Source organism: Gavia stellata, chromosome 10 (genome assembly GCF_030936135.1).
Source record: "Gavia stellata isolate bGavSte3 chromosome 10, bGavSte3.hap2, whole genome shotgun sequence".
Lineage (NCBI taxonomy): Eukaryota > Metazoa > Chordata > Aves > Gaviiformes > Gaviidae > Gavia > Gavia stellata.
Genome location: NC_082603.1, coordinates 14,689,326 through 14,746,879, shown reverse-complemented (window position 1 = coordinate 14,746,879; position 57,554 = coordinate 14,689,326). Strand labels below are relative to the sequence as shown.

Sequence of the window (57,554 nt, the reverse complement as noted above, 5' to 3'; positions counted from 1 at the left end):
TCTATAGGTTCCATTCCTGCAAGGGCAGCTGCTCCATTACATATACATTAGATGCCACTCTTAGACTCTGAGTAAAATGTGCAAGTTATTTTGTAAAAGTGATTGTGACTAAATTTGGATCCCATAACTGGAAATACTCAGTAGTTGCCTTATGAAAATTGTAGCGTATAATAACTTCATAAAAAGCTTGACTTTGTTTGATTTCACCTGCTGCAGAGGAAAGCCCTACACTCTACAAAAGAAGAGAGGATGCTATGAATACTTTCTCATGTGATGCTAAATATGATTTTCAGATTAACTGACCCCGTTAAGTAAAAACTATGCCAAAATACAGCAGTAAGGACACTTGCGTTCTAGTGCTGTGGTTATAGAAAGTTAGTGTGACATTATCTGGTTGTCTGAGAGCAGCTCTAGGGATGGTGTTGGGGAACATAATGGAAGGAAAGGCTCCAGGAGACAAGTTCATGGAGAAGGTGTTTCTGATCATTTGGTGGTTGGCTTGACCACAACTGTGATATTTTGTTTTCTTTTAATTTTAATAAAAACACTCAATATATCAAATTATTTAACTGTTGTTGCTAAAAGGGGAACTTTCCTTGTCCCATCCCTTGCTGGAAATTTAGTGTTTTTTCCCCTCTGGGGAGTTATTCAGATTCATGAATAATTACAGAATCACAGAATGATAGGGGTTGGAAGGGACCTCTGGAGATCATCTAGTCCAACCCCCCCGCCACAGCAGGTTCACCTAGAGCAAGTTGCACACAGGAATGCATCCAGGCAAGTTTTGAATATCTCCAGAGAAGGAGACTCCACAACCTCTCTGGGCAGACTGTTCCAGTGCTCTGCCACCCTCAAATCAAGGAAGTTCCTCCTCATGTTTAGATGGAACTTCCTATGACCAAGTTTGTGCCCGTTACCTCTCGTCCTGTCACTGGGCACCACTAGAAAAAGACTGGCCCCATCCTCCTGGCACCCACCCCTTAAGTATTTATAAGCATAAATATATAATAATCATTAATAATAAATAAGCATTAATATATAATAATCCCCCCTCAGTTTTCTCCTCTCCAGACTAAAAAGACCCAAGTCCCTCAGCCTTTCCTCACAAGAAAGGTGTTCCAGTCCCCTAATCATCTTTGTAGCCCTTTGCTGTACCTTCTCCAGCAGTTCCCTGTCCTTCTTGAACCGGGGAGCCCAGCACTGGACACAGTACTCCAGATGCGGCCTCACCCGGGCAGAGTAGAAGGGGAGGATAACCTCCCTCGAGCTGCTAGCCACACTCTTCTTGATGCACCCCAGGATGCCAGTGGCCTTCGTGGCCACAAGGGCACATTGCTGGCTCATGGTCATCCTGTTGTCCCCCAGGACTCCCAGGTCCCTTTCCACAGAGCTGCTCTCCAGCAGGTCAGCCCCTAACCTGTACTGATGCGTGGGGTTATTCCGCCCCAGGTGCAGTACCCTACACTTGCCTTTGTTGAATTTCATGAGGTTCCTCTCTGCCCAACTCTCCAGCCTGTCCAGGTCACGCTGAATGGCAGCGCAGCCTTCCGGTGTGCCCGCCACTCCTCCCAGTTTTGTGTCATCGGCAAACTTGCTGAGGGCACACTCTATCCCTTCATCCAGGTCATCAATGAATATATTGAACAGGACTGATCAATCAGCTTGTTAGAGAATCATATGAATGGTGGAGGAGGAGGCAGTAAGACAGTAAGCAAGGACAATAAGTAAGGATTGCCTGTCCTTGAGCCATTCCATAGAAGAGGCATGTGGTTTTGTGAATGGATTAGCAATAAACCTTGAAATGTGTTATGTGTTAATTTGCTGTATATATATAGGCAACATTTTATGTTTTATCATCAAATTATAATCAGATCAGCATTTCTAAAGTAATTAGTGAAGTCAAACTGTATTAACACCAAAAACTTTAATATATTCATAAGATGCATTATGTGGCCTTAATGTTGAAATAATAGAAATAAAACTAATAGAACAAGGTATTTCAAGCCTGTTATGATGTACAATACCACATATACACAATAGTATATAAAAGTTGATAAAAGGATGTTTGAGATTTTGTTTTTGAGAGTTCTTTTCTCAATTGGTTACTAGGAGATAAAAAAATCAGCAAAGGAATGGGTGTTTTTGTAGGTGTTTTGTTTGTCAACTGTTTTAGTTTAGTACTGAGTACTGATATCAGAAGATAGTTAATCCATGATATGATCTCTAAATATCCTGGCTGTGGTTTCACTATCAGGAACTCTTCTACTGCAAGTGATTCCATTGATTTCAAGTAGCCAAAGTTATTCACATCACAGAACATGTTTGTATATTCAGATAAATACTTCTTTCCCATTTCATGAAGAACATGAAGACACACTCCTCCACAAAGGGAGGGAGAAAGCAAGGAGAGGAACTAGGTCCTGATTCTCTTTTGAAAAGCTGTTGGTGCTTTGGATCTCTATCTGTAGCTCTACAGTTTCCGTGAAGGAGAACAGAAAGTTTAATGAGGCTAAGAGTCAGCTGAGATGGTGCATAAAACTGGTGTGTGTGTGTGTAGCATTTTGGTTTGTTAGTTGTTTTACACTTTGGTGTGGTTTTTTGATTTGTTGTTGTTGATTTTGTCTTTTGGGGGGGTTGGGGGGAGTTGCTGGGGTTTTTGTTTGTTTTTGTTTTTTCCCTGTAGCAACTGCATTGTGAACAGGATTCTGCCTTCCTAATAATCTTTGAAACTCTTTATGGATTGCCAGAGCATGTTTCTCATCCCGGTTTTGATAGCAGTGTTCTTCAGGATATCAAGAAAGTGAAAAATAATCATGACAAAAAGAACAACATAACTAATCAAGCCTAGTTTTCAATGCATTTGTGTCCTTCGACCTATCCGTATTTCCACTGCAGTATCCTTGTCCCTCCCAACCACCAATTTTCACAAAATCTGTAGGAATCTAATTATCTCAGACATCTTCAGCTCTGTCAAATTTGGGTGAGTTCAGTCAGTGAGAGAGCAGTGCTGTTCACCTAGGAAAAAAATTAAAGTACTAGCTAAAAAATAGGGAGTTTTTTCAGACCTATTTATATTTGACTTCACTTATTAAAAGGAATTGCTTTTCTTTATCACAGAATTCTAGGAGAAAAATATATTAATTCAATATTTTTACAAACAGTAAAAGGATGGAATAGGTTCAAGTTCATATTAGTCTTAAATGCAAGATTGGATTTTGTATTTAAATATACATGTACAGTGTGAATTACATCTCTGTGAACAAAGGGTAATCCCAAATGTGTGAGAATGTTAATGTGTTCAAATAATGCTAACTCTGGATTTAAAGTGGTTAAAAAAAATAGAAATTTAAGTCACTCCACCTTCTTTTGTCACCCTTCTGCATCTATGAATTTTAACATATTTAATCACATCAAAAACCACAAGACAACTCTGATTTCTGAAGTCTAGAAGCTGTTATGCTAGTAGCATAATTAGCTTAAGAAACCTGTTGTTCATGATTAAGTTGGCTTCCAAAGTTGTAATATTAAATAACTAAGCTTTTTAAAAAATTATTTAGTGTATCGGAACTGTTGTAGTTCATTTTTAGGCATAGAAATTGAGATAATTCCACCCAGACTCATCTTGGTCTCTTTATTTCCTGTGAAGCAACTGTGTGTGCCGTCACTGAATGGGGAACAATAACAAAATTATTCTGAATTTTCCTTCTTTCCCACTCTCTCCCTTTAACTTAAAAGGGTTAAATTTAAAAAAAAAAGTTGTTTGTCCTAAATGTTCTTACTGAAATCCATTATGCATGAAAAGAGTCCGAGTCCATTTGCAAGACCTCTAAATGAACTCCATTCATTCTGTGCTTAGAAATGTCCATTCAGCCAGAAACAGACGCAATAGTTACAACCTCATTTATTTGGCACCAATACCAGCTTATTAAAAGTGAAGGGATTGTTATGAAAAAGTATAGTAATTTTTCTGTGCTAGTTATATAATTCTTTAATAAAATTCCTTTTTCTCAATAAAGTAATAGTTGCATATATGTTCTTTGCCCATAGTTGCAATGTAGTAGCATTGCATTCATCTAAAATTCTTAAACATTCGTGAAGATTTTGAAATAGCTATTTTGAAAATGTAAGTTAATCTAGCTTGACTTATTTTGATGTAAAACAAGTTATAGGGATATTATTTCTAGATGACTCAGAAATTAAGCTAGTTATTAATAATAATAAGTGGCTATGGAGAAAGAGTTTTAAAGTTTTGTCTTTTAAAACATCAAAATTTTGTTTACATTTGGAAGGTAAATACTTATGATACACATGTCAAAATTGTAGGAATATAGTATTATAATTTCATCACTCTAAAATCCAGGAAGTTAAATCAAGAATTCAATACTCCACATTTTGTAGGTCATGAACATAAAGTGGGGCTTGTCCCATTGTGATCAGCAGAATGACATGATCCTCAGGCGTACGTGTGTGATATCAGACCATATTATATGACTTGAAGTGTTGAGCAACATCACAGAGGTATCACTGACTTCCCTTCTAAGATTGGGAATGAACAAAAATGGTAAGTGTTTAGGAGAACCTGGCTTGCCTTACATGGAAGTAGGACTTTTGTAAGTTCTTGTTCTTCGATGTGTTGTTACGATGTGTGTGAGAAAGTCATGCAGACTCCCATGGGCGTTCACTCTCAAGTTCAGATCTGGGAGGTTCTAAGGATGAGTCTAAGGTAACTGTGTGTGTTTTCCTTTGTTTCCTTTTTCTGTCAGTCTGAGTGGCCATATACATTTGTTAATTTCAAAACATGCAGATAGTGTTTGATGTAGAAATAAATATTATGTTTGGAGGGAAAGAGAAAGTTAACAGCAGATACAAATTTCACTTTATATTATTCTTTGACCTGGAGTCCTTTATTTATTTAGATTCAGCAGTGGCTGAAGACCCTGTTGCTGTTGACTGTCATGACTGCGCAGGGCTCTTCTGAAGTTAGTGACGTAGCCATTTGCATGATGACTACTGTTTATAGCAGGAGGGCCTTTAAGTACTAATCATCATCTTAGAAGGCGGCTTTGGTAGCTGACTGGAACTGACTGAGCATTTCTTCCAACAAACTGTAGAAAATACTGTTTGTGGGAAGTGTGTGAGTGAGGGTGAATGGGTGAGGGGCTCATGGCAGGAAAAACAACTAACAGGAAAGGGTAAGTAGAAACATCATCCTCCTTGCTCTCAACTAGTTCTTTATCTGACAGTCCTCCTGCTGGTTGCTTTTCCTGCTGAGTCTCCTCCTCCTTCCGTCCCCTTGACATGCAAAATACACATCCAGTGAATAACTACACAATGAGAGTTCAGTACTTTGTTGCTGAAACTCCCTGTATGCCCGTTCTGTAACTCTTGTGTAGAATTCCATTGTTTTGGTTAGTGCTGAGCTTGACATTATGTGAATTGCACCTGCGGTATGGCCCGGTCTGGGGTTGTACAATGCAATAATAACTTGAAGCTACCAGGAGTTCAACAGATTAAAGGATTCAGAATATGTTTTCTGCATAGTAAATTGCTTTTTATGTTATATTTTATTTCTTATTGTTAATATTTTCATCTGTAAATGTTCTGCTCCTATATGAAAATTAAATGCCATGTACTAATTTTCCATAAAGTATGTGTTTTCTCTTTGATGGTCTTCAGCCTGACTTCTGAAAGCACTTCTTTACAGTTAAATGCTGTTGATATTTGATTTTGATAGAGTTATTTCTGATCAGTGTCAACATTCTAGTACTTTATGTATTTTTCCAGCCTAGAAATCTGTCAATTCCCATTTCTTTCTTTCTTTTTCTATTAGGAAATGAAAATTGAATAGGAAGGTTCCGTGACAACATTAAAAAAAAAAAAAGGAAAAAAATTAAAAAGAATAAAAGAATGATAAAATATGTCCCTCATAATTCACCGCTGACAATTCACTTCTGATTTTGTTTGTTTAGGTACTTCCCATCAAGGTGGCTATTCCCATGATGCTGTGGTCCATGCATTACAAAAATGTGGCATTCGTCATATTGACACAGCAAAAAGATATGGCTGTGAATCTCTCCTCCAAAAAGCCATCAAAGAGAGTGGTGTGAAGCGGGAGGACCTCTGGATAACTACCAAACTGTGGCATAGTGATTATGGCTATGAGAACACAAAGAAAGCCTGCTTGGAGTCATGTGAAAGACTTGGTGTTGAATACCTTGGTATGAATCTTTACATATAGCTCATTTATTGCACCTTCCATGTGAGTATTTGCAAAGATGAATGAATTCCTGAAAAAAATGATGTAGCACAGATAGATCACAGAAACCAAATTCTGCCTTTATTTACACATTTGCAGGTTTCTTGTTCTGTTTGTTCTCTAGGAAGTTCAGATGCATATATTTGGGAGCACAGAATTTTTCCTTGTTGCAAATGTTTTAAAACAGATCAAGGTATGTGTTGTAAAGGTACATTTCATTGTTAAATTGATTTGAGGATTCACTACATGAGTTTTAGGTATTTTGCTAAAAACACCCAAAACCTATGAAAAAAGGATTCACAAACTTTACAATAATTTATTGGTAACAGGGCAACAAAAATGCCTAATGTCTTGTGTGGTCTGTTGAGTCTCAAGGAATGGGAGTCCTTACTTTGTAGGTCTATTAACGTTTAAAAATTCTGAATAACTGCCTTTGGTTTGATCTGTCTGATGCATTATACTTTGGGGAAAATGTTAGCACTATCTAGAAGACTTTAGAGGACTAAATCTAACTAACACTGAATTAGACTTACGCACTTTCAAACTTATCTTGATCATAAAATTCTTGTAGTCAAAGACATGATATTGTTACTCCCTTATTAGACAGGCAAAGAGCTGCAATAATGATGCCAATTAATTCTTTGCAACAGGTCATAGGAGAGGAGGTACCTGATAAAAATAAACATTTTTTTTAAAAATGCTTTTGCTGCTTCTTCCTTAGCTGGAGCAATGAAAAGAAAGTGGAGGTAGAGGAAGATGAGTTTAAAGTAATAATCTAAAATAATGACACTGGTGGAGATAGTGTTCATGCTGATAATCAAGGAATAATTGACCTAACCGTCAGATATTATCTGTCAGTGTCCTGAAAACCCTCATTTTGCTTCTCTTTCCTCACCCTGTCCCCCTGTTACCAGTGAATAAACTTTAATGAGGAAGTGAATAGCTTTTGTGAAGTACAGATTTTACAGAACTAATGGCATATAATATTAACAGCAGCTGCGTGCTGTATTCACTGGCTTTTTTGCTTGGGTACACTGCAAGTTGAAGGGGAAAAAACCTGTATCCATTAAAGACTGAGATATTTGTATGCACGTCTTTGACTCCATGCTTTATGGAAATGTATTGCTTAACTTCCTGCACAGGTACAGAATAATGCAAAATGAATTAAAATCTCTTGTCTATCCCATGCAAATACAGGTCACTGCAAGGAGACTTTCATAAACAAAGTTTCAAGCCCTGAATTTCTCCTCTAAATTAAGAAATAACATGTTTCCTCCTCTCTACTTTCTGCTTGTTATGTTTTGTGTTTGCTTTCTTTTTTCTTGTGCTTGCTATGGCACTGGTGCTGAATGTCGATGAGATGGAAACTTGACTCACTTCCAGGAAATCATTTTCTGTGATTCCTTTTAGTACTGTAATTTGCTTTTATTTTCTTAGGTAGTAGACTGGTAAAGTAGGTGCTCACACAAATACTCAGTTTACATATTGCTGCTAAGCAGAAATATGTGAAACAAGACAAAAATATCTGAGAGCAAGGAATGCACAAATACTGTCACCATGTGAGTGAATCCTTGGACTGGCATAAACAGAATTTCAGTTTGTCAGATATGTTCAGCTCTGAGACTTCTTTTGCTCGTATTAGTAAGACAAATTACGGAGTATTACAACTGCCTGTGCAATTTGCCTCCATACCAGTCATACCAGTTTCCTCTCCCCCCCCGCCCCCTTTTTTTTTTAATACCCTCACCCATCTTCCCTCCTTCCTCACCTTTCTTTCACTGATACGGAGATGTCTCAAAAATGTATAAAGCACTTCCTGAAACCACCACTTAGTCTGACATAGTGACCTAAATCAATGCTGGCTTCAGTTTGCTTTAACTTGACAATTTGTAAACTCTGACGGCTTAGGAAATACTTCATGTGCAATTCACTGATCAGTCAGTGAGGATGGTGACCTCCACAAGAAGGATGGGATGGCAAATGGAGTAACGGTTTTGGCTGCTTGAGTTTAATCTCTGTTGGATCAACTCCACAGACCATTTTTGTTAAACACAGTGTGATCTGCACTCAAGTGAAAGAGATAAGGTTGAGTTCTATATTTAGTGCTATATACGCTGGTGAAGTAGACCCTTAGAAAGAGGTACAGTACATGGTGTGTTTCATGGGGTTCATAGAAAGCATCATGCTTTAGGGAGTCCTTTACCTCCTGTCTGAAAGCACCCAGCTGGAAGGATTTTTAAGCAAAAAGTGGCAATGTCTCGAAACATGAACTTTTCAAGTGTTTTAACAATGCTTAGCTTTTTGATGGAAATTCTGAAGGTTATCACAAGTCTAACAAAAGTAAATGGAATGCAGAAGATGGGTTTGAAAATAATGGTTATAAGCTTGTAAAACTAAGCTTAGATATCCTAGCTCTGTTTTCATTCATACCTGCATTTTATGTCCCTTTTCTGCTGGCCAGTGTATACCACAGACGGGACATGAAATCCATGACAAGAAAAGATCTGGTAATAACAGGGTAATTTGTGTCCAGGCTTATTTAGGAAAGTAACTTCTTTAGTTACAAGCATGTGTTAAAGCTGGCAGTTTTTCTGTGAAATAGGAATGTGAAATAAAGGTACATGAAATGTGACTAAATCAGACTTTCCTGATTTCATTATATGATATTAACCAAATTGGTGCTGATTTGACGCATTTCTGTAAGATACATGGTTCATATAGAAAATGAAATATATCTGTGAAGTTATATATATATATTATATATATAATATATCTGTGAAGTTAGATCTTTAAGTTGGAGGGAAAGTTAGTCATTCAGAAGACTGCAAAAAGAAAAAGCTGTAGGAGCCTTGGCAGTTAAATGTACAGCTAAGCTCTTTGTTCCAAGCAGGGTCCTGTTAATTTTCTTGAGGAACCTTGGCTACACAGTCCATCCATGCAGACTGAATTAGAGACTTGGGAAATAATCTAACAAGAATTGATAAATCTGTGCCTTAGCAGTATATAGAATGCCAGCTGTTGAAACAGATGAACTGCTGAAAGCAGTTGCAGCTTTTCAACAGAAAGTGTTCCGTATAAAACACTGTTATGAAACCTTTTTGATAAACACGTTTTGGGCAAATGGTATTAGAAGAGCAGTGTTCCAGGGTTTTTATTTGAATCAGTAGATTATATATCCATGAGAAGCTGGAAATTTGTATTATTTGTGGCCAGTGGTTGTAACAGATATTTTGTTCCTTGCATTTTCTAAATGTGGTCCTCAACTAGCAGTCACAGTAAACCAATATGAAATGGCAGCAAATCTTACAGGTTTGGCAGTAGCAGAATACATTCCTTGGGATTTGGATCAAACTTCCAAAGTAACTTGTTCTTGAATGTGATTTGTGGGTTACCAAATTCATGAACAATTTTATTTTCCTTTTGACTGTTCAGAGTCTGTCACGTTCAGGGAAATTTAACCTATCACAAATCCCCAGCTGGAGTTGAACAAATGTTCTATCAGCATGTTCAGTGTAGTAGATAAATCACATAAATGATGACAATACACCCCGTTCAGATTGTGTATGAATTCAGAACAGTTTGGAGGTTGTTTCACATTGATCCTTGTTCCAATAGAAAAACAACAACAACAAAAAAAGATTGGGCAGGAGAGAAAAATACATCATGTACATACTAAGTGCAGTGACGATTGAGAAAAGCAGGGAAAATACAATCATTGCATTAAGATAACTGTGCTAAACGTTGAAAAAAATATACTTTTGCTTTTAGGTTTGATATGAGCCAGGGCTTGTTCTTCAGAACTAGGTTTGTTATAGTGAATTTTGACCTTTTTTAATATTGTATTAGGGATTTAAATAGAATTGCAAACCTTTATTTTCATGACAACATGCTGCTGGCTTTTAAATGTGTAAAATGTCCCTGTACTTTTGAGTTAAGAGGAATTGTGTTGATTGTAGGTGCTGCAACCACTAAGAAGGAATAAGCCACTCTGTTTTAAATGTCTGTGTGAAAGCAGTTCACATGTTAATTTTAGTTTTCCTGCAGCACTGGGTTTTGACATTTGAATGAACTTTAGGCCCTCACCACTGCACCACTACAGCTTGACTGTCTGTAAAGGATGCTGCAAAAGCTGGTAAATACAAAATTTGATTGTGAATGTTTCAAGATTTACCTACTTTCTCAAGTGCATCCTGATACTGTGAATCATTGTGGGTGTTCTTATTTTGAGTTAAGATTATTTTAAAAAAAATACGGTTGGAAGACATATCAAAGTATTGATTAATCTATCCCACACTACAAGGCATAACCACATCATTTTCGACAGATAAAAATGTAGTCTGTTCTTAAAAACCTCCAGTGATAGTTACACACTTCTTGATTACTGGAACCTTAAGCTATTTTGATAAATAATTTGAAACTAATTTCTTGCATCCAAAATGAAAATAAGAGTTTGTGTTCGTGTAATCCCCCAGGAGGGGAAATATTTTAAGCAAAAGAAAGTGTGTGGGTGTAGGTGTGAATGTGTGTACGAATGAAGTTGAAATTGTAGACCTTGTTTTGTGAGGTACTTACTGTTTTTATTGGCCTACAGGTTATTATGGAAAGTTTTCTAACAGATGCAGCAGAAGTAATAAAATGAACTATGCTTAGTTTATTTAAATAGAGTGGCAGCTCCATTGCTCATTGCAAGGTACATTGTATTCCTTCCGCTTCTAGCTGTGCTGGGGTGGTTTCTGCATGACTGACAGAAAGACCGTTCTACTCTATCTCTGAGATAAGGTACCTTTGCCCCACATCTTTTGCGAAAACTTCTTGCAATGAGGAGGACTGTACTTTGTGATTTTTTTTTTTTATTTCAACAAAAAGCCTAAATTAAAATAAACATAATAGGATGATATGGACATCACATACCTGATAACATCACCTTTCTAAAATAAAGGACCGACAGCTAATCATGTATGCATTGAAGAGGTCTCAGACACTAATATATGGAAGGGTGATGTACTGCATCTTTTAAATATCCAAGGCCAGAGATCTTTCAGTTACCAAATCTGTTAAAAGTCATTCTTCTGAGAGTGCTTCAATTTCTTGGGCTGAGTACAAAGCATCTTTGTATGTGGAAATCCATGGTGTAGCTATTTCTGTGAACATTTGCAAACTGTGATGTCTAACTGAATATTCAGGCTTTTGGAAACGTAGCTTTTGGTGAAATTTTGCTGAAGTTAATGATTATTTTTTGTTGGTGCTCTACAATATGTTTCTGCATAGTTAAGCAGTTCTTACTAGTCTGATTTGGAGAACATAACAAGCAGCAATTAAAGATATGTAATTCTTTAATTTTTACATGAAGTAGGCATCAGATACCAGTAACTTACACCTACTTGTATATGATAATTTGCTTTATCCAAGCAAAAATTTTAAATTAAAACATGGTAGTCTCTATGCAGTAAATACTGCCAATGGCACATGTAATTTTGGATCAAAATGAACACTTGATATTAGCAATTCCTAAAGCTAATCCTTGGGATTGTGTCTAACCTAAGTCAGTGGAAATTTTAAGAGACTTTATTGGCAACAGAATTAGAGTAGTCCTAAGTTTTGAACATACCCTTACCAAATACTTTAATCAAGATCCCAATATTAGTTTTCACTTAAATGTCACAGAAATTGGTATTTATTCCAATACCATATCTTGGTATTTATTCTTAGTAAATACAACTTCTTACTTCAGAGCAATTAGAGAAGAAGTAATTATTCGCAGATCAGTGATGAACAAGACTACATGTGGTTTTTTACTCTTTGCTAAATTGGGAGTTGATTTTATGTATATAAGGGCAAAGAATGAGCAACTTTCTCTTTAAATGTGACATAAATCCAGATGCTGCAAATCATTATAGATGAGTGATACTTGCTTGTCTGAACAATTGTGTTTAAAAGTCTAATGGGTTATTGATATCAGAAAGTACAAATTTAGCTCATGATTTTTGTGATACACCCAAAATATTTTTTCCTCGATACATCTGTAATGTATCTTACTGTACAAAATTCTGTACTGTTCTAATTAGATTCTTAGTGTAAGCAAAATACTCTCTTTAACAGTGTTGCAATGACGTACCCAAATGGGAACTGGTGCATTGTAGTGAATTTCATGTTACCTTTTCCTGTTAAATCAAGGTTGAATTTGTATTTATAGAGGTGGAAAGCTAATATACCAGCCCAGTGGTATAGTAATCATTAGTGCAGTCCTTAAATGTGAATAAAAAAAATACGGTAGAGGAGCTGTATTGTCACAAAGAGGTGCTGTAAATGCATGGTGTGGTAAGAACAAAAATCTCTGCTCACTGCAAACGAGTCTATTTTTTTATTTCTTAACTCTGTATTTGAACTCTGAGAAAAGGAATATTATAAAGCACAAAGACAATGATGCACATCTCAGTCATGCATTTATTTCCTTTTCCTGTTTTGTGTCAGACTAATGTATAAGGCAGAGACCAAAACCTCTTTGACTGGGATGCCTGCAGTTGTTTAATCTGCAGTTAGGATTTAAATAGAAATGTAATTGTTTTCAAAGTATCTCTTAAGTTTTGCCTTCAGAATGTCTAGGAGTGTCTACAAACTTATAAAGCAGTAATAGATCCTATAATTTCTGAAATGTAAGTAATCTGATTTGGAACTCTAAGTCCAATATATGTAAATTTCTCATTTTTAATTTATGTTGGAAATGCTTCCTTTTTGAGTAGAAGGATAGTCTTCTCTTGCATGGAGACATCACAAAAAAATTTCCTGAGACAGCCAGTTTCAATAGCTGCTTGGATAATTTCATCAGCAGTAAATCTTAATTGTGTTTGAAATTGTGCTAACATTTAATAAAATGTAGTAAAGCATAATTTTGTTCCCTTAAAATAATATTTTAAAAATGCTTTAAAAAAATCACAAATGCTGCCACAAAATTATAGCAAAAAATGCATAAAAGAACGTGATGTAATTTCCAGCAGAAATTCATAAATGGAAGTATTATTTAGAAAGGAAAAAACCAGACCCACTGCTGAGGTTGTATAAAATACCTATAGAACTGCCAAACATATTTATCTTCAATAAACTTGAAGACTTCTAGCACTTCAGCAGTAGTCCAGTCTTAATTCCAGTGACCAAAATCCCTTTGATTTAAATGGGGCTTGTTATGTGTTGAAAGTTTTAAGTGCATATGTGACCATGAAATTCTGATTGCAGTGTCCTAAACTTGTGGCGCATGTGCAACTTCTGCTACCTTTAGTTGTTAATGAAATGTTGTAGATTTCGTTTGTTAAAATTAAATGGATGTAGACAGTAATGATCATGGAGTAGTAATTGTAACTATTTTGATGATAATATTTTAGGGGCCATTATGGAGGGAAAATGCTGTTTCACATGGTTTGATATATATATATTTTTGGACACTTTAATGAGTAGTCTGGTTCTGTTTCTTTTTTAGATCTTTATTTAATACACTGGCCTGATGCACACGTTCCGGGTAAAAGCAATCGAGAGGTCCGAGCTGAAACCTGGAGAGCAATGGAGGAGCTCTATGAGAAAGGTGATGTAATAATGAAAACCTATCTTGGCAGAAGGAATTATAGTGCATTTTGGGATTTGGGGAATTCATAGTGAGATGTTCAAAAACTTAATTTGAACTGGATGCTCATATTTCAGTGGGTGTGTGAGTTGTGTGAATCTCTTGAGCAATTGCAGCATTAGCATTTTGGTTAAGTTAAATAAGAGAGCTTTGTGTTGCTTGTAAATAATACATTGCCAAATTCTGCCCGTGAGATTAATGACGGTGTGCATGCTTTCTTGAGGAAATCTACAGATTACATGGAAATGTATATGCCACTATAGAACATCACCTTTGTAGTAGCCTCCTCTGTTTTAAGTATAAATCATGCCAAGTTTTACTTCCTTTAGATTTTTTTTTTTTAATTGCATGATGCCATTTTCAGTTTATCATATATTGTGGTACTTTATAGATCCATTTGTGTTTTAGAAAAGGTCAACAAAACAAAATGGCTAGGTGAGGAACAAATACTCAACTGCAGATTCTTTGGTACTAAATTTTGGGAAAAAAAGAATTCAAAGAAGAGAGCTATTCTCTCAAGTTCTGATAACTGTAAATTTGATTTTTGGTGCACTGCAAACTTCAGTTTACACTCATAGCAATAGGAAGAGTAGACTGCCCCAATCAAAATTTATCATGTAGATTTAAGGGGAGGATTTTGCTCCTGAGGTATGCAGCATTATTTGAAATAGTGTCATAAGAGAAGATCCTGTCATGCAGTTCTTGGGCAATGTGGACCACCTTGTTTTCAGCTTCAGAGAAGTTCTGCAGACAGGGAGAAGACTTATTGGATTAAGTAGTCTATCCGCTAACCCGGAGTTACTGAAATAGTGATTGTAGCAGGAGAGTTGTACAAAGGCAATTACAGGCTGTGTGCTGCTACCAGTTTTATCAGAGCAATAAATAAGCCTGTTCTTACACTTCAACCCTTCAGTTACTTTTGGTCTGCCTCTAGAAACACAGAAGTAAATTATCTTTGATACATCTTTTTGTTCTTGCTTTTTATATTAAGCATAAGGGAAGTTGCAAAAAGTGGTTTCTGCCATGTAAGGGATTACAACATTTAGTTTTTAAAGAAACACTACACCGATCTAATATTTCAAAGCATCAATGACTTTTAAGTCCAAAGATGGATTATTCAACACGGTACTTTATCTTTCCATTGAGAAATTATTTTTTTTTCTGATGAGTACTTAAGATACTGCATGTTGTTTATGCCTAGATTTGCCATCCTAATTTGCTACAAACAGGTTATATTTTCACCTTCTGTTATTATTCCTATTCTATTGGCTTTATTCTGCGTTTGCATGTGTGTTTGTGACCTTTCCTGTCTTACACAACTCTTTCTTTCTCTCTGTATCTTTCTAATGGGAAGGACTGTGAGCTATTCGGTGGTCTTCTAGTAAGACACAGGAAATACCATTGCTGGCCTCACAGGCAGAGGAAAAATTGCTTTTCTTTTTTGTTCCTATGCATGATACCTCTTTACAGACATCCCATGTTTTATTTATTATTTCTGCAATTGCATTTCTTAAAGAATTTTGTCAATTTGCATGTTGCTACCCTCAGTCTTTTTCTGAATTTAAGCATTCTGTAGACTCATGATTCATGTAGCTGAGCAGTAGTTTTCCAGCTCTGGTTGTCTAAATCACCTCCATTAGATCATCTACAGGGGAAGGAAAATTTAGTAGTCTGGTTGAATCAAGTGCCTTAGAACATTAACCTCCCCGTTTTTGCTTTAGGGGATACAGACTCTGGATGTCCTGGCCATAACTATGTGTTACTGAAATGACATGCAAATGTTAACCACTCTGGACATGGAAATGCAATGATTCCCGAGGAAAATGTTAAATAATTTGTTTGCATGGTTAACCACTAGACTTTTCCACTGAAGATTAAACACTTGCTGCATATCTTTATGTGACTTGCTATGTGTTATATGAGCCTCATGTTAGTCTTGGTATGGGATTTGGTCAAAATCCTTATCCGAGGGAAAAAAAAAATCATCTTCATTCATTGGAGGAAGAATTGTAAGTTCTATACTAAACAGGCAAGTTCTTTGTCTTCTCTGAATTTGACATTGGTTCAGGTAGTCATTGGTTCCTGTTTGCAATCCTGTAACTTTTTTTTTAGGAAATGTTTATTCTGGGGAAAAAAAAATAGTAGAAACTGAAATAGTAGAAACTGAAAGCTTCACATTTAAGGATTGACCATTTAAAAAATAATATGCTTCTGCAGTCAATTTATGAAGGAAATATTGTAATTATTCAACTTGCTAGTGGGTTTAGCAACTAGTTGTGTCCACATTGAAGAGTGAAAGTGCAGTGACAGTAAACACTGTTCTCTGTAGAAAATGAATTGGTATGTGTTATGGGACTGATAATCCATATCTATCTGCAAGAGACTTATGAGATAGTTAAAAGATCAATATTGACCCAAGTCTTTGGTCTGGCTGAAGTTAACAAGATTTTCTTTAATCAATTCTCTATATTCACAGATCATTTGAGTGTAGATATTTGAAAATCTCATTCTTTCAACTTCAATTTAAATCCAGGTTAATATTTATTCTGCAGAATTCCACTTACCTGGGGCAAGCAACATTTTAAAATAATGTTAATTATTAATAGGCTTTTTTATTGTTATTATTGATTGCCCTAGGAGGAGGGTAAATAAACTGTTAGTACCCAAGTCTTTAATGCAGATTTTTTTAAGATTGTGTTCAGTTTTAGTTTGGTCACAATGGTCACAAGTTGACACAAGAAAAATCCAAACTGCATCTCCCTTCATAGCTTTGAGAGAATTTTTTTAGGTCATGTCTACAAAGATAGATTCAGCCAGGTTCATCTGAGAGCCAGCACATAGCAGCTGAGATACAGGGCTGCAGTAGCACAACTTGCAGGGCTTCTAGCCTGAAGTATCTTCTCACCCAGCTAACTGAGGAGAGACCAGAGGTTCTGGGTCTGTGCCCCTGTCCAGGTCAGCATGCACTAATTTGTAAGACTCTGCCTTCTGATAATGAAAACTCTGTGTGACAGGTTAAAAAAAAAAAATAAATAAATCTGAGTTATTTGTAAAAATTTATTAAAATAAATATTTTAGGGAGCAGAAAACTTGCATTAAAAGTTAAACAAAACTTCTCAGATCCAATTTTAGTAAACTCCCAAGTACCTCTGGCTGTAGAAGAAATAGCAGGTTTATTGTTATTTGAATGCAGCATGTGCCAATGAAATTGGTGTGTAAACTGGTAGATGTGCATTCATGGAGATATGTGGGCATCCTTTTTTGACTGCATCCTGTTTTGACTGCTTAGTAGTGCTTCCTATATATACTCTTAATGAAGGTTTGGAGTTGAGCTGTAACACCAGAATATTCTCCTAAATAGAAAATAATAAATTCAGGTGATAAGAAAGATCTGTCGCTATCACTGAAAAATCCCCACTGTGGCTTATCACTATACTGGTTTTGTATTTCATCAAAAGGAATTTGAGGTTAACATTTTTCAAAAGCATCTCTTGTCCTGATACAATTTGAACTGGAAACATGAACAATTTAAAATGAGAATCTGAGTAGTATTTGTTAGATATCTGGTTACCCTCTCCAGTTGATTATACCATACTGAAGTGTTGGGCTGCACTTCTTGGATCCAGTGTGCTTTATATCTTTGGAAACAAAACAGAATCTGGTTACTGCCCCGAGGCTGAGGTCTCAGGAACACACTTGAAAGAAGGTTTCATATTTTAGCACTCTCATCCTTGTGCTTGAATCCACTGTTCAACTGCCTAATGCAACTAAGCAGCTATCTCAAGATCTTACTTCAGGTTAAAAACCATTTCCCAGAATCCTGGGTGTTTTTGTTGAGCTTTTTCTTGAAGGATACCATGACAGATATGAGAGCATGCCCCAAAACACTCATTCTGATGCCACTGTTGTCCTTTACTGTAACAGTATGAGATAATATATTTATTACTTATGTTAAAATAACACCCTCCAAAAGTTTTACCACTTCAAGTGTTTTAATCCCTCTGGGTTGTGTCTGGCACATGGTCCTGTGTCTTTCTGGTTTGTCCTTGAGCTACAGAGTCTTTGGCTAAACATGCTCATCGTTTATTTTCTCCGGGCTAAATCCTTCAGTATGTTTCTTAGAGTCCATTAAAAGTCCTACCAGCATCTTTCCCTTTTTAACCTGATATTTGTATATTTTTACCCTCTGCCCTCTCTTCCCTACAAACAAGGCAAAGTTATAGTTTTAGTTTGCTTTTTTAGTATTCCTGTTGTATAGCCAGAGTTCAGTCATTAAATTTGCTAGTTTCCCTAAATATCTTTCCAGGGAAAAATGTCATACAGTCCTGGTCAGCAAACATAGATACATATTTACAGTGGTATACAAACCTATAGCAACTGTATCATTCCATAACATGAACCAAAACTTAAAATTCATGTGTGTGTTTTCCCAAATCATACAGAAAGTATATTATAATGCTTATTTATCATATTAATGAATTATAGCACTGCTTGATTCATGAGACATTCACATGCTGATTAAGAAAGGATTCAGTGCAGAGATTTCTATTTTGTCTTACAGTCTGTTGTCTTCCATAAGTCTTCAGACGCTGGGATATGCATGCATTTAGGCCCGGTCTTGCTTCCAGAGGGAATTGTGCCATCTCTTATGGTAGCTCGGGGATCAGAATTCTGCATGTGGTCTTGGTAGTCAGCCCGAGTGATCGGAAGAATTTCTAATGGAAGAGCTCCTGAGGAACTACAGCAATTTTCACTATCATTCATTGCAGCTTCTTTATGTTGAGAATTATGAACAAATGAATGGGAGAGGATAATTATTTTCTTCACTGTTTTTAGAATTGTAGTGTGTACCTGACAGTATAGGATAAAGGCACTACCTGCACTAAAAACTCCCATTTAAAAATGTAGTATGACTTCTGATAGACCAAGCTGATACCTTTTTATTCGTAGCAGAAAAGACCTTATTTTTAAACTGATTTCTACTAGCTGAGGACAACCTTATGGTTTCAAGAATTAGTTTCTTTAAATGCCGTTATGCCTGAGAATGTAGCATTTCTCTTTTTCTTTTCTTTTCCTTTTTTTTTTCCTTTGGTTGTCTTCTGTGACTTGTTAATCTGCTCCAGTTTGATTGGAGCTGTTCCACCGGAGCTGAGTGATTGCATTGCTGTATGTGCATTTGTCTTAAAGTCGCAGTCAGAGTAAAGAAGTCTCTATCTGTACCACAGCACTGAGAGGCAGAGAATTCTAGACATGTGTCTTTGTTCAACAGCCTGCATACATGTTTTGCTTTAAAGAGTTATGGGATAAACAGTGCTGAGGGAAAAGGAAGAAAAAAATTCTTATTCTTAATTTTGGTCAGTGAGACATTTGTGTATAATAACTGGTTCTTTCTGTTGGAACAGCTGAAATCAACTAGGCTTGTAATATCAAGGCTATGGTTTGAATTTCTGTGGTCTCGTACATTGTCATTTTGTGGAATTATCCTCTCTAGGACCTCAGGACAGAGGCCAGACTGCCTACAGAACCCATTCCAAGATACATACATTGAGTCAAATATTCCCTTGACAGCTGCAACATTCTTGTATAGGCATTTGTCTGCTGGCAGATGAAAGCAGTGTGGCAAGCTGCTTTGACATCATGAATAGTCATTATATATGCTCACTGGTAATTGGTCTGTTCCTAGCAAAATGACCCTTTCCATATGCAGTGTCTTTAATGACCTTGATTTTGGCGTTGTGGCTAGCCCATCATCTCAGCAAGCTTTTCATACACACATGTGCATGATTACTTGTCCTTCCATCTAAAAATGCTGGGAAGAATGAGAGCCTCCAGCCAGCTTTTGCCTGAAGTTGGCAAGAGTTGTAATGTGGTGGTTGTTCTGGATTCAGATCCCACTGGGACTTGGTGCCATTTTACTAAGAGTAACATTTTTTTTGCTTATCTTTTTAGTGTAAGCAGTGCAGCTTATGCTTACATGAAATAGTCATACTTGCATCAGAAACTCATTAATGTGTTAACGTATGACTTTGTTAAACATAGAGAAATGCTCTTTTAAAATAAACACAATTATTCCATTAATATGTTAGTTTAATAGTCTTTGTGTATGATTTGAAGACAAACCCATAAAGTAATAAAAATTGTTTAGCCCAGTAATTGAAGCCATGTAACTAAGTTCTTGGAAAAAAATTGTGTTTTGCCAAATTCCAAGTGAGAGAAGAAATCTAATTAATGTTAACAATATTCTTGTCCTTTTCATCTTTGGGCAGAGACCAATTCAATCATCAGCTGTTCTTCCTCCATTTTCTATCAGCTCTTAGAAGTATGAGTAAGTGTTCAGTAAACCAAATTGAGTTCTTGTGTAGGTAGCACAAATTTCTAGTACATCCCTTCCTAGATTACATATTCTGCTTTTATTCTACTGAAAAAATACTTTAAACCTATGCTTATATTGTTTGTGAATTGTCAGCTGTTCATCATTTAACATTTGTGTTACAGCTCCACAAAATGTTTGTCTCGAGCGTTTATGTTGGTAGAAGTTATATGTGAATGTGTGTACATAAGTTGCGCTAAAGTTTTAGTAAGTAAAAGCAAGTAACTAATTTTCCTAGCAACACATCTTTTCACATTGTTTAGTATTCTCTCTGTACGGATGAAGGTGTCTCATGGGCTTGTTATTATCAGAAACACAGTTCAGAGATGTGTTTTCATGGGTTGAAGGTGGTTGCAGTTGGTGAGGATGTTGGTTGCACCACACCCTGTTGATCAGATAAGACAGCAATTAAAGACGTATGCAAAAAAAAGACTACACATATTTATGTTAAAGAACATAAAGAAGTCTTCATAATGTGCAGTATCTATGGCAATTTCTTATTCTTGCATAAGAGTTAGTCATTTTGGTGCAGATGTAAAAGAGGGAACAAATATAAACTTGCATGAATGTCTATGCTCATTTGTTATGTTTTGCTCTTTTTTCTTCTTGTTTTTCTTTTTAATTATAAGGACTTTGTGTGTAATTCTAAGTATAAAAATAAGCCCTCAGACTTCTTTATTTCATGATCTATTGAAGTGTATGGTTTGTGCTTTTTCTAATAGCAAGTGAATCTTTTTTGTCAAAAATTTATCTAGATCTTTTTGTTTAGCTTAATTAAATGTACACATTTGTGTACCCACACAGAATTGTGTAGAGGTCCCAGTGTGAACACAAGAAGACTTGGGAAGAAGGCAATACTGAAATACATTTCAAAGGAAAGTCCTTATCCAAAAGTTATCCAAAATAACTTTTTGTTTCAATAAATAATGTACATGATTTGGGGAAAAGGCATTTATCTGTTTTGCATATGTTGAATTTAAGCCCTAGATTCTCAGCTATTGTAAATCAGTATTGCTTTATTGACATCAGTCAGGTTGCTGTTATTCATACCAATTGGGAATCATTATCCCCTCCGATACGGAAGTCCAAAAAGTATCCCAGTTCAGGAAACTGTGCCATCATAATTATGGGGGGGACAACTATTTAGAATCTAACTATGTGCTCTCCATAATACTTTCAAAGTGCTGGTTTTAAGGGTACATATTCTAATAGCCTTTAAGCACTTAGCTGAGTTGCTGGTAATTTTGATCACATTTTCACAACATAGCGTGTGGTGGCAATATTGACTTAAGGTATAGTGGGATTGATTCTGTACCATGTTGCCTTCGCAGTTTTGATTGCCCAACTGTTTGTGAACAGCTGCAGAATGTTCTAGATATAAAAATGCATTTTCAGCCTTTTTTTAAACCTGTGTTCTGTTCACAGTATGATTCTACATGCTTAAAACTGGCATAAGAGAAGGGAAAATCTGTAAGAGTACAAGGGAATTGTTTTCAAAACTGAATCAACCAGACAAACAGCCTTTTTGGTGATTTTTTTTTTTTTTTTTTTAATCTGATCTGGTTTGTAATGTTAACTTGAGAAAAAAATATGTCAAGATAGCTTTGCATTCAAGTAGTGAGAATAAGCAGCCAGGGTCAAAGAGACAGAATACATTAAGCTAGTATTGCTACATTATGCTATTTAGTTACCTGTTTAACAGATGTGTAAACAGAATGTTTATAATGAGTTTTCAGTCACAGAAGTTGACAAATTGACTTCTACTCATGCCTCTTCTCCTGTTGTCCTCACAGTTTATCATGGTTCACAGGTGATCTGTAGCAGGAGTAATGATCATGCAATTGTAGTGGCAGAACAGTCATTTTAAGGCAGATAAGCACCTATACTGTGATAATGAATAAGATCAAAAGAAATCCTTTGCGGGAGGAAGCATAATTTCTGTGTTTTCAATTTTGCCACAGTCTTCCTGTGTGTCTTAGACAGGACAGTTAGCCTTTTGGTGTCTATGTTTTTTAGTCTGTGAAATGGGGACAAGTGTTATTTCATAAATATAGAACTTAATTTCTTACTGGTTCTGTCTAAGAGTCATCTGCTTTATTTATCAAGGCTTTGGCTTGCAATCTGCATGTGCGGCACACTCAGCCTACAGCTTTGATTTAGCAAGCTGTGCTGAAATCAAATCTTGTATGGTTTCAATGAGTAATATCATTTACCCACAGAGAAGTTCTTAGCATGCGTATCAGAGAGAATGTGGACCTTTCCAACCTGTGTAACCTCCTTTAATAAAGATACAGTTACTGCAGTTGACCTCTTGTGAGAAGTGGATCCATTTGTGTTTTCATTCTGTGGCCTGAATAGAAGATACAACAGAATGGGCACTGTTCACTGGACGTGGGAACTCTCCCTTGCTCTGACTCATGTAGAGCAGCAGGGAGGGGGAGGAAAATGGGCTCCACAAACCCAGTATCCCGTTCTGTCATTTAAAAAACCTTTTTGATGTGAACTTTGTACATATAATATTCCAGAGGGTATTTAGAAGTTTGATAAAAGTCAATAGCAGTGCTAGAGAAAGATAAGGCTCACTATTGTACTAAAACAATGTTGTGGTGCCAAGACAGTATATTTATGCTTTCTTGTTGCAAGACTAACAGTGCCCATCAAACTTTGTATAATTTGGTATTATACCAAGTAAGGGAAAAAATACCCAATCATTCTCTACGTTGCCATAAAAAATGCTTTAAGCTTAATACGCAACTACATTGCAAACCAGTCCATTAGCATGATGTATTGCTTCACAGCAGCTGGGAGTAATACAGTGTGGTGAAATTACCAATGTGGTGGAGGGCAGGATTTTTTTGTGTAGAATAGAAAAGATACTATTTTTTTTTCCCATTATAATCAACCATTATTCTTTCAATATGTTTTCTAATGCAGAGTTTCATGATAGTTTTTCAAAGCTGGATGAAAATTTCTGTTCCACCATTGTGGTCAGTCAATTTTTAGCATGCACAAAAGAAGCATCGTTGCCAAGTTTTCCTTCAAGCCTGTGAAGTCATAGTTGCAAGGAGTAGGACAAAGCCTCAGTAAGCTTTGGGAGCTAATGGGGAATTGCAAACTCTTTGTTTATTGCACCTGGCACTTTCTCAAAATCTGCTTCACAGGGGTCAAACCACTCATTTCCTCAAGCAGATAAGGTGGATCCTTTCTCTCCCTGAGTCAAAGCTCTGTGACTTTGTAAATAAGGCAGCATGAATGTATATTTTTAAAAGTGTACTTTCTAGAGGGATTGCAGCTAGCACACTGCAAACTTTTATCTCAGAAGACCTGAACTTCAGGCCTTAAGTTAGAAAGAAGTATAGTCTTTTAAACCACCTGCTATCACAACAGCTAAGACATGAATTGTGCCTGAATTGTCTGAAATGGGGTTTTTAAGCACAATGAACAGGTATTAAATTGAAAATAAATGCCTTTTTTTCCCCTTTTCAAGAGCTTTCTGGTAGTTTTGAGACCTGTGGCACAAACTCTGGGGAACCTACCTCTGCCAGAGTTCCATGAGAGAGGAAATATAAGGAAATGTGCTCCCCTGCCCAGTTGTTTCAAGGCAATGAATCAGGACCCTTTTATGCAAGTTTCTCAATATGTAATTTTACTTCTACTGCTGATGTGATCATTTCATGGATCTTGTTTGATATGCATAGTCACAAGTGTTGGTTTGTCGGATAAGGCACAGGAGCTAACCAGACCTTCATTTCCTTGCCCATCATTTTCTAATACTTCATTCTTAGGAAGTAAATCCAGCAGATATAAATGTAGAAATAATTCTGTATAATCTCCTGCTTTAAGGCAATCTTTCCCAGATTTGGACAATGCAGAGCAACTGTGTTAATCTTCCATCAAGCAGATGGAAGCAATGCTCTAGAGTAGAATCCATTGATTGTTCATTGAAATTTAGACCCTCTATTTTTCAGGAAATTCCAGTGTTTTGAATTCATGTTTCCACCATGCATTGAAATAAGATTTTTAATATGGTCAGGCTGTGCAATTGTTTTCATATTTATTGTATATTATAATGTAATTTAATACCAAAGTCAAAACACTTTAGCTTTCATGTATTAGACTAGAACTAAAAACAAAGCAATGAAGTTGAAACAAAGGGTCCTAACTTTACCAAAACTATATATGTGGATTTAATGAAAATGAAATGTTTTAATTGTATTCCCTTGGGAAAAAAAAGTGTTAAGAAAATTCTGGTTCCACAAAAACATTGAAATTCTAATTATTGTTTCTGTGTTGTCTGGGAAAATGTTTACTTTCTTGGCAATTTTCAATTTAGCTTTCTCTGTGCAACATCACTCTAAACACAGGAATGCCATAATACTGATTTTAGTAGGAGCAACTCAGATGACTTTTAAGACAAAAACGTAACTGACCTGAAGTTTCTTGATGGGAAATCTAACAGAAAACTTACCAGTGAATGCAGTGGACTGTGGAATAGACCTCAAAGTCTCCTATGAGAAGTATGCTAGAAGCAAAACATCTTAAAAGTGTACTGTAGGTAGAAAAGAATTGAACTTTTCTGTGGAAGTGGAGAAGTTTAATAACCCCTTTCATCTTTCATGTTTGTGATTGAGTTTTGTTTTATTTCAGCCTGAAATAAAAGCTTTATTCTTCAAGGGCAATAACAGCATGTTTTTTGTAGCTCCTTAGCTTTCAACAATAGAGTATAATATTTTGGTTCACCATTGTATTAAAACTGCAAGTGTTTTTCTGACTTCTTTGGCATAATGATTTATTAGTGTTGACACTTCAAGGTTGTTTGTCAGTAGAAGTCAAAAGCTCAGGTTTTGCTCCTTCTGGCAGATTACATACAAATAATGCAAATCACTATAGTGTAGGTTATAACCTAATTATGTTATACATCTTGAACAATGATAATTTCTGTAAGGGAAAGCTGTCTAGCTTTTTAGTTGGTAATGTATTTTTTTTTCTCCTTTTTGTATACTACAAAAGAAGCCACATTAAAAAGTGATAGTATGTGTGCAGGTTTTGCTGCTGTGCATCTTATCTGCTTGTGCTGCTAAAATATGTGAAAGCAACATAGCAGTCAAATTGCCTACATTTATATGGTTAATGGCTTTCCTAATGCCAAACTGATTTTTTTCCAGGACTTTAACAATCTGTTTATAATAATTAGCAATAAACTGTAACTTCATTTACAGAATTTCATAGAGGACTAGAAAAAATTAATTTCTTTGTCCAGGTAAATCTAACCTGCAAATTCAAGATACTTTGTAATCTTATAGCTCATATTTTTATATGCCAATTTATAGTCTACTTGTGAGTTATTTTCTTTATACATAAAACATATGCATTTTAGGAATAAGTATATTTTTCTCCAACAGTTTTGTTTAGGTTTCACTTCAAGTGAAATTCTTCTTTATAATGTATTCATATCTCTCAGTTACATTAATAAGTGCTTTTTATGTGTCTGTATTCCAGCTTCATATCAAGGCAGCTCCACATAGTTCCCTGCTAACCTCAAAGTTGCGATTCTAACTGTGGAATGAGGGCAATTTCAGTCCAGAAATCATTCCTTTGACATCAAATGGCTGAAATTCCCCAATGACTTCTTTTTTTTTTTTTTCCCCTGAAAAAAATAACAGTATAACTTTTTGCTTAATTCCTTTGTTTTTTGCTATAGATATTTGTATGCATGTATGTAGAGAAGCACATGCATATACATTATATTGGCCAGGACAAATACTGGATAAACACTGATTGGACCTCTGTGTTCACACACCTTGAGACAGACTTTCCATCTGCAGAGTTACAGATTGAAATCTAGATCAAGTCAATCAAGACAAAGTTCACATCCTGAAGAAACTAGTCTCATTCATAGTCCACAGAATCCACAGTCTAAGGAGACCACTACTAGCCTGACCACAGTTGGTTCCCTTATTAACTGTGTTTAGCACAGAATAAGGACCAAACTATCAAAGATGAGTCAGGGTTGAGGTGTGGTGGCAGGCCAATACTGGGAGTTGTGCTTTATTGTATCTGAGGTCTGAAGGAAGACATCCGATTTCAGGACTGTCAGCACTTAATTTATATATGTGCATGCACACTTAAGGCTTATTTAAAAAAAAAACCTTCGTATCACCTGTGTGCCATTTATCTTTATTTGCATGTCAACAGGAGCTGAGAAATCTAGCTATATTTTTAATCTTCTTGGTTCTTGTTAGATACTGCTCACTTAATTGAAGTTTTTATACTGAGTTTTACGTAACATCTCACAATGATCTAATAGAAATATAAGCAGTGCTACATAGTTCATTTGGGCTGCATGTCCTTGTGTTGTATTGCTCACACCTTACTAGTCTTCAGCAAATGTTCCACTTTTCTTTAGTTCTGGCAAGCTGCTCGGAACACCATTTCCTTCTTTTCATTCTGGTGGGGTCCAATTGTTCTTTGCTTATACTACGTTAGCCTTTCCCAGAATTTAGCCTGGAGTTTTTATACACTGGGGAGTTTCCAGTGTGTTTAGATTATAAAATGATTTCCTAGTGTGACTGTGACGGAACCATGCTTTCAGATAATACTGTCAAACTAGATTTTGGTGCTGTTTTTCTGTGTTTCTTTGCAGTATTTTGCTATGCAGAAATGATGTGCACAATCATTTTGTCTCTTAAAGTGGTATTTTTCAAATCATCCTCCCAAATAGTTAGGATTGTCCCAAAACTTGTTCTGTTTCTCATTAGGTTTGTGTAGATCAATTGGCGTAAGCAACTTTCTTATCAGTCATCTTGAGCAACTAAAGGAAGACTGCATGATTATTCCACATGTTAATCAGGTGAGTGGATAAATATATTTAAAGTATCTGGGTTTGGGTTTTTGCTTTGTGTTTTTTGGTTAATAATCTCCTCACCCCTATGCCTGAAAGACTACACCCAAACTAGCCTTCATCATACAATTTCTTCTCTTTCATTTCTATATACATATTGAAAACCATTCAGGAAGATGACCTGGAGGGTTGGGGTGTGTGTGTGTGAAGTCCTTCCTCCTTTCTTTTCCCCAGTTTCTCCCAGGATACTTGTTTGTGGCTGGTTTTAAGGTAAAAACAAATGGTTCATGAGCCAGTTTTTGATGATGAACAGTTTAGAAATAAAACTCAAGGAGCACTGAGCATTTACCGTCTCCAGAGTGAACAAGATTTTGGAGAGCCTGTGTTCAAATACTATATATAATTCCTCTAAGCAACACTGAAAGCCACAGGTGATTACATATCTATGCTGTTTCAGGGTGCTGTTTCCCTTGTTCCCCCCTTATTTCATATTCATATTTCAAGATCACATTAAATTCAGTGAACTTCTCATTTAGGAAGATGCTGAGAGAGCCAAAATTTTTTTGCTGCCTTAGGCAGATTAAAAAATGGGCACCTATACACTGGCAGACTCCCAGGACACTGACAACTATTCCCTTGTTGCAGTTTTCTGCCCACAGCTGTACTGGAAGTTCATGCTCCCATTCCTACCGCCTCCTGCCAGTGAAAGTGCTAATATAGAACTGGGAACTGGAATGGATGAAGACAGGTGCATGCTTTTCCCCTTTGTACAGGTGGTGAGGACTTCTGGCAGCTGTTTATGGTTTAATGTCATAAACAGCCACAGAAAGGTTGCTCAGAATGTGACTGTCAGAACCTAGTATCTCTGATTTTTGCTGTCCGCTAGACTAAAGGTTACTAAAGGACAATTACAAGTAATGTTAAATTAACATAAAACCATATAAAATATTTAAATTCAGTTATTCAAAATAAGCCATTGAACTTAAGATGGGCAGGTTGAATGTTTAAGAATTGGTGAGTTTGCAAAGGTTCAGTTGTGTCTCCTTTTCAGAAATACACATCTTGAAAGTCTTTCTGGAGTTTGGCGTAAGTTGTTACTGTCTGTTAAATGAGAGGAGCCTTTCAGTGTCCCACTAAATCACTGCAAGGAAAAGAAATGTAATCTTGGATTTGTTTTGATATTTCCTCTTACCCACAATGTCAAAATGTTACCAGTCTTACTGTGTCAGTAGTGTTAATGGAGAAAAGTTGTTACTTGATACCATTTGATGGCATCTCTTTTTCTGTGGCTGAAAAAGAGGAGAGAAAAAGTTGAGACGGTAGTGATACTGGGGGGTAGGAGGGTGCCCCTGCTGTATTCAGATAGTTATTTCTTTAAGGTGATGCATGGCATTGTTCCAAATTAAAAACAAAAAACCAACAATGAAATATCCATGCCACTGCAAACTGCTCCACTTAGAACAGTTTTGTTAGAGCATTAATTTACACTTTTTAGAGTTACAGGAATCTTATAAACTGAATCTTATAGTTCAGGTTATCCTCAAAAGAGTATTTATTTTGTTTCTTGCTTAGTGTTGGAGAATTGGCTGAGTCTGATGGTGAGATTATGTAAGCATTATCAAATAACTAATGAATTCCTAAATTTAAATTGGGAATGGAAGTGCTATACCGAATTCTTATTTCACTGTCCAGAATTTATAATACAAAATATCTTTGCTATATTTATGCATAAAATAGCTTACTCTTTCAATGAACTTATTTCTAAATACAAAACATTTGCAAATAATAATTGTATACAAAGTCTAAATATTTAAAATCACTTCTCTCTTAGCTGTGTTAAATTTGCACACAGAATTTAGGGTGTTCTTAAAATTCCAATGGTTCTTATGATGTTAAAATTGGAAGTTTATTTTTTCTGTGAAGAGAAAGAAATAGGAAGGCAGGAGAAAGGAGGTTCTTTATTAGACTTCTATAGTGTCTGCAAACCAGGTAGTAAGCAATGCTTCTATTTTACAAACCAAGTTTTAAGTACTGCCTCTCTTCTTGGTTCCTTGGAAAAACAATATCATGGCTTTCAAAGAAGTAGGAAAGGCCTGTCTTTTCAAGAATATAGTATTGTTAAGGTATTTAGTAGTAAGCAAGCACCTTTTAAAATTACAATCTATTCTTAAAAATACTGTTAAACACTGTGTAAAATTATGATAAATATTTTATTCTAGCATCATGTAGAATGAAACCTATAACCTAGAAGTTACAGCTTTGTATTCCAGAGTTTGTAATTGACTTGGCAGTAGTAAGTTTGGATTTATACTCAAGGAAGTCTTTGAATTCTCTTTGAACGTTCTTATGCCTGTCACTCATTAGGGAAAAAAATAACATTTTATAAGAATTTAATTAATATATGTTTCATTTAATAAAGTGGTACACTGAACCCAAATATAAACTGTTCCTCTCTGATTTCCATGTATCACAGAATCACACAGATTCAGGTTGGAAAAGACCTGTAAGATCAAGTCCAACCATCAACCACCACCACCATGCCCATTAAACCATGTCCCACAATGCCATGTCCACACGTTCCTTGAACACCTCCAGTGATGGTGACTCCACCACTTCCCCGGGCAGCCTGTTCCAGTGTCTCACCCCTCTCTCAGTAAAAAAATTTTTCCTAATATCCAGTCTAAACCTCCCCTGGCACAACTTGAGGCCATTTCCTCTCATTCTATCACTAGTCACTTGGGAGAAGAGACCAACACCCACATCTCTGCAACCCCCTTTCAGGTAGTTGTAGAGAGCGATGAGGTCTCCCCTCAGTCTCCTCTTCTCCAGACTGAACAACCCCAGTCCCCTCAGCTGCTCCTCATAAGGCTTGTGCTCCAGACCCCTCACCAGCTTCGTCGCCCTTCTCTGGACACGCTCCAGCACCTCAATGTCCTTCTTGTAGTGAGGGGCCCAAAACTGAACGCAGTATTCGAGGTGCGGCCTCACCAGTACCGAGTACAGGGGCACGATCACCTCCCTGCTCCTGCTGGCCACACTATTTCTGATACAGGCCAGGATGCCGTTGGCCTTCTTGGCCACCTGGGCACACTGCTGGCTCATAGTCAGCCATCTGTCAATCAACACCCCCAGGTCCTTTTCTGCGGGGCAGCTTTCCAGCCACTCGTCCCCAAGCCTGTAGCGTTGCATGGGGTTGTTGTGACCCAGGTGCAGGACCTGGCACTTGGCCTTGTTGAACCTCATACAATTGGCCTCAGCCCATCGATCCAGCCTGTCCAGATCCCTCTGCAGAGCCTTCCTACCCTCGAGCAGATCAACACTCCCATCCAACTTGGTGTCGTCTGCAAACTTGCTGAGGGTGCACTCCATCCCCTCATCCAGATCATCGATAAATATATTAAAACAAGACCGTTCCCAAAACTGAGCCCTGTGGGACTCTGCTTGTGACCGGCCGCCAACTGGATTTGACTCCATTCACCACGACTCTCTGGGCTCGGCCGTCCAGCCAGTTTTTTACCCAGCGAAGAGTGCACCTGTCTAAGCCACGATTCGGCAGCTTCTCCAGGAGAATACTGTGGGAGACAGTGTCGAAGGCTTTACTAAAGTCCAGGTAGACAACATCCACAGCCTTTCCCTCATCCACTAGGCAGGTCACCTGGTCATAGGAGGAGATCAGGTTGGTCAAGCAGGACCTGCCTTTCCTGAACCCGTGCTGGCTGGGCCTGATCCCTTCATTGTCCTGCACATGCCCTGCGAGCACCCTCAAGATGAACCTCTCCATAATCCTCTCCGGCACCGAGGTCAGGCTGATAGGCCTATAGTTCCCCGGATTCTCCTTCCGGCCCCTCGTGTAGATGGGCGCCACGTTGGAAAGCCTCCAGTCATCCGGGACCTCCCCTGTTAACCAGGACTGTTGGTAAATGATGGAGAATGGCTTGGCAAGCTCCTCCGCCAGCTCCCTCAGCACCCTTGGGTGGATGCCATCAGGCCCCATGGACTTGTGAGTGTCCAGGTGGCAGAGCAGGTTGTTAACTGCTTCCTCCTGGATCACGGGGAGTTTATTTTGCTCTCCATCCTTGTCTTCCAGCTCAGGGAGTTGAATACCCTGAGGATACCCGGTCTGGCTACTGAAGACTGAGGCAAAGAAGGCATTAAGTACCTCAGCCTTTTCCTCATCCTTGGTGATGATGTTCCCTCCCGCATCCAGTAAAGGATGGAGATTCTCCTTGGCTCTCTTCGTTGTTAATGTATTTATAGAAGCATTTTTTGTTATCCCTTATGACCGTGGCCAGACTGAGCTCTAGCTGGGCTTTTGCCTTTCTAATTCCCTGTCTGCATGACCTAACGAGGTCCTTGTATTCTTCTTCAGTTGCCTGCCCCTTCTTCCAAAGGTGATAAACTCTCCTTTTTTTCCCCGAGCCTCAGCAAAAGCTCCTTGTTCAGCCAGGCTGGTCGTCTTCCCCGCCGGCTCTTCTTACAGCACACGGGGACTGCCTGCTCCTGCGCATTTAAGATTTCCTTCCTGAAAAATGTCCAGCCTTCCTGGACCCCTTTACCCTTCAGGACCGTCTCCCAAGGGACCCTCTCAACCAGTGTCCTGAACAGGCCGAAGTCTGCCCTCCGGGAGTCCATTGTAGTGGTATTGCTGACCCCCCTCCTTACTTGGCCGAGAATTGAGAATTTTTTCATTTCATGGTTGCTAAGCCTAAGACAGCCTCCGACCTTCACTTCTTCCACCAGTCCTTCTCTGTTCGTGAACAGCAGGTCAAGCAGGGCACCTCCCCCTTACCAGCTGTGTCAGGAAGTTAATATAGGAATGCTCATCATTATTTTTTCTACTTTTATAGAAGTGTAAATTACTGTGTAATGACCTCAGAGAGATTTAGTAATGTTGTTAATATTGCCATTAATATTGAGCTCTATTATGTAAATTTGTACAAGGTAGAAATGCATTTTAGTATTTTGGGGCATTAGGAAATGACCCCTTTGTACATAAATTCACCTGAACGGTTCCTCTATAGAGAAAACCTTTCTAGGCTTATATTTCAGTTCAATAAAGAGAAATAATTGTACAACTGTGCATTCCCATTGAGAAACTGACTGAAGTCCAGATGCAAGGGAAACTTTTACCAGGTGAAAAGAAGTCGCAACAGGGTGGAAAAAGTAAGGTTTTTGTGTACCATCATCCGAACTATGACCTTCTACGCCCATCTGTCAGGATTCTTATTAGGCTGAACTTTTCCCCATTGCGCTATGACTGTTGTAAAAAACAGCGCTTACTTGGAGTTCCCCTGTGGCTGACCAAGTAGCAGCTGTGAAGAGTTCTGTAATGTGAACTGCAAACTGTTTTATTAAACAAATGCCAGTTTTTACACACAAATCACTCGGGGTAGAGTGCCAGAAAAGATCGAGATCTTCCTCTGCCATTATATGACAGACAGCCCTCCCCTGAGAAAAGTTTGGTGACTGAAATAGCAAGGGTGGGGCAAGCTAGGAAGTAGGAATTATTATTTTGAGGGGAAGCACATGCTGGCCACTCACCCTATGCCTCTTCTAGCTCAGGATGCTAGTCCCTTGCATTCAGATGCTGCTAGAACCTTCCAGAAAGTTTTCACAAGCAAAATAAATTCAAAAGTGCTTATTTTATGCATTTTATTATTTTAGCAATATATTTAAGAAGAAAAATACTTGCTGGTACCAACACGCAACTGCATTTGCCAAAATTCAGTTTGCAAAGTTTGGGTGTCTCTTGATACGGTAAAAGGCACAAAGTATAATCTTCCCAGGTGGGAAGTAGTTGTTGCTGTGTATTCTGCTTGTGAAGCAGGCAGGTGACATCTCAGTGTGCTGTTCTTACCTTAAATATTTCTGGCGTAACCTGGAACTGTGCTGCCTAGAAATCTTATTAGACCAGCAGGTAAGTTCTGCTCGCAGTTATATTAGTAATAAATGCTGAGTAAGTCACCTGAGGCCATAGGGGTACTGCAGATTTTTCAGCATTTGATCCTAAATACATCATTCTTTATTTCATATTTTCTAGGCTATGTTATTTGTTACACTTAGCGTAAAGAACATCTACTAAAATTGCTTATTACTGTTGTAATAATTGAGTAATACACCCTGCTTGTTCTTTCTTTTTTCACTAATAGTTTTGCGTAAAAACAATGAGAATATTTTCTAGTCAGCTCAGGTGCAAACAAGTGAATAACTGTATGACCTAAACACTGGTCTTACACATATAAACATGAAATACAAAGGCTACTCAAAGGTCAAGAAACATCAAAGGCAGAAGACATGGATGTGTCTGCTGCTTGAACCTTGTTCCCGAGTCCACCTAGCAATTTAGATCATAGCAGCTTTAGGCTGACTCAGCCCAGCCTTCGAGGGGCACAGTTTTTTCTTAGCACGTATTGAATGACTGCCAGCCCATTGTTCCTGGCTATTGTTGTCTGAAAAGACAACATGTACTAAAGATGAGAAACAGGAAATGTTCATTAGTCCTCTTTGTGGCAGAAGAAATTTTCCAGATTCCATGTGTTGAGGTAATTGTTCAGAAGAGTATTTTTCTTCAAAATGTGCAAGAGTTAGATCACTGGAACAATGGTGACGGCCAGTCACAAAAATACATCACATGATCATGTTATTTTATAAAAGAAAACACTACACATTTTCATCTGAATGCAGAGGAAGGTATGCTTCTTACAATGTATAAACCATAAAATCCTTATTTAAATAACATAGGAATATTACAGAGGTTCTCTTTTGGCTTTTGCTACATGCCAGAATATGTGGCTCTTCTGAGATCCTTACTTTCCAATAACTTCTGTTTCCTTTTGCTTCCAACAGCTATGTCTCTGTAGCTTGTTACTTTTCCTCTTTTAACTAGTTCTTGGCAATTTGTGATCTTCCTTCCTACAAAGGGTCTCCTTCACACTTCGTTCCACAGCATGAGTGCTTCCCTGCACAAGCTGTTGGTGACATCACACACAGAATACGGGATTTTCCATGTACAATCCATGCCAATAGGCTTTGCTTCCGAGGTCAGGCTCTCATCCAAAGCAAATTGTTCTGGTTGGTCTCTTGCAAACCCAGTCTCTGCCCAGCCCCCTCCCCTTGCCTGTGCAACTCAAAGATCATTAGTAAAGAAACAGGAAAGGAAGTAGATTTGGGGCAGAGAAGGTAGTCTCAAATCACCAATAAAAATTACCTGATGCTGACTTCCACTATGCATTTGCATGTATTTGTCAAACACAGAGCAGAATGAGAGTGCAAGTCCAACTGCAGGTAGAGCAGATAACTGCTCCATGCACCTTACTTTTGGGGGAAGCATAAAATACATAGTAAACTATTGTGCCAATTAATGGGAAAATGCTCGTTGATTAATATCCTTCACATGTCTTTTAAAACTGATAACTAAGATCTCTCTCCCAGAAGCAGTGATTTCACTCATGTTGTATTTTTAAAACGAGAGAAAACATATTTTCATTTATCAATGATGTTTTCTACTAAATGTACCCTCAAGGTTTTTACTAAGAGTTTATTTCTATTTATCTAAGGTTGAATACCACCCTTTCCAAAGACCTCAGGAGCTGGTCGATTACTGTAGGAGCAGAGATATTGTTTTTGAAGGCTACTGTCCTTTAGCCAAAGGTGAAGCACTCACTCATCCTAGTATCATTCAGCTGGCAAAGAAATATGGCAGAACTCCAGCACAGATTTGCATACGCTGGAGTATACAGGTAATGGACGGTGGTAATAAAAATGTGTCTCCTCTCTCAGGAAAAAAATGTAAATAGTTTGGGTTTTGTTCATCAAACCAGAATTTACACCAAAAGTATTTCTGCCTTCAGTATGTTGGTATCACATGAACTAACTGTGCTGTACTGGAAATTTGGAATGTAGTGCACAAAGCATGGCAGTATTTTAAATATGCAAATAATCCAATTGTAGAGAATGAAAAGAACCACCAATAAAAGAGATGTTTTCAAACTAAATGTTGCAAGCAGCATGGGGCATCATTCCATTTCTGTCACTCAATACGAAGTACTAAGCAGTGAAACAGTGTATTAAGTTGACATAAACCACATAATCTGTGTTGGAATTTAATGCAGTGTATATAACTGCAATTAAAAATAGCATATAGAAATGTTAGTGTTCTCTGAAAAATGAAATGAAAACCTGAGAAGACATGAGGAATGTCTTGAAATGTTTTGAAGAGAGATTACTTTCTTTGAAACTATGTAAATTTTAATGATGAGAAGCATTATGTTTTTCAGAATGGGATTGTCACTATTCCGAAGTCCACAAAAGCAGAAAGGATACAGGAAAACTGCAAGGTAAGTTTTGGTTATCCGCTCAAGTCTGACTAACGTCCGAATTGCTGTTTTTAATACTTTGGTTTGCCTGCCAATTTTGCTATACCAGTTTTATATTGGGGCAACTCAGTTAAAATTGGCAAATTATAGTACCATAAAACTACTACAATATAGTAGAAAACTATAATTCACAAACGTCAGAAATCAACTGGAGAGCTAATGCCTGTGTTTTAAAAAGATATCCATAGAAAGACCTTTTATAGCTGATTTTTATTATTAATATTTTTATTTATTACTTGGCTAATTGTAGAACATCCTAATCTGGTTATGGTTAGTTCCTCTTTGTGACAGGCATATAGGTCAAATGGCAGGAGTTTGTATGCTATGCATAACACTGTATGAAAGCTGTAAAACTCTCTTGGGGATATCCCTTCTAAGGAAATCACGGTCCTGCCAGAGCTGGCTCTTCCCCTACCTTCTTGCTTCTACTTGACTTGCAGAGAAGGTCCCAGCATAAAGGAGATGGTAAAAGAAAAGTGGGGAATGAATGAGGATTGCCAGCATGATTCCCCCCACCCTTTTCTAATTTCCTTTTCATACCAAATGTTTTTAATTCATTACTTCATTTTCTCTCCATTTCTCCAATCTGAAAGTGTGCTTTCTTTGGGGGGAGGAGAGGGGAAACCACAACAACCGTATTGTTACTTCCAAACATATCATAGGGGTATGAACTGTTTGGCAAATCAGGAATAAACTTTGCAAGAAGATAGGAAACTTCTGTCTGCTAGTTAAATCACTCTGTGTGTGTGTAGGTATAAATCAATGTACGTGTAATGAGGATTTCTCCTGGTGGCTATGCCTGTTTATATAGCTCCTGCCTTGACTATTTATTCTGACATGTACATTGCCTTCTGTGGTACAAGCACAGATGTTTGTGAACCAGATCAGAGAACAAAACCAAGTTAAAAATCCTTCCTTATTCTTTTTATTTTATTTATTTTAAATCCAGATTAATTCTGGTTTTATTTTATTTATTTTAAATCCAGATTAATTCTGGTTTTTAGAGTTTACTCTATGGCCCCACCAATTTATTTCGCACAACTGAGGGAATGCATTGCAGCAAAACTTGAAACACTTAGGATGGAAAGGAAGAGGGGAGAACTGGCACAGTTATCAGATGTTGTTTATCACATTTCCCTTTTTTTTTTCGCCCCATGCAGTGTGTTGGCCTGAGTCTCTACCACTTCTAGTCAAGCTGGTGAAAGCATGGACCTCATTAAGCCCTTAGTATATAATATATAGTATTTCTGGTTCTGTGACTGGTCCCTGGTTTAGGTTTAAAAAGCTTGAGCACTGAGGTTTGACTACAGGGGTCATTCCAGCAGACAGTGATCGCTGGATAATGCAGGATGGGAGGAGCTCATTTGGCAGCAGTTCAGGCTCCACAGGATCTTTTTATTGAGTATGGAGGAGCTCTGACAAAGACAACAGACCAATTTAAAGCAACTTCAGTTCTGAAGTGATAATGTCTGAATAAGACACCTGCTAAGAAAACACTGACACAGTCATTCCTGTTGTAGGTCTCACCACAGGAGAAGTCAGTGGCTGTAAGAACCTATGCATGAAGACAGGTGGTTGCTTTCAAGTTCAAGTTAGTTCTGAGGCACTATAGTACTGTATCTGTTTCTGTATTAGCTGATCCGTGAGTGTTTTGTCTAAGTACGCATAGAAAAGATAGATATAGCCTTTGGTTTGAAAGCTCTGTGAATGTCATGATACCTTCTAATAATTCTCTTTGGATAAAGTTCTGAGAGAAAGAACTGTAACACTCTAAACGGAACATTGGGATATAAGTGAAATACTGAACTCAGGTTTCCAGAGGGATTGTGGTCAGGGTATTCATATACATCTGGCATCTATATCTACATATAGAACACTGTCAAAACCAGCTTTGATACTACTGTTGTCTTGGACCCTTGCCTGAGGCCAGAGTGCTACAAAACCATCTTAACAGAGTCTACAAATTAAAATGAGTCACAAAAGGAGCAAAGGACCCAGTGGAACCTGTGAGCTTAATGGAATATTTGTCTATGACAAAATATAAGGAGAATTTCCAGAAGTAAAAATACAGAAAAATTCTCCCTCACATTTAAATGAATCTTGGTCAGTTTAAATAATGGAAACAGTCCTAATTCTGTCTATGTTCATGATGTTAACTATATGTGCATTCCTATAGGTGTTTGATTTTACAATAGCAGAAGACGATGTTGAAATTCTGAATGGAATGCATGATGGGAGACATGTTTCCTGGGACCCAAGCCTTATTGTGTGAATGAAGGTTTGAGCTTTCTCCTCGGTCAGTTATCAGTGAGTCACACCCTGTAACTTAAATTTAGGGAAGGTTACAGTAAGAATATAAACATAAGATTAATATTTGCTATTAATGATAACTGATTTGAAATCCTTAACATAGATAACAGACAACATATTTTTGAGGGTAGCACTTTTGTACTGAGATCTTACATTTCAGTCTCAAATCCTGATCCATAGTTCACTGAAGCCCATGCAAAGCCTCCTATTTATGCCATTGACCCTGCATCAGGCTATTTAATCAAAGACCATGAGGAGACAGCCCTTCTTTAAAAATGTAAGAAAAAATGCTACCCACTAGGGTACAACACAGGTGTTAAGTACGAAATAATTTTTCAAGTACTTTGTTAGAGGGATACAATGTATCAAGAAGAAAAAGCTGGGTGGAAAAATATATGTTAATACCACTGTTATTACAGTATTTATACTTTAAAATGTACTGCAAATTTCCATCAAAAATATAATCTCATCGTAATAAGCAGTATCTGAGCATCACCAAAAAATTTTATGCGTATTATTGCATAATAATGGCATTAACCCAGAGAGTTCTATGCATATTATTTCCTAGCCTGTAGGTATAACAAAGTAGTAATCTTTACAGAGAAGTCCATGTACAAATAAACTATCTGCATAGCTAAAAGTTCAGCAGCAAGCTCTAAGAGCCAAAGAGGTATCATTGTTATTACTGCTTTTTTTCTCTTACTGGAAATTCTGGTGAGTTTTGTGTAGCTTTTAGTGAGAATTAGTTTAGCTTTCATTTTGGATTTGTCCAGGAAATCTCATTAGAGACTATACTGTTCCTCAGATTTTCTTATAAAATACTTATAGAGATAGATAGATGTAGATTTACAGATCTGTTTTGAGAAAAGTGTCCACAGAGTCTTTTATTGTCTGAGTATTCAACTTCAAGTCACATTGATATTTTAGGAGTTCCTGTGTCTAGAAAAGTATGGAAAATCTGACTATGATTTATATTCTGTGTGGACTTCCTGAGGCAGTTTTCCCAGTGCTTTTCTGCTTTAGTCATGTCGTAAAACAAAGCTCCTTAGTTTTTTATCAAGAAGTGACTTACAGCAATCACATATTCTAGCCTGTATTGTTTGTCCTCAAAGCAGAGCTTCAATACAGCTTGGCTAAAATACAGACACTTACCTTTTTGATAACAGCTCCTCAGAATAATTGGCTGTTTTTTCCTGGTAAACATTTCCACGAAAATCGGTCTAGATTTGCCTCTGGAATCATTAATGTATTATTTATTATTTTAAAATACAAGTTATTGTATGAAATGCTGTGCTCACTAATACCTGTACAATGTATTGTTCCAAGAAAGATACACAATCTCCACAGTAAAATTATTTTCTAGAGTTTCAAGTGTGGCCTGCAGTTTGGGGTGCTCCAGTATCTGGGAATGCCACTTTAGGTGTCTAAGAACAGTTATGTACCTGGCTTAACTGTTGTGATGAGGGGTTCAATAGTTCCAAAAAGTAAGGCTTAATCATAAAATTAAGGTAATTTGTAGGCTTTTTTAAGCTTTTGGAGAAAATGAAGGCAAGGACTAAGTGAAAATTGGAAAGATTGCCCAAAAATAAACCTTTCTACCAGTGGTCATCAGCTAATCCTGCTTTTGAAAACTCACTTTATAGAACAATACCTTAGCAATATGAAAAAAAACTGTCAGTGTGCTGTTGAGGGACTCCTTGCTTCACAGTGTATCTGAATTCATAAAACGAGGACTAGAAGTGAATCATGTACCTAGTATTCACTCAGTGTGGCTTTTTGGCAGTGAAGACTTTTTCAGAAACTACGGAAGAGAAATTGGTGTTTTACCTCTAGTTCTCTCTAAAGAAGCAGACATCACATCAACATACTATTTCCAACACAAATGATGCATACGAAGTGAACCAAACCTTTATGTATGCTAGCAAATTCTAGCTTCAGTATTACCAGAACAGTATCAGTTATGACTAGTTATGTGACTCGAAGTCCCATATTGGTCAGGACAGCTCTGTTTTTTCTGCAGTTATTTCTGACTGATCACCTCCCTGTTCTGAGCTAAACAGAACTAAACCAGATTTTCTTACTAATGCCCCACATAGATGGCTTTAGGCTACAGTGAGGATGGCTTCCTAATTCATTGATGTATTTCATTGTTCCCTCTGTCAAAGAGATTTTACAATGTTTTTTATGTCTGTATCTGCTTTTGCTAGGAAGTCAAGACACCGTTTTCTCTGATCTAGATCATGGTATCTCAGCAGTACAATAAGTAGTGAAAGGAATAATCAGATAGAAGTAGTATTACTAAAAAAGCATTCTTAAGGAGCAATTGTGGCAAGTTACAGTTTTAATCTGATGCTTACTTTCCTAACTACCTTCAGACTTAATTATTGGTGGTTCAGGACTTTTTTTCTGTTGGGTTAGGGTTTTTTTGGTAATCTTTCCTAGCAATTCCTTTGCTATCAGGTAGTGGCTTTAGAAGTATGGAAGAGTTTAATTTTAACTATGTACAAAGTCGAGTGTAATTTGAGGCAATAAAAGCTTTTTAAGTGCCAGGACTCAGCTGACCCATGCTGTCTTTCTCCCAGGTGTGGTGTGCAGTTTTGCATATTGTGGCATCATTAATAGCTATTGTTTTTTGCTAGAAGCTGTAATTGCCCCAAAAGTCTAGAACCCTGTTATCTCCTGTGTGTTTGGGATATATCACGGGACCCTCTTCCTTTGACTATGGCATTCACAAGTTTTATACTGGTAGTTAATTTAGAATCATTGAGCAAATCCTCTTTTACTTTTGATCAGGTTGCAGAGGGAAAGACAGGCTCAGTGGATTCATATTTTGTGCTTTTCTCTACAACTAAATTGATATTACAGATGTGGTAGATAGTTTTCTTTTTAAGCAAAGGCTGCTGAAGATTAAGTCCACATCACCTCATCTAAATGAACATTTCTAAAGTATCAACAACTTTGATCATGGTATAAAGAAATAAGACAACTAATAAGAAATTGGAAAGTGAGCAGTAGTGAGATTTAGGGGTAGCGGTGAGGAGTGATGTTCTGTAATAGAAGCAGAACCTAGAAGACCAAAAGGATATAAAAGTGCTGAACATACAAAATCAGGAAGTTTAACTCCATTTTTTTATTTCTTCTTTGGTCAGTTAGCCTGGAGGTGCTCATTTTTTAAGATTAAAAAAAAAAACCAAAACCCTCAGAATTCATTCCTCAAGTGAATTCTTGGAATTATATGCATATTCTTCCCCAGGGCTGAAATTCCTCCTCTTGTCCATATTTCTATAAGACAAGCTTTCTCTAGAGAGAAAAATTTATCACCTCTCTACAATGACCATTTTTAAGATACAGCAATGCATCCATTTTATCAGTGTAACCCATGATATTGCCAGTAGGAACAGGGAATACACCTGAAAATTGAAGGCACTTTTTCTTCCATATTATGTAGGTCATTTATGGTAGTGACTGATTGGGCACTCCTTTCTAGTTGAGATAACACTGATAAATTGTATCTTAGGTAAATAAGCCATTATTTAAAATAAGTGCAATCAGCTGCCTTTGCAGGAGCACTGTGACTCTTAGTGGAAGGGAATTCTCTTGAAACAAATAAGGAAAGGAAAAAAAATAAACTGAAAGTCAGTGGAAAGGGTGAGGCCACTTTCTGTGCAGCCATGTACCTTCCTGTCTGAGTGGCTCCCTCTCTCCTTTTTCTTGCCTATTTCTGAATTTCATCTTTTATGTTACTGGAGATGAAGGCACCTAAGAATGTTTAATTGGAAAATAATGGAAATGGTTTTGTAAAGTGCACACTTCAGGAATTTTTTTTTTTAATCAGGCTGCAGAAGTGCTTCTACCGCACCAGTCCCCCAACATAACTTTCAAGGCATTATTTTTCTGACTGGCATGTGTAATAAAGAAAACATAATACTGGTAAGTTCACAAGTCCACTAAGCCAAGCAGACTGTGTAATATTCACCCTTCTTTTGGTGGTTAACACCAGCTGATTTTCTTTTTAAAATAGGAGTGCTGAACTGTTCTGACAGGAAAGCAGATGTTAACGCCATGTTTTTTTGAAAATGGGGAGGAGGGTGGAGTAGCTCTTGCTGACCTAATTGAATCCAAGCAGCTAACTCTTTCCACATGGCCACACCCCTTCCAAAGTTTTGAACCTCATCTCTGACTATAGTGCATTGGGTAAAATTAACAGATAAGCCAACCTTCTGGCAATTTTTCGTGTTGCTGTGCTGGGAGTCTTTTTCTGTGCTTAATCTTTTGGCACTTTTTGCAGCCTCCATTAAGATGTCTGCACTTTTGAAAGAAAAAATCAAGTATTCACACTGCCTTGTAGTGAGCCTATGTTATATTTATGATATAAATGATGCAGCCTTACTATTTGTCTTTATGAATGGCTGCTTATCCATCTGCAGCATCACACAGGAGTAGTTACAATTGCCACGACATTATAGAATAGTAATGACTTCTAAGGGACAAGAGCATGAGAACTATCTCCAAAAGTTGTCACTACCCAAAAAAAAAAAAAGGAAGCACAAAGCCTGAAATTAATTTAAATCAATGACGCTGATACTACTTCCCAGTAATATAACTCACATCACTCTGTAAACCATTGTAGGCATGGCCAACGTTATGGGATGTGCTTCCCTAAGCAACTTTGCACAGATCCATTGTACCAGATCTCAATCGCTGTGCCCAAGAGGAATATTTATGATCTTAATACTGGCTTTGCTAGCCAGTGCCCTTTGAGAACCATTCTGTAGCTGAACTACTAATAGGAAATTCAAGAGTAGGTTAGCAGCATTATCATCCTATTAATGATTCCTCTATTTTTTTCTCCAGCAACATAAATTTCCAGGACTTTATAGATGAGGCTTCAAAATTCCAGTATAATGAACTAGTGTTAAGTTCATAACTTGGCTGCGAAATTTGGGGGGGGGGGGGGGGGGATGGTGGTGGTGCACAATTACTTTCACAGTTTCCTGATAACAAGGAGAGCAGAGATTGTTGGGTTGTTTTGTTCTGTTTTGTTTTTCTTTTCTCTATGAATTCATTCTTTCCTAATGGTTCCTCATGACCTGGGTTTATCCCATTGAATATCCATAAGTATAATGTTGCCAAGATGAATTTACAGTAAATCGCTTGCTTTGGGTGCAGTATAAAGGTGGTGGTAGATTAATCTGAAGCATAGCCGTCAAGGTCATATGTATACTGTGGTACAAATTCAATTCCCTGGTGTTGAAAAATATATATTTAATGGACTCTTTATATTAATGAAACAGCAACCAGCTATTTTATATCCCATGGTTTGTGAGATATTTGCATGATTATCATGAACGCCTTATAAACCAGATACAAGTACCTTCGGTTAATCTGAAAAACTATCACAGGTGGTTTTGTTTTGGTGTTTTTTTCAGGAAATGGTTATTTTACTGCTCCCCCCCCCCCCAATATTACAGATAAGTAATATCTGTAATCTGCCAGATAACTGCGGATTTTCCATCTAAGACTTCTGTTTCTTCAGAATAGCATGTTAAGTTCAGTTATCATGTTCATTAGTGTCTTTAGTTTGCCCTAACAGAAAACGTACAGTAGGACTTCAGTTCACTGATCTGTATCACTGGAATAGAAATTGAACCTTCAAAAAGTTTTCTAATGCTGCATGATATGGTTTCATTACTGTAGAACTTCTGCTATATTTTAATACATATTAAAAAAACATATATCATTATTAGATATTTTAAAGTGTGTTGTGATTTTGGGTGCAATGATACCCAGTTGCATGTCACTTTCTCAACTACTTCAATTCTTTCCACTTGGAGTTAAGCTTTTCCTAATGTTCAGCTTAGTGATCTAAAAATAAAGTACAAATTCTCACAAAAATCAACATAGCAAACTTTTTACAGTAGCCTTTTAAAACAAAAATGGCCATTTAATTAATATTAAATTTATCAATATTAAGAACTTAAAAACAGACCACCTAAATTACAGAATGCTAATACTAAACAAACATGTGCTTTAGTCTTTACAATGTTCTTATCACTTTTTTTTTTCCTCCAAAACAGGTTTTTGATTTTAATCTGGGGGAAGAAGATATGGAGTTTTTGAACACTATGAATATCAACAGAAAATTAATTCATCTAACCTACCCACTGTGGAAAGGATAATTTAAAAGCAGATTGTTCTATACTGCAGAAGTGATGCAACTGAAACATTAATTGATTTTAAACTGAACAATAAATCTAAATTTTTCTCTTGGGTTCTCAGTACCTAATAAATATCAATAATAAAAAACCAGTATCAATGGCTTGTATTTCCTGTTATGTTAACAAATTAATAAAATCATTTAGTTTACTCTTTTCTTTGTTGCTTTCTTACATATTCTCCCAGTACAGGTTGAGCTGTCTCACAATATTATAATTAAGTTTCTTCTGCCTGCATGTACTTCATTTAAGGTGTTGTTTTAACCCATTTGAACAAATTAGTTTGGGGTTTTTTTCACAGATTTTGAAAAGTATCAGTTGCTTAAAGGCACAGATAGGATCATGCTACAATGCATGTAAATCTTGAAAAATTATTCAAAGTATGAAATATTTGTTCTGGGATTGCAGCAGAAATCTGAACCAGATTTTTCACTCTGTTTTTTATATTCCTTCTAGTCATGAGAATTTTGGGGGATTCTGCAGGCCGCTCTTGGCACTTTCTTGGTGAGCAAACCTGTTCTGTTGGTACTCTTTCAAGGATCTCCTGCCTTGACCCAGCACATCAGGGAGGAATGGCTCTGGTTTGTGGCCTAAGTTGCGTCAGGATGAATAAAAGTCCTTTTTGTTTATATAAAGATCTTTGAAAGTGCAGAAGAGTAATGTGTTGGAGAAAAATCCTTTTCTAATCTGTCTTGGAGGGATTTTCTGTATCCTTTCAAGATGGGTAATGTTCAGACACTCCTCTGATGCAATCGTGAGTTGTCCAGCAGTGCTAGCACTAGGAGAGTATGGCCTTCTGGAGGTGTCTTGAGGCCACCGATCTATTAGTATGCAGGCTTTGGCAGTACCCCATCTTGCAACTTCTTTTCTGACAAGATCAAAGCGTTTTCCTGCAAGGAAATTGCCCTGTGACTACCCAGGTTTCTGAAATCCCCACCACACTAAGTTCTTACAGGAAGTTCCACAAGAACTTTCATTGTCACCGGCAGTCAATTTTGGGGTTTTTTTGGTGCCAGACCCTAAAAAAGTAGTTTCTGCTCATCCTAATAACTCAAGTATCTAAGAGCATACACATATTCAGAATCCCTGTGAACAAAAGTGTCTGCCTTTATACTTGTGGGCATGGTGCAGAAACATTTTTTTAACCAGTTTACGCATGTCAGGCGGCTCTTATGTATCAGTTTGGTGTCATGATGTGCGTAGCCCTCCTGCTGGCATTCGACTGAGACCTGCGTTCTGGTTCTTTCTGAAACGGTGCATGAATAACATTGCGTTGTCTTTTCTCCTTATTCTGACTGTAGGCAATTCCAGAGTTGAGTTCTCAAAGGAGCTATACATACCCTGGATTTCTGTAGTGTATTTCATAGAAGCACAAGCTTCCTTAACACTGGACCTGGCAGTTGGAGAGGTACTAAGAGAAGAATTCTTGTTCTGTTGGTGGGGATGGAGTATAAGCCTGGTATAAATCACCTCACTAAACACTTTGCCAGTGTACTCTTCGTAGAGTTGGCTGGACCAACCTGTCTTTACCTTTGTGTTTCAGCCCTTGTGAGGAGGCTACAACCTGTGCAGCTGAGCCCTGTTAACCCATCACCTCTGAGGTTTTAGACAGCTGTCAGTGCAAATCCAGCTGATCTGGCTTCATTTGCCTGAGAAGAATGAAGCTGTATTTCAGTTTCCTCTCTGCTGAGATATTAAGAGGGCTATAAATGTGTGTGGTCATCTAATTTTAATGCTGCTTTTTGTGATACAAATACCCAACTGTTTGGAGTGGAACTGAAATTGCCCAGGTATTTTCCACAGCCTCTATTTTCCACAGCCTCTAACAAATTATTTGTTGGATCTCGCATCTCTGAGTTAGAGCCCTCTCAGCTGGTTAACCAATAACCTAAACATGAAAGCCTGTACATCTGACTACTGAAACCCTGAGTCATCTTATCCTTTAATTAAAGCATATTCCTTTAATGTGTTCCTCTTGCTTAAAATTATGTGAGAATTATTTCCTAGAGGAAAATGCCTAATGAATGCACTTTTATTTAGTATTTTCTATACATTAGTTAAATAAAGGAGAAAGCTTTGAAATATCAAGGGTATGTCAGGCAGTTGCAGGGGATGCATATGTCAACCTCAAGCATGATTTATCTTACATGCCTTTTCTGACAGTTGTAATTTAACGGCTGTATTTTCCTCCAGGCTCTCAGGAGGCTGAACATATTTTCAAGTTTCTAGCTTTGTGGTGGAAGAGTAAATGTCTGTTTGCCAGTGTAATTTATCTGAGTCATTCTGGGAGAGGCGTGGAGCAATTGAAGCATGACTATTAGCATAAATAAGAGAGGGACTCTCCTCCTGAGGGTAGAGTTACTCTTACCGTCTTTCAGAGAAAAGCTGCTTCCCCATAACAACTACTACTCCTAATTGACTGATGCGATGCTATGAACTAAAAGGTGTAATATATTGAGCTCTGGTCTATTGTGATATTCTTTGGCATTTCAATTTGAAGTGGCGTTAAAGAGAACAGAGCAAGGAAGGAAGAGGAAAATTTCTGCAGTAAGCGCAACAGTAGATTACCAACAGAGTTAGCATTTCATACACTGAGGGTTTTTCTTTTAAAAGTTTTAAGAGAGAAGGAATTATAAAACCTAAACTCACTTCTTTCTCAGTCTCTATGCAATAGCACTGTTACCACTGTAAGCAGTTGTCATTACCAATTTTGTTTTAAAAAATTAATTTAAAACTTTTCCTCGTATTTTCAAAAATGTAGGTATCTTAAGCATCCTCTGAACATTCAAAGACTCTTTTTGGATGTGAAAGCACCAACACAGGGTCGCGTTTGACAGGGGCATGAAGCGAGTCCCCCATGGGCCAGTGCTGGCTTCTGCCCTCCCGCGGTGCTGGCTGGCAGCCAGCCGTGCCCCTGGGGCTGCTGCCCGCTCTGGGGGAGCCGCTGGAGTTACCCGGCGCCACGGGAGGCTGCAGGCCACAAGTGCAGGTGACACCCTCCACGACTGCTCCCGCAGCCACCGGGCCTGCCAGGACAAAACCACGCGGCCCCAGCGTGGCAGTGGGAAAAGGGAAGAGCCTCTTCCACGTATTTCCTTCAACACTGCTTACAGTGTGCCCCGAGTGAGGACTGAGGTGGTACAGAGGATGCTTCCTTCGGCCTTATCCCTGCTGTGCCTACTCAGAGGGGGAAGAAAGATGGGAGGGGGATGCTCGCCGGCACCCCCCGAGGCGCAGGGGCCAGGGTCGGAGCCGACCTGCTTCCCCGGGCGGCCACAAGCGAGCCGCCTCCTGCCCTGGGGGGAGGCAAGGGCCGCCTTCCCGCGGGGCCAGCGGCGTGCCGGCAGCGGGAGGCGGCAGCGCCCGGCGCAGGGACGGCTGGAGCTCCACCGGGGCGTCCCAATCCGCGCCTCCCACGGCCGGGCAGGGCGAGGTGGGTCCCGCGGGGGAGCTCCCCGCCTCACGCCTTCCTGGGCTTTCCGCTACGGCCCCTCTTTCTTCCCCAGGCCTGTGGGTCTAGAAAAGCCCCGGCACAGCAGCGCCCGCGGCTGCTCCCTTCCCGGCGGGCAGGGCCGCGGAGGGACGGGACGGGACGGGACGGGACGGGACGGGGCGGGGCGGGGCAGCGCGGAGAGGAGAGGAGAGGATGCCTCGGCCGCCAGCGGGGCGCGGCGAGCTCCCGGGCTGGGCTGCGCATGCAGGTCCCTCAGACGATCCACCCCGTGGCCGCAAGCAGGGAGGAGTTAGAAGGGAATAATCGGAAACGGGGTGGAGAGCAGCAGCTGCAGAAACATTAAAACCACCGAGCCCCCGGCCCGGCCGCTGGAGTTGCTCCGCGGGCACGCAAGATGCGCAGGGCCGATGTGGGCTCCGCGCCGCACTTGAGCGAGGTAAGGCTCGGGGAGCCGCGGCCGCGCACCGCACCGCGGGGCCGCCCCTGCGGAGCTTGGGGCCGCCGCGAAGGACCAGCGCCGCGGCTCGCCTCTCGGCGCGTCCCCCCGCAGGTCCCGAAACAAAAGAGGCGCGGGGGCTGTGCGGGACCCCGCGGGGGCTGTGCGGGACCCGCCGTGCCCGGCTTGGGGCCGCGTCCGGCGGAGGCGGTGCGGGACAGGAGCGGTGCGCGCTAGAGACCAAAGCGGAGCAGGAGCGGTGCGGGACGGAGCCCGGGAGCAGAGCGGGGAGCCGTGCCCGCTGGCCTCGCACCTCCTGCTTTGCCCCGCTGAGGCTGTAACTAACAACTCTGCCTGTTCTTCTTTCCTTGCGTGACTTCACGTCTTTAATTCTCTTTCCATGGTCGCTAGAAAATGTTTATACGTAAAGGGAGTTCCCTCCATATCTGCATTCCTTAATCATGCCCATTTCAAAAGCCTGCAGTGCTAATTATTCAAGTGCAAGGTAATTTTTTGCCATTCTTTGTTTCAGACCCACGGAATGGGCTTGCTATCTACCTTATTTACATATTTTACTTAATTTTTTAAACTTTTTCCTGCTCCAGGTTTTGTAAAGCATGTTCTTACTTTTATTTAGCAAGGGCACCCCTTTTCTGTTTACAGCTTTGAGATGATCCCTTGCTTATATACATCAGTGAATTCACCACTGTTCGGGATGGCATCAGTAACTTGCATAACTGCCCCCTTCCAAAGCGTATTCAGACTTCATTAATGGAGGAGAATACAGGTCTCCTGTCAAGTAATTTCTGTGCAGGCTTTCATGCATTTGCAGTTAAATCAAGCCCTCTCCCTTTCTAAATCTCAGCTGTTGTATTACAAGGTGTGTTTCCTACTGAAGAAAAAGATACGCTAGAACTTACTGCTGGGGAGCTTTGAGATCTTTTGCATTGGAAGAAGTCCAGTAATGCAGTCCTTCCCGACTCCAATTTACCTGTTCAGCTCTGCATGACAGAACCTTTTTTGTCTTATTAGCTTTACCTATTGAATACGCCTAACCATCTTTTAAATATATTTTAACAGTTGAATGAAACTGTGTGGATACATTTGTGATTCTGATGTACAATTAAACTAGCAGATTATCTTAAACTGTTTATCATTTGTTACACTGTTTGCCTTCCTTCTTTTAACTCTGGGCTTTGTGCCTCTTGTTCTCAGGGCTGCGGTTTGTGAGGCTGTGCAGCAGTGCCGGGCAGGCTGCGGGGCCAAGGAGCTGCGGGGCAGCCACCGGGTTTGCGCTCGGCGTCACCATCCGGTGGCCGCTGGGGAAGCGGCGCCCAGCCGGGCACGATGAGCACCGGCACCACCACCCCACTGAAGGTCGTCAGCAACCTTGCCAACACTGATGTCAACTATGTCATCAAAGAGCATTATAATTACACGGGAAAGCTAAATGAGAATGCGGACAGTGGAATAAAAGTGACGTCGGTGGTTTTTATCATCATTTGCTGCTTTATAATCTTAGAGAACATTTTTGTCTTGCTCACCATCTGGAAAACCAAGAAGTTTCACAGACCCATGTACTACTTCATTGGGAACTTGGCTCTTTCAGACTTGCTGGCTGGTGTGGCTTACACTGCCAACCTCCTGCTATCTGGACACAAAACCTATAGCCTCACCCCCTCCCAGTGGTTTGTAAGAGAAGGCAGCATGTTTGTTGCCTTGTCAGCTTCTGTGTTCAGCTTGTTGGCCATTGCCATCGAGAGATACATCACCATGTTGAAGATGAAACTCCACAATGGCAGCAACAGCTTCCGTTCCTTCTTGCTGATCAGTGCTTGCTGGGTTATCTCGGTGATACTTGGGGGACTCCCGATCATGGGCTGGAACTGCATCAGCCTCTTGTCCAACTGCTCCACCGTGCTGCCTCTCTACCACAAGCACTATATTCTCTTTTGCACCACTGTTTTCACTGGCCTTTTGCTGTCTATTGTTGTCCTCTATTGCAGGATCTACTCCATGGTGAGGACTAGGAGCCGCAGGCTGACATTTCGGAAAAACGTTACCAAAGCTACTAGGAGCTCAGAAAAGTCGCTAGCCTTGCTCAAGACAGTGATCATAGTCCTGAGTGCCTTCATCGCCTGCTGGGCTCCCTTGTTCATCCTGCTTTTACTGGATGTGGGGTGTAAAGTGAAGACCTGCCCAATCCTCTATAAAGCAGAATATTTCTTAGTACTAGCTGTGCTCAATTCAGCCACGAACCCTATCATCTACACCTTGACAAACAAAGAGATGCGGAGGGCTTTCATCAAGATTCTGTGTTGCTGCAAATGTCCCCCAGCAGATTCTGGGACCAAATTCAAGAGGCCGATCATTGGAGGGATGGAGTTCAGCCGTAGTAAGTCTGACAACTCCTCCCACCCACAGAAGGAGGAAGGCGACCGTCCTGAAACCATCATGTCTTCGGGCAATGTTACCTCATCTTCTTAGGAGTAACTACGGGGGTGTATTTCAGAGCCTTCCTCTGAAATCGGGGAGCTGAGACGCCTCCTGCTCACGGCGGCAGTGTTGGGCTAAGTGAGCAAGTAGCATTAGTTCTAATGAGGCAAACGGTGCACTTGCGAGGCTGGAGTTCAAGAAATGGGACAGACTGTTCTGGCTTGAAAATCTTTTTCCCTGGAGCATGTTTTGTCTTTGCACTGAGGCAGCTCAGGATTGTCAGGCGCATTCATATCCTGAAATCTCCTTAGTAACTCTGAAAGACTGATGCCTTGGTGAAATGATGCCTGGTGTGTGTGAGAGAAAGAGAGAGGGGGAGGAGGGAGAATGAATCTTTTTTTTTTTTTTTTTTTCCTGTGAGAAGAATGTGAAGTTATTTCTCCTTTACTTGCAGCAAACCACTGACACAAAGATCTTTCTGTACTGAGTTCAGTGGTGGCTCTGGTATAGTTGGTCTGAATCGTTTGTTTAGCACATAGCAAGGCAAGAGATCACACAAATACAATTTAGACCATGTATGACCATAATTTGGCATCACTTTCCAGAGTTTTTAGTTAAGTCATAAAGTTTTATTTGCAGAGTCCAAGGCTGTTAGGGTTTTATTTAGCAAGACCATAGCTGTGAATTTTTCCTATCAGGCCATGTTACGTTTGAAGACCACGAGACAAACTCTGCAGTTACTTTCACCTGTACAATTCCTGACTGCGTCAGATTTTATGGAGTAGCTCAGAGCAGCATTTGGCCCCATACGTTGATTGCCTTGTTATTCTACAGCATTAAATAAACTGCATTATCATGACAAATGCAAGGTAGAACTAAAGGTCATTTCTCTTTAAGATGACTGAAGGTAGATCTAATAGTATAAGATACTATTGACAACAGCAGGATTTTTGCCTAAGTAAGAAGAGCTAAAAACTAAAGGGGCATTTCAGTGTCAGGTTCATAGTCTTTCCAAAGGTAAAGATCGGTCAGAAAATCTGAAAAGAATACCTTGAGTTTCAGAAAAATAAAATGAAAGTTGAAGTGAAATGACTATAGGTAAATGCACTTCCATAACAAAATGCAATACATTTTGGCACATTTTATTAATGTTTATAATTTCAGCAAACATGTCTGTATTTTATCAGTTCATGGAAGAAGTACCTGTCATTAAATTGAATGTATTTGTTTTACAGCATCATTTTTACTCCTCTATTTTTCTAACCTGTGCTAATGGGGTTGAATGTGTACAATGTAAATAAGTTAATAAGATGCAGGAGTCTTCATGCACCTAGAGTATTACTATAACAAAAGTGGTATATCTGGGATAGCTGAGAGCAATTGACTGATTTACAGTTATTGACAATTCCTAGAAGTGGTATTTTATAAAGAAAATTTATTGCCTTTGTAGTAAAATTTCCAGTGCAATTAAACTGATTTTTTTTTTCTGGTTTAAAAAATAGTATTTAAAATGTTTCTGACTTTTATTGTTCAATTTGCACATAGCTTTATTGACTTCTAAACATTAATAAACTGATTTTTTTTTTTTTAAGATTCTGTTATCAGATTACTAGTAGTTTTGTACTATTGTGCGGGTTTCATGCCAGGTGTGGTTTCTTGTTAACAGAAGTCAGTGAAAGAATTCCTTGATTTCAGTACATGCAGGGATTAAGCCAATTCTGCAGGACATAAGATGCATAATGCCACTTACAGGATCATGTAAAATACAAAATGAACGCTAGAATATAATTTTTCATTAGCACATGCCGTATCAATGAAATGCCATTAAAAGAATATCTACAGCAGCGATTTTTCCCCAATAGTTAATGAAGTACAAACAGAAGAAAAACCAGATGCCTGCCAGTTTTACCGTGACTGCCTAGAGTAGAATAAGTGAAATAATTCACTTATATCACTAATAAAATTTGTAAGTTTAATTCTTAGCTTATTGCAAACATCAAGGAAGCTTATGAAATGTAGAATGGTGGCCTCAGCTATGTAACTGCTACAGCTCTGTTGGGTTCACCAGTAAAAACCGTGGCAGCGCAGTTGAATAGCTACTGCATTTCTTCTTCCAAAGGCTTGACTTCCATTTCCTCTCTTGCGGTCATTCCCTCTCGGTATTACTTTTAAGTTCCATGGAGCTCGTACAGGATGCAGTTGGAGCATGAAGATAAAGCTCACCTTCTCGTACTGTATGTCATCGCTGTGCAAGGTTTACTGTGGGAAACGAGAGCCTACTCACTGAGGAAGGCTCTGGGTCATAACCTCACTTCCTGAAGGAAATTCCAAAAATGCCCCAAAGACAAAAGACTGGAAACAGGCTGGAATTTCTCTCCATCTGTCTGCCTGTACGGAAGGAATGATTTCATGTGTGCTCACTTCCTAGGCTTTTAATTAGTGACCTGAGCAGGGCTGGAAAAAATGTCAAATTTGTATTTGCGCACAAGATAAAGTCTCTCTTGGCTCAGGCCTTCATTTGGGCAGGGATGGTTTACGCCGGGTGCTGACAGTCATGAGGGAAAGCGCTGCATTGTCCCAGGGATAAAGTCACTTCTGTGCAGAGCACCAGAAGTATATAAACCATGAAAGTCCAAGTTAAGCCCTCAACATGCTACCAGTGAGTAAATAAAGGCAATGTACGGGGACGAGGCAATGCGTGGGGATGTCTGAATTTGTAGGGGTGTTTTTACCCGAAGGACGAGGGCCCTTCTGCTCCTGAAGCCTTACGGGCATTAAGGTTGTTTGTCCCACATGGCTCTGAGGTCCTGTGACAAGGGATGAGCTATGTCACAGCATGGCTGTGTCACTGGCACCTCGTGACTACCACCGGCCTTTCTGTATTCGTAGCTGATCGCCCACAGGTGAGTCACTTCCCTTCACTTTGCCTTTGTTTCTGTATCCCCCGCTTACCTATCTTGTCTAATTGCACTGCAGGTCTTTGCGGAAAATGACTGTTTCCCCTACGGAGGTGACTGTGTGATGGGAGCCCAGTTTTGGTAGGGAGCTCAAAGCCTTACATAATTCAGGCAATAAAAGAAATGCAAATATCAGAGTGTGGCACTGGGCCATGGGAAGCATTTCCTATGCTCTTGATCATGACGACTGAAATCTGTTTCCTCCGTAGACAGACCACATCTATGCATGTAGACAAGACTCAGACAGGGAAAAATAACTGTAATAAAATAATAACAGTAATAAAAGTAAGGGTTCCTGCTGGGAAAAAAAATAAAAGACAGGCCATTTGTACTGCTCTTCACTTCCTATGGGGGAACTCTGCAGCTCCTTGGCCGCGGGCATCCGTTACCATACACCAGCAGGTTAGGCCAGATGTGTAGTGCACAGTTTTAAAGTGTGCAATGTAGAAAGCACCCTTCCCAGGCCCTGGACTGCCTTCTGTATGCACTGAAAGGGTGTGCAGCTTTGTCCTGTTGTTGGCCATGTGACAAACTGGCAGAGAAAATGAACTGAGACCTGAATAGGTGCATTATACCAAATGTCTACGTGAAAAAAAATAGCCTTAATTATCCGGAGTAACCTGGCCCTTTGATTTACACTCTTTTTCCTAGCTGTTCTTCCAGTGTAAGGAATAGAACAGGGATGGAAAATGATCAGAAAATCTCTCTGCTGCTCCCCTGGCAACTCCCTGACTAGGTATGCCTGTGTGAGACCCAGGTATAGCAGGGTGTATATGGGGCAACAGAGGGGCTGCAGCCAGAATGCCCTACAGACAGGTCACCAGGAACAAACCTTGGGCTTGCTGCACAATGCAGGCAGCCAGGACTAAAACTAGGGGACATAAAAACATAAAAACACTGTTATCCATCCTTTTTGTAGAGATTGCCCAACTGTAACATTTCCTAATTTGGCCTGGAAGATCCCAATACTGATTGTGTTTTGTATGGGCTGAGGCATTATCACATGTTGTAAAAAGGGTCCGATTGACAAAGCATCCAAAAATGTGGATATGTAGACCAGAGCTATGTAACCTACTCAGCTCTGAAACGCTGGAAATTCCCCAAGGACAGGCTTTGTCATTTATGGGGTTCTAAAATTCCCCAGGAAAACATCTATTGTATTTCAGTAATTCCCCATACTGGTTTTCTTGGAAAATGAAATTAATCCAATTACAACTGAACCTTCAAGGATTTAAGGAACAAACAAACAAACAAAATCCATCTAAATTCAGTTCCTATAATCTGCTTTCACAAACTTTTCTAATCCCATCTTTGCATTTGCAGATAGAAAGAGTTTGCTCATTCTCTATCGTCTAATTTATTCTGACAGACCCTTATTCTTTTTACACAGTCTGCTTCTATGCACAGGATTTTCTATGATAATTAACAGTAATCAAATTCACTCTGCACACAGGAGCTAGATGTAAGAACATGTGGTACAGCTAACTTGTTCCAGTACAAGTTTTCTGCTGAAATAAGAAGTATGTAGAGAGATCTGAAACTCAAGCATCTAATATAAATTAAGATATTAAAAAAAGAATGGCGGGGGCAGCAAGTTGGGAACATAATTAGTGTAGACTTATGTAATCCACTGAAGAGGATTAGAATGTTAAGGCCCCTCTCCCCTGCAGGAACGGGGTGATGCATTCCTTGTGTCTGCCCTGCTCATCCACAAATTCTGAGAGATGTTGTGTCAAAGCAGCAGTTTGCAAACAAACCCCACCAAGCAAAGCTCTGCATGGCCAGATCTCTCACCCTACCGAAAAATCTTATACGGGAGTGACGCGTGAACCATTTCCTTGCACTCGGACACTCCGTGCTACCTTCACGGGACAAAAAGGCAGGAAATCCCATCAGCCACACCCAGGAATGCTCTGGCATGGAAAAGTCCTAATAAAGCAGAGCTGACAAAGCTCCATCAACCCTCTGAGAACCTTCCACCAAGCCTGGTTCAGTAGTCACATAATGGAAACCTGATACAAAGGCCAATATTTATTTTGAGCTTATGTGAACGATTGCTTGGAGAAGATCCATTTTTAAATACATGGTACAATAACTATACATCAAAAGGCTCATCGGAAATGCATGTGACCAAAGCCACATTAAATATTACCATGTGTATGTAGCATTTGCAGTGTTTATTCAGAATCACTCTTCTCAGCTAAAAGCGGGCTCAAAATACAGGCTGCATAACTTTTGATAACTAATGAACATTTGGAAAACACAGGCTAGAGGGAAATCAGTGAATAAATACTGGGTTAAAATTATCTGCTAGGCTCCATGAAATCATCTATGAAAGCAGTAACACTACCTGGGAAAAATCTGTTGTTTGAATCATAGCTGACAGCTGACACTTTCTGGTGCTGACCTGAGCTGTCTGCTAAAGGTAGCTTTGCTCTCTTAAGCATAGATATGCTTGGCATAGGCCAAGACTTCCTGACTTAGTGGCACACTGGTATAAATTGCTGCAATACTGCCTCAGACAAATTCTTGCCCATATTGAGCACCTACAGTTGTGTAATGTGAAGGTGGGGACGTGAATTGCTATAAGCAATAGAAATAGAATACATACGGTTACAGAGAAGGTGCATTTTCATGATATAAAAATTGGATTTGGCACAAGATTGTGACTGAGAGTGTATGGGAGAACAGGTTTCAGGGACAATTTGGGATTGGGGGGGGGGTTGGTCTACAGTCTGACATTTTCCACTTGAAATGAAGGGAAGGAATCCTCTCTGATAATACAGACACGCAGCTGAAGATTTTCACTTGTGAACTCTATCCTTAGATCTGCAATTCTTTCCTGAGCAACTCTGGGCAAGGTCTCATGAATTCTCACCTTTCCACAAGATATATATAATATATACACAAGGATGTTTACAAGTGAATATTTTGAACTTTGTGGTATTATTCAAAGAGCTGGTATCTGTGGCATTTTGAATATGGGGGATGGTCTGCCAGGTCATTTATTGCCCAGCTACTTGCAGTATTTCCTTGTGCTTTGATGAGCTGGATGCTGCTGTATCACAGTTACTGTAAGGTGGGAGAAAAAAGTTCAAGTAATATGTGTAACTCTACCCTTGTGCTTGGAAGAAGGATCGAGATCTTGGCTGAAAAACACATTCTGAAGCGGTGCTATTACTGAAAAACAACTTGTCCAAGTCTGCATTATCTTTCTTGCTTTCAGGGAAGACACAACTATGGTCTAACGATTTCTTCTAATCTGGTGACCATTCAGATGCCTGTTGCCCAAGGAATACATGTGAGCCGTTTCCCAAACACCAGGCACTTTCAGATGTTTTGTATTTCCATCACAACTCCCACTTCTACTGCTGGTTTAGGCACAAGATAAGAAATTGCTTGTAGCTGGTGTGTAGTTTCTCTGATTAGGGTTATTTCATCAATACACCTTTTGAACAAATCCTTTACGTTGGCACACAGACATTACTTCAAAGAAACCTGCAACTCTGCCTCCAAAAAGTGTTAACAACTTTTTCTTTTTTCTTCTGGTCTTAGAAATTCAATACATTTTGCATTTTATCAGCTCTCTTACTGTTTTTAAACATTGTATTGCAAATGTTGCTTGAGGAAATCCTTGAGATTAACTTTCATCTCAGAGGCTATTTCCCACGTGAAAGTGGTTGTATTTTATTTTTCTCATAAATAACATAGGTGTGAAGGAGAGGAACTTGTCTGCACATTTGAGGCAACTGCGAAGAAATACTGAATCTTTTAACTTGAAATGGTTTATCAGTGGAAGTGGCTCTAGTCAGGACTCTTTAATGATAGAGGGTGAAGTTTTGCTTTTCACTAAACTTGCTGAAAAATGCAGAGGCATTTAAGAGGGTTCAGAGGACAACAAAGCAAGGCGCTTTAATAGGATGAACTAACATAAAAGGCTCAGTGAGCAAAGCCTTTTCCCACCAGAGAGATGAGAATGGGGAAACACAATACTCAGCCTAGCAGCTAGGCTATGGAAGTGTGCTGGGTGATACAGAAAGAAACTTTTTAAAGCTCCAGACAAAAAGCAGACTCTGCCTATAGTAACCAGAACAGGTTAAAACATGTTACGTATTTCAGATTAGGATTTACCTGAATTTTTATGTTTGATGACTCAAAATACCTTAGTATTTTAGAATATAATTAAGGGTTTTCCGTCTCTCATTTCTTTAACGAAGCACGACTCCCGTACTTGAACATGAGATCTTTCCTCCGCCACCTGAAGTCGCGCACCACCACCTCCACACAAGATG

The 57,554-nt window shown here is 38.9% G+C and overlaps 2 protein-coding genes across 5 annotated transcripts; both read left to right on the top strand.

The window, feature by feature from the left end:
- Positions 1 to 4,541: 4,541 nt before the first annotated feature.
- On the top strand, positions 4,542 to 44,115 carry LOC104256407 (uncharacterized oxidoreductase ZK1290.5-like). 4 transcript variants are annotated; one of them, XM_059822117.1, is made up of 8 exons: positions 4,542 to 4,561; positions 5,970 to 6,218; positions 13,728 to 13,829; positions 26,997 to 27,088; positions 34,636 to 34,818; positions 35,356 to 35,415; positions 37,631 to 37,761; positions 43,842 to 43,880. In XM_059822117.1, exons 1-7 carry the CDS (start codon positions 4,549 to 4,551, stop codon positions 37,724 to 37,726), a joined length of 795 nt encoding a protein of 264 aa, XP_059678100.1. In that variant the 5' UTR covers positions 4,542 to 4,548; the 3' UTR covers positions 37,727 to 37,761; positions 43,842 to 43,880. The 4 variants fall into 4 exon arrangements, with proteins under 4 accessions (XP_059678100.1, XP_059678102.1, XP_059678101.1 ...); XM_059822119.1 differs by having other exon boundaries at positions 37,631 to 37,732; positions 43,842 to 43,877; XM_059822118.1 differs by having other exon boundaries at positions 37,631 to 37,750; positions 43,842 to 43,876.
- A 5,044-nt stretch (positions 44,116 to 49,159) lies between these two features.
- Positions 49,160 to 50,709, top strand: S1PR1 (sphingosine-1-phosphate receptor 1). Its single transcript, XM_009818583.2, has one exon. It carries the CDS (start codon positions 49,217 to 49,219, stop codon positions 50,354 to 50,356), a length of 1,140 nt encoding a protein of 379 aa, XP_009816885.1. The 5' UTR covers positions 49,160 to 49,216; the 3' UTR covers positions 50,357 to 50,709.
- Positions 50,710 to 57,554: the final 6,845 nt, after the last annotated feature.

What these genes read in the sequence shown, in the direction of transcription:
- LOC104256407 (XM_059822116.1), top strand. An exon ending in ACTTGGTGTTGAATACCTTG is followed by an intron (nt 6,219 to 13,727) that starts GTATGAATCTTT and finishes TTTCTTTTTTAG; the next exon opens with ATCTTTATTTAATACACTGG. An exon ending in GGAGGAGCTCTATGAGAAAG is followed by an intron (nt 13,830 to 26,996) that starts GTGATGTAATAA and finishes GTTTCTCATTAG; the next exon opens with GTTTGTGTAGATCAATTGGC.
- S1PR1 (XM_009818583.2), top strand. Translation starts at nt 49,217, where the DNA reads ATGAGCACCGGCACCACCACCCCACTGAAGGTCGTCAGCAACCTTGCC.